The following is a 72089-nucleotide window of genomic DNA, read 5'->3' on the forward strand; positions in this document are numbered from 1 at the left end:
CAAAACTAAAGCGGCTGCAGCAAAGACCTACCCTCGACCGGCAGTGATAGCGGTGAGCCGGTATTGTTCAAAAGTTAGTCGGTGGGGAGTTGGTCTATCCGGGGTGCCTCATAGCGGTTGTAGCTGTAGTCTCAAACTTGGTGTGGCTGAGTCCCAAGTGCGTTCTGATTCAATTAAACGAGCCCCTTGTAGAGGAATGGACATTCCATCTGTCCCAGCCCCCCTAAATACACAGGCGAAGGAGGTCAGTGAGAAGAGGGACCTGAGAGGGGAGTTATTCGTTAAGGAGGGAGAGCAGAACGTAGGTAAGAGAGACAAGGGAGACCAGCTGCCTTTACAAATAAAACCAGTCTAGCTAGCTCAGCCCCCGGTAGTAAGGAATAGATATCTCCTCCGCTCTCAGCCTGAGAAAGAGTGCTTACTATCCTCGCTTAGCCAAAAAACCAATCAATTGGTCCCTCTCACTCCACGCCAAAAAAAGAGAGAGAGAAGAGAGAAAAATAAAATAGGAGTCGAAAAAAAACCTAAAAGAGGCTCCACTATATCTAAGCCTGCTCCCTCTCTAAAAACCTACTTCCAAATAATGGAGAAAGCAATGTCAGTTCCAGATAGGGGTGGCAAGGTGATAGACTTACAATTAGAGACTCAGAACTCCCCTTTCCCTCCCCACGTAGAGGGGTCAGTCACTTTACAGAACAGCTATGCTCCCCTCACACTGGAACCCGATACAGACCTGGATACGGAAGATCCTCCACCCACCCTGGAAGTGGATGAGAACATGGAGCGTGAGTGTGAGTCTTGCCCTCAGTTAGTATCAGTTCTGCCTCCAAGGCTCAGCACCCTGCCTCAAATTACTCACATTAATAACCCTCTGGCAGTTAATCCCTTGGGATTATTGCAACAGGAGCAGGAGAGTGATAACTTGGGCAAAAATATGGAGAGCCTATGTAGATCTCTACATGAAGACCTGTTGGCTAAACTGCTCTCCAAATTTGAGATTTCGGAGGGTAACCAGAGGGAGATCGCAGAGAAATGTACCTCCTTGGAAAGTAAATTAGATGATATATGCTCCAGAACAGAGACCTTGGAGGGGGAAGTTGCTACTCTATCTGGGATCTCTCAGACTCACTCCAAGGCGATAGCTGAACTCAAAGCCCAGAACAGAGCTTTACAACTGGATATGGAGCGCTTGGAGATTCATGCGAGGAGAAACAACTTGAAATTCCTAAAAATCCCGGAGGGTGCGGAAAATGGGGACGTAAAATCATTAATCTGTAGATTGTTGAGAGAAGGTGTTTTGAAGGATAGACCAGATATCAACCTGGAGGATGAGATTCAACGGGCACATAGGGATCCTTTCCGTCGACATCCTGATAGAAGTGCCCCTAGGAAGATTCTGGTCAACTTTCACACCTTTGCAGTAAAGGAGTTGATCTTGACCAGGGCTCTTATTGACTCTACCCTCCAGATTGACTCTTCAAAGTATTTGATCCGCTCTGATGTTGGCAGAGTTACAGCGCAGAGGCAATGGTAGTTAGGGTCTCGCATGTCGGATTTAAGGAGTCAGGGAGCCCAGGTTATGATGAAGTTCCCCGCTGCATTAAGAGTAGTTTGGAGAAACAAAACACACAACTTTACCTCCGTACAGGAGGTTGATAGCTTCCTTATTAGTATGAAAGAAGCCCAAAGATAGTTTCTTCTTTCTTCCTCTATATTGTATCACAATGAGTTGTGTTATGAAATAACACTTATTACTATAAAAGAAAAAAAAAAGACACAGAGCACACACGGGTACATAAAATAAAATACAAAGAAAAAGGAAGTAGAAATGATTTTTTTTCTCTCTTTCTTCTGTGAGGTGAAGTACAAAATATATAAGGGTGAAGGCATAATAAGGCGCACAAAAGCACGATAAGAGGCAGACTTCAAGATTGGGGTCCAGCTCTCAATGGCGACGAGATCGCCAAAACTCAAGAAGGGGGGTTCCTCAAGGGGGGTGGTGAAGGGTGGGATGTGGGGTGGTGGAAAAAAAAAATCGAAAAATTATTCCTCATATCCCTAAGCCACTCGTTGCAACCCTTGCCACCTTGCTTGCGACCCCAGTCTTATTGTCAGCCTTGGCAAGTGCTCTGCTGGCATAAAATCAGCTGCAGTGCGAGCAGCGCTTGATTGCACTGCTGTGCTGAAGCTCTGCCTGCAGAGACATCAAGTTGGGTCTGGGTGAGGGAAATAATTTGTCTCACTCACTGCTAAGAGGCCCCGGGCTGGACCAGCTGCCAGAGAGTTTGATTTGATACATTGTATGTATCTACTGCAGATCTAGGCCAGGAAGCTGAGCGAATGAGCACGAAGCACGCGCAGCACGGCTGGGCATGATTCGACAGTGACTAACTACACATGCTGCAGCAAGCAGCATGAATGTGTAAGTGCAAATGCACTCCTGCTGCACACTACCCTAGCTGATGACATGGTGCATGGTGCAGTATGTGTACCACTGTGTTTGGGACTGGCAACTGTCGTGTTGTGGTCGTGCGCCGGGAGGTACACCAAACACAGGACTCAGGTAGGTCTCACATTTCTTTATTTGCATCGCTTATTATTACGAGTTAGCACCCAGTGCAGCTGACGGTCAGCACATCCGTCCCCGTCCATCTCCTGGTCATCCTCTGTCCCCTTTCCTGTGTCGTCACCGGATCTGGTGTCCGGTGACCTGGTCACTCTGCCTGAGGACCCACAGGGTCCTAACGCCCTACTGTCCATCGCCCACACTGTCAGGTCACGACATCTCCCCCCTTGTTGCAAACAAATGTTCGTGACACGTTTACCATAGTCCTCATTCACAGTTACATTGATGGAGGTGAACGAACGAGAGAAAGAGAGAGAGAGAGAGAGAGAGAGAGTACTTGTTATTCTACATTTCTTCAATTAGTCTCTGTAGTTTACTGCATGTCCTTCGTGAATCTACTGTCTCCATCGCTTCCTTGTCCTCTGTCTTCTACCTTCCATGTGGCTGCAGGTGTCGCTGCCATTTCTTCCTTTTCCGCCTTCCCTGTCCTTGAAATGCTATCTGTTGCTTGTTATTCGTTGTTGGTCGTAGGCAGCCGTTATCATCGATCCTTTCACTTTCGTCACCGCCAGTCTTTGGAGAGCTTGTTGTCTTATTGTCAATATTCTTTCTGTCTCAACACTTTAGGTCCTGGCCCTGCGGTGCCTCTTGCCTTTATTTCCTTGGTGGCGCTTGTCCGCTCTGCTCATTGCATGTCTTTGTCCTTTCTCTTTGCTGCTCTTTCTCCTGCGGTATGTCTTTCGTGTTGCTCCTTTTTACCCATTTTCTTTCTAGGCTCTCCTTGTCCTTTTCTCTTGTGTCCCTTTTGTGTTCTTTTTCCTTCATTTTCTTCTGTTATTCTCCTTTTCTTTTAGCCTTTTCTAGGCTCTCCTTGTCCTTTTCTCTTGTGTCTCTTTTTCGTTGTCTTTGTGTCTCCTTTCGTTCTCTTTTTCTTTTATGTTCTACTTTTCTCTTTCCTGTTTCTTTGGTCCCTTCTTTCCTCGTTGTTTTACTCCTCTTTCATGTCCTTTTCCCTTCTTCTTCTGTTATTCTCCTTTTCTTTTAGCCTTTTCTAGGCTCTCCTTGTCCTTTTCTCTTGTGTCTCTTTTGTGTCCTTTTATCTTCCTTTTCTTCTGTTATTCTCCTTTTCTTTTAGCCTTTTCTAGGCTCTCCTTGTCCTCTTCTCTTGTATCTCTTTTTCGTTGTCTTTGTGTCTCCTTTTGTTCTCTTTTTCTTTTATGTTCTCCTTTTCTCTTTCCTCTTTCTTTGGTCCCTTCTTTCCTCATTATTTTACTCCTCTTTCTTCTTCCTTCTTTTCTTTATTGCCTTGTAACTTCTCCTTTGCTCTTTCTTTTTGTCCTCATGTGATCTTTGTCCTTTTATTTCTCTTTGTTGTTCTGCTTTCTTTCCTTTTCTTTTCCTTTCTTTTCTTTGTTGTGTCTCTTTTCTGTCTTTTATTTAGCCTTCTCTTGCTTCTTCCACTCTCTTGTTCTTCTTTCTTTGTATGTGTATATATTGTTTCCTTCTTTCTCTTTCTCTATTTGTCCTTTTGTTATTCTCTGGTAATCTCTTTTCTATTGCACCATCATCTTCCTTTGCCTTATTGCTCTTTTTCCACTTGTGCACTCTTTTGTCCGTTATTTATCCTTTATTCTTCAATCACGACCTTTATTTCCTTTGTCTCCCTTTTCAGACCTTTTCCGTGCTTATCTTCCTTTTCTTCTTTATCTTCTTTTTCTTCCTACCTTTTCTTCTTGCTCGCGTTCTCCTTAATTCACCTCCTCCTATGTTCTTCTTCTTCTTTGCCCTTTGCCTGGCTTTGAAATTGCTGCTCTCCTTTTTTCTATGACCTTTTCTTGAATGTCCCCTTCAAGATGTCACTTTTGTCGTCTTTGTCCTTTCTTGTCCTTGATATGCCCCTTTATTCTCCTTATTTCTGCCTTCGTTTTATTTATTTCAACTTCTTTTCTAATTTCTTCCTTTTTCGATGTTATTTGGCCTTAAAATTGCCACTCCATTATTGTCTATCTTTCTTCCCTTATCTAAGATGGCCGCCGCTTTTTTCACGCAATTTCGCCATCCCAATCGCCTTGCCTGTTCTTAAGATGGCCGCCGCCGCTGTTCTCACTGCCCATTGGCTCAGCTCGCCTCCTTCTAACATGGCCGCCGAGACTCTCCAACGCTCTCGCGGGATCTCGCGCCTTCTTTCAAAGGCCCGCGCTTGTTCTTAGCGCTTACCGCAATCTGCTGCAGCTTTTTTACAGTCGCTGTCTGGTGGGCTCCCGCGTCGCTCTTCCCGTCTACCATGTCACTTGCGGCGCTTCCAGGGTGGACACACGTCGATCCACGCGTCGATCCGTTTCTCCTCGTCGCCAGTTGTCGTGTTGTGGTCGTGCGCCGGGAGGTACACCAAACACAGGACTCAGGTTGGTCTCACATTTCTTTATTTGCATCGCTTATTATTACGAGTTAGCACCCAGTGCAGCTGACGGTCAGCACATCCGTCCCCGTCCATCTCCTGGTCATCCTCTGTCCCCTTTCCTGTGTCGTCACCGGATCTGGTGTCCGGTGACCTGGTCACTCTGCCTGAGGACCCACAGGGTCCTAACGCCCTACTGTCCATCGCCCACACTGTCAGGTCACGACATCAACCAGGTCCAAGGGCTGTCCATCTGGTAGCAGTTGAAAGCATTACCAATGGTGACAGCCCTGGCAAAAGTTATTGGCCAGTCCCTGTGCAGCAGTAAAAGCTGCACTGATGTGGCAGGGCCTTGGAGTTGGAGTTGAGTCAGACTTGTGCCTGCTGGGTGAGTGCTGGGTGTCAAGACTCTAGAGTGACTGACTAAAAGCAACACAAATTCAGGATCGGGCTGTGAGTGACTTGCTTCACTTAACTGTCACTCTCTGACTGAGTTGGAGGGTCGGACCTCGGGTGGGCCGCAGAGCAGGTGATGTCATGTGAGAGTGAGACGAACTGAGTCATCACATTGACTCAACTCGAGTCTCGATTCTCCGAGTCCCGCTGTGGTGGTGCTGGTTGTTGTGACTCCTGTGAGCTGCTGGCCCTAGGAAAACCTCTAACAGAGCCAACAAGCAAAGTAAGAGAAGATTATCTGTTTTTTGGAGTTGACACAATATTTTCAAATACTCTGTGAAACTTCAGAAATGATTGTTGAAGAGCACACATTTCAGGTTCATCCCTTCTAGCGGTCTAGCCATTGTTCAGGTAATGTGAATAACACATTAATTGACATCTTTTATGTCGAACACTGCAACCATCTAGCCACAGCATGCGCACACCGGTTCGTAAGTGCTGGTTGACTGGCCAACAAGACATTGTCTGGTTTGGACAACACCAAGGCCAGAACAGACATACTGAGCATTGGGTACGGGCCGGAAGGGAGGGGGGTAACTTTTGTTTTTGGGGCCGGATATGTAGCAGTGCAGCAGTTTTAAAAGCATTGCAATGTTCCTTGTATATTACACAGTTTTCAGGCAACAATAAAAGTGTTAAGTTAACTCAGGTGAGTTACTAATGTACCTGCTGGAGTGAGAGGAGCATTTTGTCTAGTGGCAGTTTTCACTTATCTAAGGTAGCACAGAAGGTTAAAATGCCTGCTGCAAAGAAAGTGTGACACGCGGTGCAGCCTCAGATTGGGAGTTGGACTCGTGCCTGCTGCGTGGCATGGGCGCTGGGTGTCATTAGTCTCTAGAGTGAATGACTGAGGACTTCAACACAAATTCGGTACCAGACTTCCAGTCCCTGCCCGGCCGTTAGTGACTTGCTTCACTTAATTGTCACTCTCTGACTGAGTCAGATGGTTGGAATTCGTGCGAACCTCTTGGCAGGTAGTGGGAGCGTGAGACTGACTTGAGTCATCATATCGATTCCACTAGAATCTCGTCTCTCTGACTCCCTTTGTGGTAGTGCAGGTCGTTGTGACTCCTGTGAGCTGTGGGTCCTGGGAAAACCTCTAGCAGAAGCAACAAATAAAATAAGATACGATTATCTGTTTTTGGAGTTGACTCAAGATTTTCAAATGCCATGCTGCAAAACTTCAGAAATGTTTCTTAAAGAGCACACATTTCAGGGTCAACTTTTCCAGCTGCCTAGTCATCATTTAGTTAATGTGAATAACATATTAATTGCCATTGTTGTATGTGGAACACAGCATCTGTGTAGCTTCAGTGCTGGTGAACTGGCCAACAAGATGTTATTTTGAACACCACCAAGTCAGGAACGGCCATAGCAGGCCTTTGGTGACGGGCGGGGGTTTCCTTGGAAGGCTGGAAGAGTGGGGAGAAGGTTTTGTTGGTAAAGGCCAGTTTTGTAGTAGTGCAGTAGTTTTGAAAACACTGGAAAGTTCCTTGTAAATTCAGCAGTTTTCATGGCAACAATAAAAATGTCAAGTTAACTCTGGTGATTTATTAATGTACCTGCTGAAGAGAGAGGGGAGTTTTGTCTGGTGGCAATGTTCACTTATCTAAAGTAGTGCAGAGAGGGAATATGCCTGCTTCAAAGAACATACGCCATGCATATCAAAGAACAATATTTTATGTGGATAGCTCAGTGGGTAATTCTTTTGTCACAGAGATTCTGTTGTTACTGTCCATTTGATAAGTTACATTTGTAATGCAAGCTGCATGGTACAGGTTAGGAAGTTATGTTTTTTCTCAGTCTTTACATCCTGATTTTGGTAAGAAAGATTTGCGTGGGTAGAAATACATTCTTATTATTAAAGTCAACCCTAACCACTGTGTTATGCTCTGAATCCTGGGTTTTTGGCTCCTCCCGACCAAGCACTCGTAAAAAGTGCCTACCAGTATGAATAATATGTGAATCCTATACCTTGTAGTCTCCTTTGGTCATGTAACATTTTCTATACACTGATTACATATGTATGATTCATCGCCTCTGAATGGGTGTGTGATGGACTTTGAAAATGTAATAAGTCTTGCTTTAGGAGCAGGGATTAATGGACTAATTTTTAAATGCGGGCTGTTACATCTGCATTTGTAAAGCAAGCATTCATGCTTTGGGCATTCTGGTAGTTAGATAAGTTGTGTGTTGCTGGTAAGGTATGCTAATGCAGAGCAAGCATATTATTGATCAACACACGTACTGTACCAGTTGATGTGCATGTTTTCCGTAGAATAAATTAATGATAGTAAACCTGGACAGGTTCAACAGTTCCACAGATTTAGGAATTTGTATACTATGTCAGGGAAAATCACTTTGCTTGGAGAACTTGACCTGCACTAAATACTGCAGTTATCTATCTGCCAAGACTAAGATTTAACTACATGGTACTCTTAGTTTCTAAAACTGATGATAAAATGAACTTGTTTTGAACTTATAGGTTCATCTACCTTCCCATTTTATAAGTTATTTGATATTGATAATGGATGATTTTAACTTGACTAGCGTATTTTCCATTAATGTCCACTATTTGATAGTTTCTTAATTAATGCTACATGATCTTATTTTTATATCCATAGATACTGTCTGAAACAATGTATGCAGCTGCAATTTCAATAGAATTTGAAGTATGTCTGTATAGAGGGTACTTCTTTTGTATCTGTAGAGATTTTCCAGCCTCTGTGTGTGATGTAAGTAACCAAAAATTAGATGTATCACGTCCTGTAATTGCACCAAGCCAAGTGTCTTGCAATGTCACTTCCTGGGACGACATCAGGGTGGGTCAAAGGGCAGGTGATGCTACTTCCTGTGATGTCACCAGATCAAAGTTTATGAGATGTCTCTTCTTGTGACATCATGCGGAGGTCACATGGCATGTGATCTCACTTCCGCTAACTCTGGCATTTTGATGAATCAACATCCATGGAGCTACTTGTAGCTCAAAATCGACCAGTTGGAGAACCCTATCCCAGAACTATGTCTGCCCCTCCACCAATGAGCGTTCATGTGAAGAAAGTAAATATCAATACATGCTACTTTATTTAGCCCACATTGGAAGTAGCAAACGTAAATTACTGGTGTTGGCACACGTTATGAGCTGCTGATTCATAGTAAAACAGTGATTCCAGATTCCATCACAGAAACACTAGGATCAGTGTCTGCTTTCAAAGGTCTGGTGGAATTCACATCAAAGACACGTTTCAATATATGCAGTGTCAATATTGTGCTGGTTATACTCCATCTAGTCCGATAAAACTGTATATAGGGACTGAGAACGAGTACAGGTGCTTTTAATCGCTCATTTAAATAACGATCCCATGTACTAAATTATGTATTGGATGCGATATATAGCACCCATTACAAGTTTGTGGGAAATAACATGCAGATTTTGGTGTTTAATGCACCACAAAATATGCCAAAAATTTCAGCAATGTCGAAATTGAACAAATTTGAGGTATTTAACACAACCGATAATTATCAGATATGTTAAATAGCTCCCAACACATAATGACGACATGTGTATAAACAGGGGTTGGCGCATTAGTCAGAATACAGTGACTGGCTTTTAATCAAGCCCTAAATCTGGAGGTAATACAAGCTGGTAATTTTTTCCACTTTCTAGAACTATCCCCAGAGATGTAGCGCGTACATTTAAATGACTCTGCAGGTAATTGCAAACAGCTCCACTATTACCACTTTACTGTTTTACCTCCTGATTTAGCACAAATATTTAAGTGAGGCCAGTAACCTACTTCATTCAGATTTATTCCCAAAATTCATCTCTGTCTTGTGCCTGTTCAGTCTCCATTGTCTTATATAATTTCCGGTATTCGATTTACAATATTTTAGCCTTTATTGAGTAGTTAGATCTGCTTACATTAGAGAGTTATAGGTTAAGATGAAGGCCATAACAGCAGAGGATATGTGGGCTATAGTTTTGGGATGAAGGTAGTCATATGTCAGATCAATGCCTCTGAAAGGGCTGCAGGACTGGGGCACAGTCATTTATGTCTCATTCTTTGTACTATCATCCAAATTTGATGTGGAACGGTGTGTAATTTCATGTATGCTGATTTCAAGTTTGGTAGTTGCCATAGCATTGATACACTGTACCCAACCTACTTTACAGCTGCGTGTTTACTTAGATTAGTGTTGTTGGAATATGAATTTACCTTGAAAAAACAAAAGACAAGAGGCGTTTGGCAAAACTGGTACAGTTGGTTTAATTAAACGCTTCGGCTGGGAAATATCCACAGAAACGGGTCTGAGGACTGTCTCAACATACATTTGTTTTGAGTGACATTATATACAAAATAATCACACACTGAGAAGTAGGAGAGTATAAATCGCTTTTTAAGTGAGGTAAAAACTGTCAAAGTACAAATCTTTGAAAAACTGCCCTCAACCACAAAAATTTGTGGCACGCTTAATCATTAGGCTACTAGACAAACCTCTGCGCAGAGCAACGCACGAGGTGGAGCAATAGGGTGGGGGAGACAATACAAACATATAGAAAGGTAGGAATCATACAAGGAATAAGTGCAGACAAACTAATTTAAAACTAACTCAGGGATATCCCAATGTCTATTTTATTAACCCCTTCGACGCTCATGACGAGCTCAGCTCGTCATGAGGTACGCCTGTCGTACGCTCATGACGAGCTGAGCTCGTCATGAACCGCGGGTTTTTAAAAAACTCAGCGCACGGCAGGGAAAATGCGCCGCACGCATGAGGTTAATGGATTCCCTGGTCAAGGCTAAAAGGTATCTCAATGTGGATGTTGGTGAAGCGAGTAAGTTATGAGCCATTCACTCCTCCACTCTGCAAAAAAGTCGACATGTTTCAGCCACATTTTATGTCTTCCCCGGCTATCTTCAGGATTATTCCAGCCCGAACTGCCAAGCCAGGTCATCCCTGGACTGGAAAAAAGCATCTGGGACCGGCTTTGGGGCATCGCCACTTTTTAGCCAGGCTAGCTTGAATTCAATGATGCAGTGAGCACGGGACCAACGTTCCCATGAGGTACAGGTTCAAGACTGATTTGCATATGGTTGGGCCCAAACTGAGCAAAAGAACAATGGCTTAAACCCAGACATTTGTGACTGGGGGTGAATGTTTTTGTTGTTCAGCATTCCGTCCATCATTTGTTCCTTTTGCATTTGTCACCCTGAGTGGGAAGGGTATAACAGACGTGGGTTCCGTGCTCACTTGCACCACTGGATTCAAGCTAAGCTGGCTGATGAGGGGTGATGCCCCGAAACGGGTCCCAGGATGCTTGTTTACAGTCCAGGGAGGACCTGGCTTGGCAGTTCAGGCTGGACTGTTTCCATAAGAAACAAGGTCAAGATTGTTTTGCATATGGCTGGGCCCAACTGGGGTGGCGTGGTGTGCAAAAGAACAATGGATTAAACTCAGATGTTTGTGATTGGGGTGAATGTTTGCATTGTTCAGCATTACATCCATCATTTGTTCCTTTTACATTTGTCACCCTAAGTGGAAGGGTATACCCAGACGTGGGTCCCATGCTCTCTGCACCACTGTGTGGTACTGAAAATTCTGGACTCGTGTAATAAACTTTGTCGTAGCATGACGATTTTGGTATCAAACTATGTACAAGCATTTTCGTCATATTCCAGTAACGATTTCCCCTCGAAATCGTCATTTTCGTTCTGAACCCTCAGGTTCCATTTTGTGAACGGCAGCCATTTTGTGGATTGCCCTTACAGTAGGCCCTCACTGTGGCAGAACAAGTATTTAAGGACATAACCTTAGCATGGGTTTGTGCTGACTCCTGCATGACCTGGCGAAAGCTGACCACCTTGCCCGAAGCTGACCTCGTTGAGCCAGTTCCTTGTTAGGCAGCTGGTCAGATAGAGATCAAAGAGCAGGACATTGCAATGTTTATTGTACACGCACACACCCCTTTATCTTGCTCCTATCTGTTTCTTTTCCTTCTTTATGGTCTATTTATGATGTGGGCTGCCGGCCTTTTCATTATGGGTCTTGTCCAGCTTGTCTAAAGAAGAATGTTTATTATGGGTTGGTTTGATGATTAATGTTGGGCTGGACAAACTGAAAAGTGGGTTTGTCATCATACAGTGCTTTGTGTGCACGTCCTGGGAGTGACCAACAATAATGTACTTCAAAGAGAAAATGTGTGCCTAGGGCATAATAAATGGTATAAAAGGTCTGTGCTGAGACCATGCAGCAGACTGCCTCATTCGATTGCTAAGGCAGTTGGGTGACGTAGCCTCACTTAATTGTGTTTAATAAAGATGTCTTTTTCATATTTTCAGAGTCTGTGCCAAGTTCTTATTATATTAGTAAGTATTCTCTGAGAACGAAATTTACCAAGTTCTTCAGTTGGCGCCCTAACGCGGGAATCATCAGAGAAGTGACTTTCTGTGGGAGTGATCGTGCCAGGAGACTGAAATAAACTGAGGAGGACAGAACAAGATTCTACTAAGAAGGTACTCTGTGCACGGGGATTCTGGAGATTCTTTAATTCTGCGGCCCAGTATATTTCTGACCTTCCTGATTTTTGATCCTCCACATAATGTCACTCCTGACTGATAACCTTTTTTGGCGTGAGTATTCTTAAGAAGACCATTAGGTCATGTAGAACTTGACAGTTAGAATCTGGATAATATTTTGATTAGTAAAAGTAAGAGTTAAGTATAAGTGGGTCGCTCCCAGTCCTTTGTTCTTTGCTTCCTTAGTCTGGTTCTTAGTTTGATTTGTCCTTAGTTTTATTTGAATATTGCAATTTTCAAAAACCGAGGGTCTTGTATATTTACGAGTGTATCGATAGAGATAGCCCCTTGAAGTTTGAAACTAGATTAGTGAGCTATAAGATGCCTGATCTTAGCAAATTTGGAGATTTGTGTTGGCCAACTTTGTATACGTTTGGATTAGCCGGCTTCCCCTAAAAGGGGATATCTAAATAGGTTTAGATTTAAAAACATATTTCTTCCTTGGTGATTTTGTATCCCCAGGGAATTAAAATATGACATAATACAAAACAAGGATCCTTTGTTCTGTATGATTTTTGGTGTTCTGCCAGCCAAAGCTAGTGAATTAAGTGTATTGTGGCTTCGTGCACATACAGCAGTCTGTTGGGCTATGTTTTTTGCAGTCTTTTGGAACCCTATTGCGACGTGCTTCTTGTAAATATGACTTACAGCTAGTATTTACAAATGGCTTTGTTTTCGTCCTGAGTGTCGATCTGTGGGTTCAATGTGTGTTTATAATGTCTATGTGGTTTTTCTCATTAGTGTAACTTCAGTAATAGTTACAGCGCTGTATTATGTGTCCTGAGTGTTTAAATCTTTTCTCTTTATGTCTGCAATGAGCTCAATATGTTTGTAGGTTTCTTGATGTTTTCAGTCTGTTAAGTAAAATGTCAGATTAATTAATATTAAGTAGAAATTAAATAACACTCCAGCAATTTACCATGTCACATGCTAAAATCGCTATATGTTGCTATTTAATTTACAGACTATGCAAAAACGCATATGTGCAAACTGTTAAATGCTTAAAATAGATAAGTTAAAATTCACATTCTCTAGGAATATGAAGGCCTCAAAAATAATTGTGTCTTTTGTAGCGAAACGAATTTGTAGCGTTTTTTTTACTTACATGCATTGTAGTACGTGTAAAAGGCAAACACCTCAGCTATAGTGAATTTTTTCTTGCTAGATTTAAATGCATCTTTTGCACGCGCATTTTTAAAACTTGAAATGTCTGTTTTCAGTAAAACTGAAAGCGTGCTCAGGTTTCAGCACTCTCTCAGGTTTCAGCCTTAAGGCAGCAGATGTTGTTTTTTCGAAGGCCATAAATAGCATTGGAATGTTTATTTAGCCCAGGACTTAGCCGTTAGTTAATCACAGTTGGATCTTTTTCATTTCAGAATAGTGTTTTAGAGGGTTACAAAAATAAGGTTCATCACTTTGTATCACTGGAAGACATTCCAAATGCGGTTTTTCTCTCTTAAAGCATTCTTTTCAAAGTATATTTTTTGGTTCTGTTGAAAATACTGATTGCCCTTTAAAAATGGCGCGAAAAATGTCATGTTTTAAGTTAGGTTTTTTTGTGCGTAAGCGCATAAATAAATGCATCTAAAAATGATAGGCAAGGGATGCAGCTTACCTTTTGTAGTGGAGTTATCATAAAAACAGATAATTGGTTTCATTGAACGAAAAATAAGACTCATACTGTCAGGATTACGTTCCACAGGATCCGATCGTTGCTAATGGGGGTCCACCTCCTAACGTTACCAACTCCCTTGATCTTAGAACACAGGGAATTGGGACCATTAAGCGAGGAAAAATCAGGAACGGGGAGGGGTATGCTGGGACAAAGGCTCTGAAACGATATAAGAACAAACATATACAGGTAAGTATAACTGTGGCAAGAATTAACTACTCTCTTCAGAGAAGTGCATCAACACTTGGGTGAGGAATATCTGTGTTTTAGTGGGATCACCAGAATATCTCCCAGGGTTAGCCAGGGGGATAGGAGGTGGTATAGTGACCTGAACCGGAGGGGCAGCAGTCGTTATGTGAAAGGGATTCCTGGCTAGCTTGTCTACCTTCTCGCGCAGGGCAGCGGCTTCAGATTTAGAAGCAATCAGTTCTTGTTGCACTAGAACCAGCGCCTGGAGCACATCATCCATGGAGGCCATGTTTCCCAAAACCACCGGATCGGGTGGAACACAATTCGTGGGCGCGTAATTCTGTCAGGATTACGTTCCACAGGATCCGATCGTTGCTAATGGGGGTCCACCTCCTAACGTTACCAACTCCCTTGATCTTAGAACACAGGGAATTGGGACCATTAAGCGAGGGAAAATCAGGAACGGGGAGGGGTCTGCTGGGACAAAGGCTCTGAAACGATATAAGAACAAACATATACAGGTAAGTATAACTGTGGCAAGAATTAACTACTCTCTTCAATTCTCGCTAGGGAAAGAAACACCATTCAAAACACCCATACACACCTGAACCACAGAGTCAATGAATACCCAGCAAAGAGAATCTAAGGAAACAAGGAAGGCTTTCCCACTCCTTTCACCAGTATGAAACCTCTGATGACATCAGGACGAAGAAGCACTGTTTAAATAAAGGAAAACAACATCTCTTTAACAGATGGAATATTGTACGCCATATCCAGCTGGTAGTAAGGAATTGTGCCAGAGAAATGATACCCAGTTCCAAGCAGGTTAATCGCAAGAAATAGAAGTCACTCCGAGACTTTTGAACACAAAAAAACCAAAAGAATACAAGGAATCACGGCAGCAAGTGGTTGGCCCACACACTTTGCTCCGCTACAAACGAAGGAATGATTAATCATTTCACGGTAACGCGTGGCAAGCCGACACACAGCGCTCCGCATTAGGGCTGGAAATTCACGAAAGAACACGGTATCATGTGGCAGCCACCACTATGATCCGCGAGTAATGTCTGTAAAGAAAACAGCAATGATCACGCTTGGCCAGCCGGCACACAGCGTAGAAGGAGAAAGAATAGGCGCAGCCGCGCTAGCCCTCGGAGCCCCGAGAACCTGAAGAGAAGCATACACCAGTAACGTGTGGTCGGACGACGCACAACGTTCCGTGTACAATTAGTCTCTGGAGAATCACTCACCACCTCCGACCAGCTGGAAACAGACCGTCACCAACACAGCGAGGCAGGAGCAACAAGGCAAGCCTCCGGACCCGTTCCTACGGACCTCGGCTAGAACCGGAACACAACAGAATTACGCGCATGAGCCGATGCGCGTTCATACGCTAAGTAGATTCCTGAATCGAGGCTCATGGGAGATGTAGTTCGGCACGGGCATGTTCGTGAGCTAGGTAGGCACAAGGGGAGCCCGATCCCTGACAGTAGGTCCTCCTCCCTAGCGCCTCTTAGGGCCAGGCTTTGTCGGGAAACGAGCGTGAAAGCGGCGCACCGCCGCCGGAGCGTGAACATTCTGCCGTGGCTCCCACGTATCGTCCTCGGCCGAATACCCTTTCCAGGCTACCAGGTACCACAGACCTCCTCTACTCCACTTAGAATCACGTATGCATCTCACCTCGTATTCATCCCCGTCACCACCCAACACCGGGGGGGCCGCCTTCCTCGCAGAAGTCAATGCAGGCTTCAGAAGACTGCTATGGAATACGGGATGGATGCGCATACTGGCAGGTAGTTTCAGCTTGAACGCCACAGGGTTCACCTTCTTACGATGACATACGGACCTATGAAGCGTGGATGGAACACGCTACGCAGTTTGAAGCATATATTCCTGGTAGAGAGCCAAACACGATCACCCACCTGGTAATCATGTCCTTCCCTTCGATGAACATCGGCCCAACGTTTGTAAGCCACCTTGGCCTTGGTCAAACGCATGATGAGCTGTTTCTGTACTGAGTGTAGTTTCCTCACTCTGCTATGAACAGAGGGCTGAGCAGACACGCTCTCAGGAATCTTGATCGGAAGAATGTTAGCGTCCACCCCATATGTGGCATAAAAAGGGGACATGCCAGCAGAGCAATGCCAAGCGTTGTTGTATGCTAATTCTGCTATCCATAGTAATGAAACCCACGAGTCCTGAGCTATATTGGCATAACAACGGAGATATTTCTTCAGTGTCTGGTTAAGCCTTTCCGTTTGGCCATCCGTCTGAGGATGGAAGCTGGTGGACAAAGACGACTTAATCTGTAAAGCCGTACACCAATACTTCCAAAATCTGGCTACGAATTGTGGCCCTCTGTCAGAAACAATGACCTCAGGTACCCCATGCAAACGGATCACTTCCGTGAGTAGTAGTTGGGCCGTCTGACCAGCTGTTGGTAGGTTGCTGCAAGGTATAAAGTGACCCAGTTTAGTCAAGCTGTCCACCACTACCAGTATCGCTGACTTGCCCTGATCAGATGGCAACCCAGTCACAAAGTCCAAACTGATAGATTGCCAGGGCCTTCTTGGCGTAGGCATGGGCATCAATTTTCCCCTCATCTTCCCGCTGTCTGTCTTTGAGCGTGCACAGACTTCACAACGGGCTACCCACAAAGTTATGTCTTTTTTCAAGGTTAGCCACCAGAAATGTCTCTGAACCAAGTGTATTGTCTTAAGCACTCCCTGATGACCTGCCATGGGAGCCACATGACACAAACGAAACGCCTCTTGCTGCAAGGCGAGGGATGGCAAGAACAGCTGAGCATTAACGAATGGCAATCCCTTCTTTATAGATCTCGTGCTGTCTTTCGCCGCCCAGGTATCCCAAAGCGAAGGGGTTTTTGCTTCCCGTACCTTGCTCAAGAATGTGTCCGCACTGAGCACACAAACCACCTTTGTGGGTTCTATGTTAGAGTCCATCACAGAAACAGCAGCGGTATCGCCTTCGTCTTGTCTAGACAGTGCGTCTGCCTTTCTGTTTTCACAGCCAGGTCTGAAGGTAATGATAAAATTGTACTCAGCGAAAAACAACATCCATCTCATCTGGCGCTGAGACAGATGCCGGGCTGTTTGCATGTACTGCAGATTCCGGTGATCGGAATAGACAGTCACCTGGTGCTCCGCACCCCACAGATAATGTCTCCATTCCTGGAAGGCCCTTTTTACAGCCAAGAGCTCTTTTTCAGAGATCGTGTAGTTTCTTTCGGCGGTGTTCAGCTTTCTGGAAAGGTATGCCACTGGATGTAATTGTCCCGTCTCTGAGTCTCTTTGTGACAGGATGGCCCCAATGGCCTCATCTGAGGCATCTGCTTCAACGATGAAAGGCGACTCGGTCTTTGGATGAGCTAACACAGGGGCTGAGGTGAAAGCCTGTTTCAGACACTGAAACGCCTGATCTGCCTCTAGTGACCAACAAAACGCCACTCCTTTCCGAAGCATCCTTGTCATGGGTACTGCCTTCTGAGAGAACCCTAATATAAAACGCCTGTAGTAGTTGGCGAAGCCCAGGAAGCTTTGCACCTCTTTGACAGACTTAGGTGTAGGCCAGTCCCGGACTGCCAAGACCTTGCGATCAGACATGCTTAGACCCTTGGGGTGTAGCATAACTCCCAGGAATTCAACGGAGTCCACCCCAAACTCACATTTGCTTAATTTGCAATACAATTTATGCTCCCTCAGTTTCTGTAGTACCATGCTGACTTGGGCTGTGTGTGTGTCTACCGCCTCAGAATAAATCAATATGTCATCAATGTAGACAACCACACAGACATCAATCAATTCTCTCAACACGTCATTAAAAAAAACCTGAAAAGCAGCAGGGGCATTGCAAAGCCCAAAAGGCATGACCAAATATTCATACAAGCCATAATGGGTCTTAAATGCGGTCTTCCATTCATCCCCTGCTCTGACGCGGACCAGATGGTAAGCCCCTCGAAGATCAAGCCTGGTGTATATCTTGGCGTTACGGACTTGATCTAGTAATACCGTGATTAGAGGCAAGGGATACCTGTTACGCACAGTAACCTTATTGAGCCGGCGGTAATCCACACACGCCCGAAGATCACCGTTTGCCTTTGATATGAAAAACAAAGCAGAGGCAGAAGGCGAACGGGAAGGCCGGATGAACCCAATCTTCACATAGTGATCTAAATAGTCTTTCAGGTGCTTTGTTTCAGGGACTGACAAAGCATAAACCCTACACGTCGGAATCACTGCCCCCTCCACCAGATCTATCCGACAGTCGTATTCCCTGTGCGGAGGCAACTGCTCAGCCATGATTTCACTGAATACGTCCTGGAACTCCTGATAACACGGAGGCAATACCACTACCTTTTCTGCCGCAGTGGCTAAGCAATGAGAATATGTCAAAGACACAACATGAGGAATGAGTTCAGACACTATGTGATTCCTGCAACTGGGATCTACGAACCTCAGGGTTTTCTCTCTCCAATCCACCGAAGGGTTGTGGTGGCTAAGCCAAGGCATACCAAGGATGACCTCGTATTGAGGGGCCTCTATGATGTTTAAGCGGATGTTCTCCCGATGCAACCCTCCCGGCACAGGCAAAGTTAGCACTAAGTCCTCAGTTCTCTCCGTTATAAGGCCTGATTTTAGAGGTTTGCCATCTACCGCCCATACTTCCTCAGGACTGTCTCTCTGGATTCTACCTAATGACAAGGAGGAGACTAGACCACTGTCTACGAAATTCCCCGTAGCCCCTGAGTCCACCATTACCAGTACTTGATGCACCTGCGCATGACTTTCTAATGACATGGTGAGCACTATATGAGATTCATGCTCCTGTATCTCAGGAGCTGTGAGAGACGGGAGTTTCCAGGTATTTTCCGCCTTTTCCACTGAAGGTATTTCTTCCGTAGAAATGGAGGATACTGTTGATTTCTTAGCACGTGACCAAGTCCCAGCTGCTCTAGGCTTCGAGGGGCATTCCCTGACGTAGTGGCCTTTCTTTCCACAATACATACACAACCCTAACACTCTCCTTCTTTCCCTCTCTGCTCTAGACAAGGGGGCCCTAACAGCTCCTATCTCCATAGGTTCACTACTGGTGTCTACAGGTTGGCTTGTCCTGCGTGGTTTATAATCAGGGCGATAGTTCCCTCTCTCAGCCTTGCGTCTTTCACCCCCTCTATCGGTGAGTCTAGCATCCAATCGGAGGGACAGGCTAATCATGTCCGAGCAAGTGAGAGGCTGAGGATCAATTTGTGCTATGACATCCTTTAGGCTCTCTCGCAACCTTTGATAGTAAATAGACATCCTTTTTTCTTCTGGCCATGCTGTCTCTGCGATTAACCTGTTAAAGGTTGTGAGGTAGGTAACCAGGTCTTGTCTCCCTTGTCTCAACTCTAGTAGCTCTCTGTCTGCACTAAAGGTGGTGGCCTTCCTATCGAAGACCTTCTCGAACTCTGCTCGGAATGCCGTCCAGTCAGAGAGAATGGCATCGTCATTCCGCACTAGAGGCACTGCCCAGTTGGCCGCATCACCACTTAAGTATGAAATAGCGAAAGCAACCCGTGAATGGTTAGAAGGAAACGAAGAAGGCTTACAAGAGAAGTGCATCAACACTTGGGTGAGGAATATCTGTGTTTTAGTGGGATCACCAGAATATCTCTCAGGGTTAGCCAGGGGGATAGGAGGTGGTATAGTGACCTGAACCGGAGGGGCAGCAGTCGTTATGTCAAAGGGATTCCTGGCTAGCTTGTCTACCTTCTCGCGCAGGGCAGCGGCTTCAGATTTAGAAGCAATCAGTTCTTGTTGCACTAGAACCAGCGCCTGGAGCACATCATCCATAGTGGCCATGTTTCCCAAAACCACCGGATCGGGTGGAACACAATTCGTGGGCGCGTAATTCTGTCAGAATTACGTTCCACAGGATCCGATCGTTGCTAATGGGGGTCCACCTCCTAACGTTACCAACTCCCTTGATCTTAGAACACAGGGAATTGGGACCATTAAGCGAGGGAAAATCAGGAACGGGGAGGGGTCTGCTGGGACAAAGGCTCTGAAATGATATAAGAACAAACATATACAGGTAAGTATAACTGTGGCAAGAATTAACTACTCTCTTCAATTCTCGCTAGGGAAAGAAACACCATTCAAAACACCGATACACACCTGAACCACAGAGTCAATGAATACCCAGCAAAGAGAATCTAAGGAAACAAGGAAGGCTTTCCCACTCCTTTCACCAGTATGAAACCACTGATGACATCAGGACGAAGAAGCACTGTTTAAATAAAGGAAAACAACATCTTTTTAACAGATGGAATATTGTACGCCATATCCAACTGGGAGTAAGGAATTGTGCCAGAGAAATGAGACCCAGTTCCAAGCAGGTTAATCCGCAGCAATAGAAGTCACTCCAAGACTTCTGAACACAAAAGAACCAAACGAATACAATGAATCACGGCAGCAAGTGGTTGGCCCACACACTTTGCTCCGCTACAAACGAAGGAATGATTAATCATTTCACGGTAACGCGTGGCCAGCCGACACACAGCGCTCCGCATTAGGGCTGGAAATTCAGGAAAGAACACGGTATCATGTGGCAGCCACGACTATGATCCGCGAGTAATGTCTGTAACGAAAACAGCAATGATCACGCTTGGCCAGCCGGCACACAGCGTAGAAGGAGAAAGAATAGGCGCAGCCGCGCTAGCCCTCGGACCCCCGAGAACCTGAAGAGAAGCATACACCGGTAACGTGTGGTCGGACGACGCACAACGTTCCGTGTACAATTAGTCTCTGGAGAATCACTCACCACCTCCGACCAGCTGGAAACAGACCGTCACCAACACAGCGAGGCAGGAGCAACAAGGCAAGCCTCCGGACCCGTTCCTACGGACCTCGGCTAGAACCGGAACACAACAGAATTACGCGCATGAGCCGATGCGCGTTCATACGCTAAGTAGCTTCCTGAATCGAGGCTCATGGGAGATGTAGTTCGGCACGGGCATGTTCGTGAGGTAGGTAGGCGCAAGGGGAGCCCGATCCCTGACACATACTATGACCTCCCAGTATTAAAATTTGATTTAAGTTATGTGTTATGGTGTAATTAGGTAATTTGCATGTTGCTTTTCACTTGGCGCAGGCGTAAAAAGCTCATTTTTCCAAGGATGAGATATGACTAATGTCTAATATCTGTAACGTGTAAAGAACATCCTGAGGATGATTAATATGTAAAACAATTATAGGATATTTATTTTTAAGTGCCCCAAAAATAAAAGTCGAAATTGAGTTACATGTTTTTTTTTAACACAGATTCTTGTAATTTACCATAGCTTGAAAATGTCCTGGCTTCAGTAAATGCATACATTTGTGCATAATACAAACTTGTGGGTTGTTATTGAGGTTGTTTTTCATAGCTCGGTGAGCCAATGTGCCCAATGTAGAGGTTTGTGTTTAATATCAGGGTTGAAGGTTCTAAATTTAGCGGGGCCCATTTCAGACGTTCATCAATGTTAGGTTGCTAAAATGAGTATCATTGTATAGGGTGGTAGCAAACATTTGTTCTAAAAACTGGTATGTGTGAACCCTTCACAGTAAATGTAGTAGGCCTTCTGTCATGGTCATGTTGACAATGTGACCTTTTAAATTCGAGCCTTGTCTCTGTGAAATGCAGAATAACCTTGCTAAACAGGCCTCTGAAAGGTGGAATTTCTGGTTTAAAGTTAAAGACTTAATTCCAAAGGGAAATTCTTGAAAGGTTTCTTTAAAAGTCCCAACATCATGACATTTGTATTTCTGCTCTAAAAAATAATGTCTGCCCAGTCGTTTTTATTTTGACAGAAAACGAAGTGTTGCATTACATCTTAGGCAAAAAAATAGGATGCAGCCTTTTACTAAAATTTTGAAGCCTACATGAATAAGAAAGAACGATTTGCCAAGTAAGAAGTTTTTTTTTATCATGGAGATTGTGGCACAAGGCTAATTTTAGGTGTCAGGGAAAGGATTTTACCTTTGGGAAAAGTCAAAAGGGCTCATGTTGCAAGGTGACTGACAAGATGGTAACAGTTGAGTAATGGAAATTTATTTTTGTGTTTCTTAATGTGTATCATGTTTTGTCTTCTGATTAAAAGTTATAATTGAAATTTGTTTGTTGTCAGAAATGTCTCTCGTGTGTTGTGTATGGTTTTTTTTGTTGCTTCTGCCTACAGACCATTCATGGATTGTTCTGGGTGATTTAAAGCAGACAAGACACATGAGTTTGGTTGGTTAGACGAAGATGTGTTTTTGCGTAACTACTTTGGAAAGAAATGTTCATGTTGTTGTTATATTTGTGTATTTTGTTCTATCATGAATTGTTCTTGCCGGTTCTGTGTGTCCGAAAGTTGTATTTGGCAGCAGATACCCACTATTGGTGATCTACTGTCAAACAGGAGGGTATCCTTACACGGTATTATGCGTCACCGCTCATTTATATATGCTATCGTTTTACAGCGAGTATATCTGCTGGCTTGATGTCCGTTTTGTGCGTTTTTGCATGTTTTATGTTGTATGTTGCCGCTTAAGAAATTATTACAAATTCACCCGTGTTGTTGTGAGGGACATGTATGACGATACGTGTCGCTGTCAACAGTTGGGTAAAATTTTCGCTGATACTAAAATTCACAGATATGATTTCTTTACATATTGTGAACCAGACAGACAACACTTCACCAGTGTATGTCACATTTGGCTATAAGTATTGAAGAAAAATAAACAGCAAATTGTGTCATTTGTAGTCACGATACTGCCCTTTTCTGTAAGGAACAGGCAGCCCTAAAATTATATATCCTGATTGGACGTAAGGATAAATCATAGATTTGTGACTCTTGTACATGGTGACCTAATTTCTATATCACATTAGGCACTTTTATTCTGCTTCCTAAGTGGCCTTGCTATGGCTCTGGACCATAAAAGAAACCAGGTTTCATTTTTTGTCACATGCCTGACTATCACCCAAGCACATCAGGCCTGGTTATTGGGGATTTTAGCTGTGTCCTATTCTCTTTTCCGTATTCCTTTCACCAGTCAACTTTTATTTATTATTAGTGTGTTCAGGTTCGCACTTTCAGATTGCAATAATGTACCATGGACCCCCATTTTATGTATAATTCCCTGTTGCATAACTAGACTGGTTACTAAGAATTTTCTTTAGGCCTATTCTGATGTTTTTCCAGTCTAACTGTTAGGACTATTAGGACTGATTAACTGACTCAAATACTATAGTAAGATAAGCTTTCCAACTCAATAGGAGACACATTACGACAAATTCCAATGCCTATTCTAATTTGTTTTTTAGTTCCTTTTTCTGCTGCTTTAATTTTAATGGACCAGATGTATTTTAAATAATGGAAATACCAGGACTCTCTAGTTCTTGTCTTTTGTTCCCACATCTTGATCATTAGCTTTTGCATTGCATAGTCCCACCTGATGCACAAATATTATGATAACATGTATGTGATCCCGCTTTTGAGATGTTCTAGATGAGGAATTTAGGAACACTATGTGCATCATTGAGATAAAATGTGTTTGCCCCATTAGACATGCCACTATGTGTGAGGACATCCATTCAGATAGAATTCCCATGTCGCTATGATGATGAAAGATATGCTCTCACACGGAAACCCAATTGAAGAGACTAGAGGCACTGTTTTGCCTATTGCCTTTGTTTTTGTATTGCCTTTGAATGACAGTGTATTTCAACGCAGATTTGTCCCATGGCTGTGGCCACCCCTTTGAAGATCGCAGGCCACCTGTTTGCAGTCCCCTTGTTGTACAGTGAACTGTTTAAAGCATCGCACTTGCTTCATCAGAAGGCGTTCAACATCAGAAAAGAAGAAGGAGCTGGTTTTGCCACAGTCCCTTGAGATTTCAGTGCAAAAGAGCGCCTGTGATGTGCTGGTTAACCTCTGACAGTGTGCAGTCCCTTGAGCCACTTGGCCTGAGTTTTGGCCACGCACCCCTTTTTCCCTTGCTTCAACGGAAGTGCAGTGCACCGGAGGATCCAAGAGTGGCAAACGGCACTCCATTCTGGTGCCCATGAAAGAGCAGCTTGAGCGTCCTCTGACACTAAATAATGAGTGTTGGAGTCTGAAAGTGCTGCTGATCTTGAGAGGTTGTTTCTCAGTAGTGCTTGGATCTGCATGAGATGTTTTGTGCCCATGATCAATGAGGAGCACATCATTTGTAGTGTCTGCCACAAAGAAGAGACACTGGTGCATTGTTTTGAGACATTGAGACTTTCGAGTGAGCTGTGGGTGTTTGCCAGGAGGGCACTCCAACTAAGCAGTACTTTTTCTCATGAAAAGGCCTGAATCGAGAGGCCCAACGCGGAAGAAGACAATGGAAGCGGATTTGATGGACAATAGAAGCCTTCCAAAGAGGCTTATAACAGACTCTGGGCATAGTTGGTTTCACAAGAGGTTTCCGTGTGATTGTATAGACTAAGTGTTGGGAGAATGATTTTATTGTTCAACTGGCATTATTTTTAAGTAGTATTCTGTTTAGTAAAAGCAGAATAAAGTCCATTTTCTGTGAAAGAGTATCCCCTTTTCACCTCAGAGCATTAATGAGGGTCACCACTGCTTCACTTGAACATATAATGAATTACAGAAATACATAGGAAGACCTACAATGTTACTAGATAATTTTAGGATTTACCTTTTGCTTAGGGTTGTGAAAAATTATGATTTCATTTGTAATAGCGGTCACTACTTTGTCTATATGTTCTTAATGACGTGTTTTCTAGTGTTTTATAAACAGGGCATTGTCTTTTATGGGTGGGATTGTTTTTGCTGCCCAATTCACATCTGTACTTCTACTTCTTTGCATACTTTCCAGATTTTACCTGAACATGGACTAGTTAGGAGGTCAGAGTTTACTGATAATTCTTTTTGTACAGTTTCTGCATCGACACCAGTTAGTAGTGAACATCACTAATTGTTGGGTGTGTGGTCTTATACCACATACTACAGATAGAGGCATTCCTATTTGGTCCTGCCATATATATGGCCTTTGTGCTACTGCGTGTGTAAGGAGACCTGTCCCGAGAGAGTCGCTAAGTAATAGGATTATGCTTCAGCAACATCTTGATGATTTGATAAATATATACCTGGACTCAGACTAGCGTGAGTATAGGATATTGCCTATGTAAGGGCAAAAGGAGCGTCTGTGGTACTGAAAATTCTGGACTCGTGTAATAAACTTTGTCGTAGCATGACGATTTTGGTATCAAACTATGTACAAGCATTTTCGTCATATTCCAGTAACGATTTCACCTCGAAATAGTCATTTTCGTTCTGAACCCTCAGGTTCCATTTTGTGAATGGCAGCCATTTTGTGGATTGCCCTTACAGTAGGCCCTCACTGTGGCAGAACAAGTATTTAAGGATATAACCTCAGCATGGGTTTGTGCTGACTCCTGCATGACCTGGCGAAAGCTGACTCCCTTGCCCGAGGCTGACCTCGTTGAGCCAGTTCCTTGTTAGGCAGCTGGTCAGATAGAGATCAAAGAGCAGGACATTGCAATGCTTATTGTACACGCACACACCCCTTTATCTTGCTCCTATCTGTTTCTGTTCCTTCTTTATGGTCTATTTATGATGTGGGCTGCGGGCCTTTTCATTATGGGTCTTGTCCAGCTTGTCTAAAGAAGAATGTTTATTATGGGTTTGTTTGATGATTAATGTTGGGCTAGACAAACTGAAAAGTGGGTTTGTCATCATACAGTGCTTTGTGTGCACGTCCTGGGAGTGACCAACAATAATGTACTTCAAAGAGAAAATGTGTGCCTAGGGCATAATAAATGGTATAAAAGGTCTGTGCTGAGACCATGCAGCAGACTGCCTCATTCAATTGCTAAGGCAGTTGGGTAACGTAGCCTCACTTAATTGTGTTTAATAAAGATGTCTTTTTCATATTTTCAGAGTCTGTGCCAAGTTCTTATTATATTACAAAGTATTCCCTAAGAACGAAATTTACCAATTTCTTCAACTGGATTCAAGCTAGCCTGGCTGATGAGGGGTGATGCCCTGAAACGGGTTCCAGGATGCTTGTTCCAAGTCCAGGGAGGACATGGCTTGGCAGTTCAGGCTGGACTGTTCCCATGAGGAACAGGGTCAAGACTGTTTGCATATGGCTTGGCCCAAACTGGGGTGGTGTGGTGAGCAAAAAAATGATGGATTTAACCTAGATCTTTGTGACTGGGAGTGAATGTTTGCAGTGTTCACCATTCCGTCCATCATTTGTTCCTTTTGCATTAGATGCCCTAAGTGGGAAGGGTACACCCAGATGTGTGTCTGGTGCTCACTGCACCACTGGATTCAAATTAGCCTGGCTGATGAGCGGTGATACCCCGAAACCAGTCCCAGCATGCTTGTTTCTGGTACATGGAGGACCTGGCTTGGCATTTTGGGCTGGACTGTTCCCAAGAGGAACAGGGTAAAGACTGATTTGCATATGGCTGGGCCCAAACTGGGGTGGTGTGGTGAGCAGAAGAACAATGGATTAAACACAGATCTTTGTAACTGGGGGTGAATGTTTGTATTGTTCAGCATTCCGTCCATCAATTGTTCCTTTTGCTTCTACAATAATGGGCATATTTTGGCATGGAGTGGCTCCGCTGGCTTCCCCCTAACGTAGCCCTTCGATCTTCTCAGGCATTCCTGCATGTAGGGAATGTTCCATTTGGGATCTCCCCCTGCATGCCGGATGCAGTCTTCCACGATGGCCATGTCCTCTGGTTCAGAGGATCTTTCCTACGACCAGGTTCTATTATTTTGACATTTCCTTTCGGTCCAACCAGCTAGCAGGTGGCAGAACGGTTGCACAAGGACCTCACCTTCTTCTCTAGTAACTATCTCTCTGGAGGTCAGTTTGTCTGATCGGCATGTTCAGGGGAAGTGGCGGATGTCTTGATCACTGCTCTCCTTGAGTGCACGTAAAGGGGTCATGTTATCCCGCCTATGACATTAATTGGGTTTGAACTAGGCTAACTTGTTCCTTTATTTCCTGGTCGGCCCCTCTCCAACACTGATGATCTGGCAAGACTTTGTTTCCCAATGGGGACTTCCCCTCTAATTCTAATTCTGAGTCATCTCCGTGTGGAGCTCTGGGCCTGGTGCCATTCTCCCACGGTGGAGGGTGTGCTGCTCTTTTCTCTGTTGGTGCTCCCACAGCAAGATGTCTCTCAGAGACTTATGATAGGGTGATAGGGTGGTGGGGTGAATTAGGCGTCACAAACTAGTAAGAATAGTTTCTATGCTTAGGTTCTAGAAACGCGAGCTGGTTATTTGGGGCACCAGATACAGGGTAATGATCAAACTGACGACAGTAAAAACGGTATATAGCATGAACTGAATACAGCAGCGTTTTAACAATTAAATAGTGTGGTAGAATATTAGTGCACTTAGTATGTTCATTGTATTATTAGTATTATTATTGAATTGATGGTGATGAATTTTTTTGTACCACAGATACCCCTGAAGAAGGGTTTTTCCTGAAATGCATTGGGTGATGTTCAATAAACCGTGACGTGGAAACATTCAGTACTCTTGTGTCTACATAAATAACATTTAATTGAGATGAAAACGAGTAAAATGAATTGAAGAAAACGGAAGAAAGAGGTTGATTAATAATGGATACAATTGTAGAACAAGTGAAGAGTTTATCATGAATTTAATTCATTGGACTCATTCTGAGATTGGCTGTGCAGTTTTATGGAGATCTAAATGTGGTGCCCTTGTGTTCTTACTAGTAATATATGAGATAATAGCTGTTAACTTCCAAAACCCATCGAGCTATTCCAGTCAGACAACTTCATGGTCATCATGAAAAGAAAAAGATGCGCCAGGAGCACCTGAATCATATTAAATGCCTACTAAGAGGAGGTTTAGATTATTGTGATAGAACTTTGTTCTTAAATATATTTTGATCAACATTTTCAAGCATGAAATGAAAGAACATTTAGCAGCGTCATTACAGAAGGTCTTTTAATCTGTCCACAGTGATTTCTTTAGCCGGCACTTGATATTAAGCGTTTAGTCTTGGAGCAGGGGGAGTGAAGGGGAGAGTCTTAGTCCAGGGGATCTATTCAGAGGAGTCTTGTACATCATAGGGGGGACAAGAAAAGGGATGGAGGACCCAGGTCCCACAAGCTTGGGAACATGACAGGGATCCGCTGTCTCAATCGCAGCACACTCGCCATCTACTAACGTCTAATTTTTCACATCAGGGCTGTACCTCAGGTGGTGATCCAGTCAGCCTACATAATATTTATGTGGGGGTGAGGGTTTGTGCACACTCAGGTGATCCCTCAGGTGAGGTCTCAATCTTCTCCCCCCTAGTCGTCTCCCACCCAGTCCACCATCTCGTTCCACCTCTCAAGGTTCCTTTCTGCATGTTCATTCATGCAGACGCTTCAGAGGCATACCTTCTCCGCCACTACCCATTCTAGTACATTCATTCATCATCTGCCATGAGTCGGGGGAGCTGCCCGGCCCAGTGAATGGCAATGTGGTGACTGGCGAGTATAAGGCCAGGTGAGAGTGCACCTATAACTCATTTTGCCCCCTTCCTTAGGGTGTGATAGAAGGCCCAGGACGCAATGCTGAATTGTCTGGGCCAGGCGGATCCTCATTATACAGGCCACTGGGCGTATGACTTGCGTCCAGTGTGGATGTAGTACCCTACAACTCCACGTAATGTGGATAAATCCAGCAGGTGACTTGCCACACTGTATACAATCAGCTGTACATGCTGGGTAGATCCTACTAATCTTCTGTGGGGTAAGTAACACCCTGTGGTGGTAGTAGAATTGTGTCAGTTCCAATCTGACATTGCTGGTGGACTGCGGCACCTTTTTCCTGGCCCATTTCCACTCACCATCTGTGAGTGGGGTATCGAGGTCTTCGTCATAGCGAAGGCTGGACTTAGTTATATCAATTCACCTGGCACCCCTTCAGGGCCTCATAGATTCAGGAAATAAGGCCGCTATGTAAACCTTGGTCCAGTATAACCTTTAGTACCTGGGTTTCCTTTGGTTCATCAGGGAAGCTAGTCTATATATCTCAGGCCGTGCATGATATACCGGCGTACTACAAAAACTGTTGTGGGCCAACCGCGATCAGCAGACCACTTCGGCGAGTGTTATAAATGAGCTATACAAAAAAAGATTGCATTATCTCTGACAATTTCCCTCTATTCATGGCGTCACATACATAGAGTCCCTCAAATGCACAAAGGGCGTGAGCCACCAAAGTGGGAGCAATCCTGCATACGGTGCACTCTTCAATTCATATGTTACTGCCTTTTCCCAGGCCTGAGTAACCCGGGATGCTATGAATGGGTTACCTGTCAAAGTTAAGCGCACTCTCATTAGGAGCTTTGGGGTGTCGGTCGAAGGTACCAGTCCCACCAGCAACTTCTTTTCCAGTTAGGTTCTTCCTCACACCATAATGGTGCATACTGTAGCAACCTTGCTAGGTGGTATAACTGGAGATCTGGGAGACGAAGGCCTCTGTCCTCTAGATCCAATTTCAAGGTCTCCAGTTTGACCCTGCTGCATTTGTCAACCCAGATCAGTGAGACCAGTAGTACATCGAGTCGCTGAAACAGTGCAGTTGGTACAGTCCAAAAGGAATTCTGCATGACATATAGGTATCTTGGTATTAGTAATATTTTTCTAAGAGCTACCCGTCCCATAACTGACAATGGTAGGATCTTCCAGAATGCCACAAAATGAGTGAGATCTCGTACAGTGCGGCCCATATTCAGGCCGTATTGCATGTGCTCATCATGTGTCACTTGAATCCCAAGGTATCGAAAGTGGTTCGTTCTCAGAGGAGACCCACTACTGGGAGGTCTGTTGCCGGTCATAGGGCCAGTGATGCCATGGGAAATAACACCATCTTGTGGTGGTTAATAAGAGGCCTGATACATTGTCAAAATCTGTCAGGGTTGAAGTAGCTGTGGAACAGACTGGACAGGATAAGACACATAAAGGCTGTCACCGTACATGGACACTAACTTTGTGGGTCGTGTCTCCCACCAGCATTCCCTGGTTACCAAGTGTATCCCTTTGATAGAGCAGCAGGAGCTCCATAACAAGGGTAAAAAGGAGCTGGGACAGGGGGCACCCCTGTCCTGTACCCCCCCCAATGTTGAAGGCTTCTGACACCACTTGGCCAGTCAGGGCCGGACTGGGAACCAAAACCGGCCCTGGCAAAGTGCTTGCCCCCCCCTCCCCCGCGGGGGGGTTGGGGGTGCCGCCGAGCTCTTTGCCAGGGCCGGTTTTCTGCCGATTTTGTTACAGGGACGATTTTGCAGCTATGCTGCAAAAACGGCCCTGTAACAAAAATGGCCCCCAGAGACCCAAAACCGGCCCTCACCCGTGTGGCGCACCGGGGGATTGCCTGGTGCCCGCTATGGCCAGTGCTGGCCTGTGGCCAGTGCGTACACGTTCCCTGGGTACCGTGTATAGCAGGCATATCCAGGCAAGGTATTGTGGGCCAAATCCCATTCTCCAAAGTACTTCCCATAAGTATATCCAAGAAAGAGTGTTGAATGCTTTTTCTATGTCTAAAGTTACCAGCATCGCCTCTTCACTTGCAGATCTAGTAGAGTGTAAGACATGTGAGAGTCTCCGGAGATTCAAATGTTTGCCCCTGCCTGGCATAAACCCACATAGATCTCTGTGGACCAATTGATGGAAATTGTTGACAAAGTCCGATACAATATGTGGTACTGTTATTCAAATAGAGTATAAAAGATCAATATTATTTTGGCATCCTGACAATATGTGAAGAGATAATGGAAGACATTTCCAGTTGTTGCTATAGGTGATGCAAGGAGGTATAAATCGCCCTCAAGGCAGTTTAACAGACATCAACTACAGAAGACATGTATTTCGTCATAAAGACTTTTTCAAGGCTAAGCAATCTGATAAAGTGTTGGGAGGTATGCAAGGTCCACTGAAAGTCAATTTGAAAAATAGGTTATTGACATGTGGCTGTCTGTTGTAAAAGTCAGCATTTTATGATTAAAATATGAATCCCCTGTACTTTTTGGATTTATGCTCATCTTCGTACTAGAACACTGGAAATGCACCAGCACCCCTAATGGTCCTCCTACTGTTAAGTCATTACACCATTTTTTGGGAGAAAAAGCAGATGTGGGTGATGGTGATGTGCTCAACAAATTCAAAAGACATATGCTGAGCTACTTCAGATTTTCAACCACAAAAATATGAATATGACAAATCGGTACATTCCATAAGCATGTGCAAAGAAAAGAAGGTTTGTGATATGCAACTGCATAGAGTTTATTTTAAAAATTGGCAAGTCTTTGCAAATCTAACTAAGTTTGCAAAGTTTTGAAAACATAGTGAGGAAAAAAAATAACAAATTGAATAACAATAGGTTTTCTGTGGGAAAAAGGAAAGTCCATTATTAGCAATTGTATTTTATGCAAAAATTATTGAAGTTTTTTAACCTGTCAAAACTTAGAGGGTCAGATGTATGACCCGATTTTTCATGCGCAAACAGGTTTGTGACATGTTTGCGCATGAAAAATACAATAGGGCCATGTACAATTGAAATTTAGCAAGTCGCAATTTATTTGCAACTCGCTAAATAGGAATTGTGATTTGCTATTAGGAAGGGGCGTTTCAAGGGCGTACCCTTCCTAATAGCAACTCTCTACCCCATGTATGAATGTTTTGCGACCGCAATTGCGGTCGCAAAACACTTGCAATTTACTGCCCTCTTCAAGAGTATGGTAATGCACTCGCAAATGGGAAGAGGTCCCCAGGGGACCCATTCCACTTTGCAAATGCAGGGGAAAATATTTTTTAGGGGCAGGCAGTGGTCTCAGGGACCACTAACTGCCCTTCCCTCGCCCCTCCCCTTCCACTATCCATTTATGACAGCTGCATTTGCGCGCAGCGTTCACGCGCAGCGGCCGCGCCCCATGCGCGCCGAAGGTGCGCCAAAGGTAAGCCCGTCTATGCCCGTCCGCGCCTGGACCGCGCCCAGCGCCAGACCCCCTGGCCCCCACAAACCGCACTCATCCTGCATAACATATGACACCGCCACCCTCCTAGCCCTTAACCCCGGACGCACACTACAATGCCACGAGGCTGCCCCAGGACATACCCACGGTCGCTTCGCCTGCCACTCCTGCAAGTTCGCCTGCATCAAGACCCACACCAAATCCACTAACTCCAAACACAACTCCAACCCGAACCACCAGAAGTGCATCCTGCTGAACACCCGCTCAATCCACAGACACGCCACTGAACTATGGGACCTACTGGACACTGCCTCACCGGACATCCCCTTCCTTACAGAACCCTGGATGAACGCCTCTTCAGCGCCCGACATCACCATAGCCATCCCGGACACTTTCAAGCTTATCAAAAAGACCGCACCAACCAAACAGGAGGAGGCATTGCCATCGTCCATAAGAACACCATCAGAATCACGACCAGCCTCGACGATAACCTTGCAACCGCCGAACACCTCCACTTTCAGATCCACACCGACCCCAGGACCACACTTAGAGGCACCCTCATCTACAGACCACCAGGAACCCATAAACAATTCAGCGAAGACATCACTGACTTCCTCAGCCCACATGCCCTCGCCTCCGAGAACTACATTCTACTGGGAGACCTCAACTTCCACCTGGAAAAGAAAAAGGACAGCAACACCACCACCCTTCTGGACAACCTCGCCAATCTTGGTCTCAAACAACTTATTGACACCCCCACCCATATAGCCGGACATAAGCTCGACCCAATCTTCACCTCCAGCAAGCACATCTCCTTCGATCACACCACAGCCCTGCATTGGACGGACCACAGCTGCGTTCACTTCAGCTACAAAACTACCTCGACCCACAACCCCCCACAACCTATTCCACAAAGAAACTGGAACAAAATCACCACCAACCAACTCCTCACATCGCTCAAACAAAACCCTCCCGCCCTCTCATCGGACCCAAACCAAGCGGCCACCAAACGTTATCCTCTTTCTTCTACAACAAAATCGCCGACATACATAACAGCTTTGAGAACATTTCCAAAGAACAGTCCACTCCACATACCTCCGAACCTAAATCGCCCTCTAACATCCTTAACGCCTGGAACCCAATCACCACTGAAGACACCATCCGCCTAATGAACTCCATCCATTCAGGCTCGCCAACCGACCCCTGTCCCCACCACATCTTCAACAAAGCAGACTCCATCATCGCACCCCATCTCCGTGATGTCATCAACTACTCCTTCAACTCCGCTACCTTCCCAGAAAGCTGGAAACACGCCGAACTTAACGCCCTCTTGAAGAAACCCACAGCGGACCCCTCTGAACTTAAAAACTACCGCCCCATCTCCCTCCTCCCATTCCCTGCCAAAGTCATTGAGAAATCCATCAACAGACAGCTCGCCGCATTCCTTGAATCCAACAACTCCCTCGACTCCTCACAGTCCGGCTTTCGAGCCAAACACAGCACCGAAACCGCCCTTATTGCAGCAACAGACGACATCAGAACACTACTGGACAACGGAGAAACAGTTGCCCTCATCCTACTCGACCTCTCCGCCGCCTTCGACACAGTCTGTCATAGCACCCTCATACAACGCCTCAGCAACATCGGCATACAAGGAAAAGCCTTGGACTGGATCATCTCGTTCCTCGACGGGAGAACCCAGAGAGTCCGACTCCCCCCTTTCAAATCAGAGGCCACCGAAGTCATCTGCGGAGTACCACAAGGATCATCACTCAGTCCCACCCTCTTCAACGTTTACATGAGTCCCCTCGCGTCCATCGCGCGACAACACAATCTTAACATCATCTCTTACGCTGACGACACCCAGCTGATCCTTTCCCTTACCAAAGACCCTAACACCGCCAAAACCAATCTGCATGAAGGCATGAAAGAAGTAGCCGAATGGATGAAAAACAGCCGCCTAAAACTTAATTCAGACAAAACGGAAGTCCTCATCCTAGGATCATCCCCCTCTGCTTGGGACGACTCATGGTGGCCATCGGCCCTGGGCACGGCACCCATACCCACAGACCACGCACGTAACTTAGGCTTCATCCTAGACTCCTCCCTCTTGATGACCAGACAAGTCAACGCCGTCTCCTCCTCTTGCTTCAACGTACTTTGTATGCTCAAAAAAATCTTTTGCTGGATCCCCACCGTAACAAGAAAGACTGTCACCCACGCACTGGTCACCAGCCGACTGGACTATGGAAACACCCTCTACGCCGGAACCACAGCCAAATTACAGAAGAAACTCCAACGCATCCAAAACACATCAGCCAGACTCATATTGGACATCCCGCGCCAAGCTCACATTACCGGTCACCTGAAAGACCTCCACTGGCTTCCCATCAACAAGAGAATAACGTTCCGTCTCCTCACCCACGCACACAAGGCCCTCTACAAACTAGGACCCGAATGCCTCAACACACGACTGTCCTTCTACACACCGACCCGCCAACTAAGATCCTCCAATCAAGCCCTCGCCGCAGTTCCGCGCATCCATAGATCCACCATGGGAGGAAGATCCTTCTCCTACTTGGCGGCCAAAACTTGGAATTCTCTCCCCACTCACCTCCGCCTTACCCAGAATCACATTTCCTTCAGGAAGGAACTCAAAACCTGGCTATTCGATAAATAATGCACCCCCTCCCCCAAGCGCCTTGAGACCCTCTGGGTGAGTAGTGCGCTATACAAATTCCTGAACTTGAACTTAAAAAATGAAACGAAACCGTTTCATTTTCTTTTTTTAAATGCATCCCGTTTTCCTTTAAGGAAAGAGAGCTGCATTTAAAAAAAATGCTTTAATTAAAAGCAGTCCACCATCCCTGAGAGGGTCAGGCATTCCCAATAGGGATCGCAAATTGCGAGTGCCCCGTGAATATTCATGAGTCATGCAATTTGCAACCCCATTGGGAATCGGAAACAGTTTCTCAGACACTGTTGTACATGGCATTTTGCGACTCGCAATCAAGCACAATTTGTGAGTCGCAAATTGTCATGGTCGTACATCTGGCCCAGGGTATGAAATGTAATTTTAGTAAATTCCAACATTTAGCCCTACATTTCCATCCCTACTTCTCCTTTCTAGTTTCTCTTCTGTACCGTGATTCACATCAAACAATGACAAATAATACGTGTATATTTGCTAGAAGCTGAATGCATGAGCATGACAATTCCACAATTACTGCAAATCCACTGATTGATACACAACACGTCAGTACTCAGATTAGGCACTGAACGCTACCAAATACAAGAATACAGATGAAGGCCAATTAGGTTATATGAAGAGCATAGCACAAGTCAGTTTCCATACTAAAAGGTTAGTACAGCTGGGGAAAGCTCATTTAAATGCCCAGCTGATAGGCTGCTAGTGATGAGTCTGAGCTGATCACACATAAGACCGCTGTGCCTGGTAATGCCAGTCACAGCCTGTAATACCTGGTAGAATTGGGGAAAAGTCCTCCCATTGCTCCAAAGGTCTGAATTTGGAAGCAGACGTTTGCCCTTCGCAGAAGCTTCATTAGCCAGACACAGGAGGAGCAGCTATAAATGTACAACAGGTTTAGTGGCACTGGGTGCGAAGGTGCCCGAGTAGGCTCTTTATAACCCAATTGTGAGGTTTATTGTGAATGAAACTGGGGACAGAGTGTCCTCTTTGCATTTTTACCTTAGTGACCGTGGCACCCTAGCTCAATAATAGGCCAAATAGAAGTTCAGATGGCTGAGTTAAACAGCACAAGAAGACAGAGAACAGAAGTTTGAGCCAGAGAGCACAGGGTGGTCCTATACACCAGAATATGTATAAAGCAACAGTAAATAAAAGCAAGTACATACACAATGATTTGGTGCCAGTCTCAGAATCTGACATGCAGGGCCAGATTTACAAATCTTTTGCACTGGGTTTGTGTTACAAAAGTGATGTAAACCTGTGCAGAATGTTTTTTGTTAGATTTACGTTCCAATGCAAAACTTCTTTTGCGTTGGAAAGTTGCCAAAAAGTTATGCAAAGCTTTAAGGTTACTCTGAGTCAGAGGGGAGTTACATGGGCGTTCCTGTGGAACTACCATACTTTTTGATGCAAAACCCTATCTATGAACAATTGCAGAAAGCGTTTTCTGCAAAACAAATAACACAAGTTTGAAGCAGTTATAAAAAACAGAAATAGTAGGAAAATGTTGCAGTTTGTTTAGGGACAGTATTGTATACTGGAAACGTACCCTTCCAGTACAAAACCATTGTTAGACTCACGCTGACACCCTTGCACGAAGGGGTGTATGTGTTGTGCTCGGCAGCCTGATTGTGCGCCGGAGCTAGAGATAGAGTGCCATATCTCTGCAAATATTCCTCTTCTCTCCATGTCACGCAGCAAGGCATTTGGGTGCTGCGCTGCATTCTGTGACATAGGATATGCTGCTTGTGGCACAGGCTATCGCTTTAGGTGTTGATAACACCGTATTCATAGGGCTACCGTGCCGACTGAGCCCCCACCTTGGTGGTTGAGGTCATATGCCATTGGAGTCCTAGGGGCCGATTAGGATGTCGAGCGGATTGCCCCCGCCAGGCTGGCGGGGGCAATCCGCCCGACATCCACACTCGTTTCCCCCCCACCATATTAGTATGGCGGGGGGTACCTTGGCGGATGGAAAGACCGTCCACCGCTCTTCCGCCCCGGTCGCCTTGTGGCCGGGGCGGAAAAGAAATAATATGGTGGCGGTGTCTATCAGACACCGCCAGCCATATTATGATGGTTTTATACACATTTTTTTTTTCCAGCACTATCTCTGTGAAGGTTGACTTAGAAGCAAATTGATAAACTCTATGAATTTGACAGTAAGCGCGTTGTGTATGTGTCAGATATACATTTGTGTGTTTTGAATTTTTTTCAGGAAAGAATCCCTTAGAAATTCTGGAAACACCGACGCAGAAAATAGTTCGCGGACGGTAGAGTATCCAGTATCTTATGGTAACATTAATTAATTTAGATTTCTTGTACGTCATTGCAGTAGTGTATTTCCAAGGTCCTGATGAAATCCTGGTAGGGGAGACACCCCTGCATGGCAGAAACATGTTGACCACCACATCATCTAGTTTGGGCAGCCATTATTTCAGTCTGTCCTACACTTCTTTTTAATCTTGACACCATGATTCATCCCCAATAAAAGTCTTCCTTCGTATTATGGTAGCCAATTTTAAATAGCACATTTGATTTCTGTTTACACTCTCTTTTCACTGCAATTCATTTTTCCCATGCCATCTTACCCACACATAACACTTGGGGTCGGATCCATCACTGGAGGTCTTGGAGAATTGGAGAAATACACACATTATCATCAGGTGTGTCTCCTTATCTAGACCATGACCTGTTACAATCCCAGATGGCGAGGCTCCGCCATTGGGTGGGCTGATGGGATTCATTTTCTTTCTTCCACACAGTTTCTCTGACACATAGTCACTTGCTTCTGTCTCCTTGTTCAGTCTTTGTTACTTAGTGTAGACCACTACTAGTCCTTTGTTTTTTGCTGGTTGTATTAAGGTGCCTTTCTGCGGTGGCGATGCCGCCACAGGAAGGCATGCGGTCTTCACTCTGGGGGACCCTGTGGGCCCCCAGAGTGAAGTACAGGGGGGGTGCACACGGGGGTACCTGTGGTACCCCCCTTCATTTGCATTTACAAAGAGGCAGGCACCGCGCGGTGCCTGCCGCTTTGTAAATCCAAATGCTGAAATGCATTTTTAGCATTGTGGCGGGCGGTGCAGAGAGCACCGCCCGCCACAATGCTAAAAATGCAGGATGTGCCCGCCACTGTGGCTAGCACATCCTAATACCCCCCACGGGACCCCCGCCATTATGACAGGCGGTCCCGAATACCGACAGGATGGCGGGCGGACAAAGTCCGCCCGTCATCCTAATGACCCCCCTAGTGGCTATCCTACTATGGCTCTTCGGACTGGGTCAAGTACACCTTTGTGTACCATCAAGAAGAACTAGTTTCAGTGTACGTGATAAAGAGGGGCTGTATGTTTCAGGAAAAAAAAAGATTTTTTCTTTTTTATGAAGCCCTCACTCACCAACATAGTTGGTGGTATGCTTCATCATCGGGCCCACCTGGTGACACCGAGTGTGTCCCTGGTGTGCTACAATGTCTGTTTACAGCGGAGAGGGTATTTTACTGAGTGTGCAGTGAGGTGGTGTGAAAGTGATATTTAAAAACTGTAGAGTTGTCCCATTACCCACAGGTTTTTTTTAATGTTTGGGCAACTGGCAGTAGTAAAAGCAAGGTGTTGTATGTGGGTGGAGTAAAGGTTACGAACTCCTACATCCAACAGCCAGCCCACATGTTTCAGCCAGGGCTCGTGTATGTACTGGCTTTCCTCAGGACCTTAAAGTGAAAGTTTGGGATCTAAACTTAAGTGTAGTATTAGACCAAAAAATGTGATGCACGCTCTAAGGTGCACTAAGTGTAAGTGGGGGATTCCCTCTCAAAGCATTTCTGTAAGGCAAAGATATGGAAGCAAGAACAAACAAAAACATACAGACGAACATACAAATATTTGAGAAATTTAGCAATTGTGCTGAAAATCACATACATAGTGATACTGCCGCGGTGACCTGCAAGGATCCGGAAAGAACGGCGGTGTAATGCCAAGGTGAAGGCAATATGTGGCATTTACCGAGTTATGCACTATTGTGTTAACGGTTGTGTATATCGGTGGGTAACTGTGCTATAATTCTTACATTATACGTTTAGTCGGGAATGGATCTTGATGCCCCTGTGTCCAGTGTATATAGGCGGCCAAGTAGAGATGGGGGATCTACCATGCTTTTCATGATCCCAACTCGACACCCCTTGTTTAGGTAGTTACTGGTCAATAGTTAAGGCTGTGCCAAGGGATAGAGTCGTTTAAACCATGTAGCTGGGTGGATAGGCGCTAAATCCACCGTTGTTCCTTGTTGAGTAGAAACTTTTCATTGGTAGTTTTGTTATAGTCAAAGTGTTTCATCACTGTCCAGGACATGTAATTAGTAGTGTGTCCCAGTTGTAAGTAGTGATATGTTAAGTGACTGATGTTTTCCCTACACCGGATTGTGCGGCGATGCTCTACTATTCTAGTGCTGATTTTGCGTGTCGTCATGCCCACATAGCGTAGGCCGCATGGACATTCAATCAGATAGACCACGTTTGCAGAGTTGTAGTTGGTGGGTCGTAACTGCTTCCAGGTAGCTCCAGGTTCCAGATCGAGTGTCTTGGATGGTTGTGTGAGATGGCACATGCTGCAATTGTTGCATGGGTAGTGTCCTGTGACATTGGGCAAACCCCAACTGTTCAGTACAGTGTTTTCGGTTGGTTTTCGAGTTGGTCTGGGCAGTGTGGACACTAGTCAATCCTTGAGGTTGCTGGCACGCTTTTAGGCAAAGAGTGGAGGTTCCCAGTTTCTGCTGCCTGAGTTAAAGATCCGCCAGTGCTTGTGGATGATGTTTGTCACTTTGTTGAAGGCGTCATTGTAGGTAGTGACACACGTCATGGGTTGGGTGAGTTTTTCATGTGTTGTTTCTTCTAAGAGGGCCTCTCGATTTTAGTTGTGGGCTCTTTTTTTCATTTTTTGCACAATCTTGCGTGGGTAGCCTCTGTCATATAGTTTGGAGACTAGTGCCGTTGATTGTTTATGGTAATCCGTTATTTGGCTGCAATTTCTGCGTATTCGCAAAAATTGGCCAAATCGAAGGTTCTCCCTGAGGGCTCGAGGGTGGAAGCTATCGAACCGGAGAAGGTTCAGCTCTGCACCCGTGTGAAAACCTAGTCGGCTGCTGTGGGTCTCCGTCGGTAGTGCGGCCATGTCTGTTGCATCTTTAAATATGCCCCATGAGCCATATTGTTTGGTCTAATACTACACTTAAGTTTAGATCCCACACTTTCACTTTAAGGTCCTGAGGAAAGCCAGAACACACACAAGGCCTGGCTGAAACATGTAGATCGTCTGTTGGATGTAGGAGTTTGTAATCTTTACTCCACCCACACCCACTGCCTTGCTTTTACTACTGCCAGTGGCCCAAACATTAAAATAAACCCATGTGGGTAATGGGACCACTGTACAGTTTTTAAATATCACGTTCACACCTCCTCACTGCACACTTAGTAAAATACTCGCTCCGCTGTAAAAAGGGGTTGTAGCACACCAGTGACAAACTGGGTGGGCCCCATGATGAAGCATGCCACCAACTAGGTTGGTGGGTGAGGGTTTCATAAAAAAGAAAAAATATTTTTCTTTTTACCTTAAACATACAGCCCCTCTTTATCATGTACACTGAAACTAGTTATTCTTGATGGTACATATATAATGTGGGGATAAGGACCAGTCATCTAATCCTCCCTCTCCGCTTGATAATTGAATAGTTCAAATACACCCTTACCACACTTGCTCAAAGAAGCAAGGTCAAGGAGTCAAGAATTCTCATTGAGGTAGTCTGGGGGTAAATAGCCTCTCACTCAACAGTCAACCAACAGTGACAAACATATTGTTCAACCCAATACTAATCTTTTGGGTTAAAGCAAAGTACTTAATCATATGGCATAATGTAATAAGGGGATTCTGAAACAGGGTTGTAATCCTGTTTGCGATCTTCTGTGAGTTGCTATACCCTTTGGCATCAACCCCATGCTAATGGAGTTGCCCAGCATCTATGATCCCTGGTGGACAATATGGCACAGGGCACTGATTTGGCACAGCTGCAGTTATCCTCCGACACTCCAACCAGTACAACAGTTCTTTTTGCTTTCTCTTGTTTACAGTTTAATCTTACTCTGTAAAAGTCTCAAGTTCATATTGCAGACCTTGGTCTGCTTCTGTAGTCTCTAGTTCCACTAACAGTTTTAGGCCTGGGCATTCCTGTCATTGCAGTGAGGCTGGTGTGGGACCAACGTGCAGCAGTTCTGCTCCTGCAGTTCACAAACTGTAGATGCTGCCGCTGTTTTGGATCTTGATGTCTAGAAGATGTTAGCATGTCGGATCACATTGAGGTACTCTTCTATGCCAGTAGCAGTCTTCTTAGACCTGGAGCAGGTGGGAGACCAAGTTGACAGGTGCGGCCCCTTGGCCAACTTTGAACACATAGATGTCTTTGGCAGTTGCGCTCTCTAGGACGATCAGGGATCCATCCTTAGTGATGACAAAGTATCCTAACTCTGACAACAGTGAGACAGTACCAGCCTTTCATTTTCACAGCAGACTGATGGGCTCTCAGGAAGACTGTGATACACCTTCAAACACAGGTCCCTCTTGGCTTTGATTCCTCATAGTCGCTTGCATTGTTTGGTCATTCTCCATGCCGAGAATGCACTGGGCTTCTCCTCCTGGATAGTATCTCCTTCTGCAGGGACAAGCAATCTCCTCTCCATCTCATCAGTTAGGCAGATGTCTAGGTTCTAGTGAGACCCTCAGCTCCTCTAGCATAAGGTGCAGGGTTCAGGTGATGCCCTCTCACTTTTGAGAGACTGAATCTCTTACAAACATCAGCCCTGGTCATGCGCAAACCTTTAAGTACTCTGAGGAGCAGTCTCTTCCTTGGTGATGAGGAACTTGAAACTGAAACAAAGTGTGGGAGGGATGGATCCCACTTTTATATACATTTTCTATACAGTGGAAGCAGATTCACTCTCTTAGGTTTCATAACCATGTTAGGTTGATTCTCTTTTTCTGACACAGCATTTGTGAATAGTAATGACTCTCACATCACAGTAGTTAGCAATGGTGTTGGCCCCAACCTGGAGTATACAAAACAGGGGCACAATGAAGTGTGAGATCTCTGCACCTGTCATCCTCCTTGCTGAAGCTGTAATCAGGAAAAGACAAAAAGTCAGGCCCTGTCTTGAAACTTCCTCACCTTGAACAACAGAAACTCCAGACTCACTCCTCAGCTTTACCATCTACCAAAAGGAAGTAAATGAACAGCTCCTTGCAAACAAGGATCATACATAGATTTCGACTTATGAGTGCTAAATTGATAGACTATTGCAGGTCTGGTTAGGAAGTAAGGTGTTGGGAATCCATTGTGGCTTTAGCTCATATTACATGCTGGATTTGCTTGCTTCTGTTTATGTGTGCTGTTGTTTTTTACATGGATTAGAGACTTCACAGAAAAACTAATATGCCAATTAGTCCCAGGATATTGAACAGTCAGTGTTTTAACTAGGGGCACTAAAGCTGTCATTCCATTGGCTGTGACGCCTATCGATCTTTGCTATTTTACTGGCTGAGACTGGGAAGGGACTGTCAATGCACTGTAGTTGGCCACAACTGCCAACCTTTCATGTGATCCTATATGTGCTGCTGCACCTGTTAAAAATGGTGAGAGATGCTACGTGTCCCTTTTATTGTGAATGGAAGACTTATCGCATCGCTATGTGTGTGTCCCATCACATTGGCTATTCTTAAGTGAAATTCTTTTCTCATTGCATACATTTTTCATTGTGGCATAAGGGTATTTTCAGCTTCCCAGGCAACATCACCCTTGTACTTAAGACTAACTCAGGAGAGGATAACATGTTCACAAAGTTATCAACTTGATGAGTTAAAATGATACACTATAGCTTTAAGAGCGCAGGTCTTTTCAAGCAATGGCTGCATTACTTAGAATAGGTTCAATGGCATGGCATGAATGCATCTTTATTGATTATTTCATAATATGAAAATGATTAAATGTTTATAATTACATACATTGTTCTTCATCTCGGACAGTGTATTAACATGCATTTGCAGACGTGTGGTTTCGATAAGAATAATTTGAACATACATTGAAATTCATACATCCTATGTATCAAGGATTTTATCTCAGCTCTGGCAGTAAAATCTGCTCATAACATTTAAAGTGAGGTATATGATAGATGTTTGAATTCACCTCCTGCAAAGTGACTCTGCATGATGTCATTACACCTTGCCTTGCTGTTTAGTCCCTCACTATTTTTTAGGACGTTCAGGGTCGGACTCGGACACAAAATTGTCCTGACACCAAAATAAAAGTATCCCCCATTAATGAAGAAGATAGCTAAAAAGTGGTACTATCAGGGAAATCAACAGTAAACACCGGCCCACCTGGCCCTAAAAGGCCCACAACCGCTAAAAAAAAAAGCATCAGCAATGCAATAGGTCTTGCATTTACGCAAGTTTGAGCTATTGCCATTGAAAATGAAAATGCGTTTTATTTATGTTTTGGTTTTAAAAGATAAATAAAAGGCATTGTCATTTACAATGCCAATAGCTTAAACTCTTCCATATGCGAAACCTACTGCATTCTTAAGGCCTTAAGGCTATGGCCAGGGACTGCCGGAGGACCCCCTCCCTTCCCTTAACAAACATTAATAACAGGACATGAGAGGGATTTATTTGGAAGGCGGGGGATCTTTCGACCCCCTGGCCGTATTTATTAAAACATACAAAATAAATCAAAATTGAAATAAACAATATTTACACAATTACACAGAAAACGTTTACAATTGATATATACCAGATATCAGATGGCTAACCTTAACATATTTCTAGTACAAGGTATTTCCTATCCGAGACTAGCATATCAATCACATATAATATTTATTTTCTGCGTACCTATTTGGGCCTACGGCAAGGTTAATAACTGGTGTCAGATCCTTACTAAATCCCGCCCTCCTGAAGGAGTGCGCATGCGCAGCGGGCCCGTTTACCGGGAGGGTACTTCTCCCCCGGTTACCCCCGTACACCCAACTAACCACGCCCTTCCGTTGAACTGCGCATGCGCAGGGGGCCCGCGTACCGTTAGGGTACTTCCGCCCCCTGGTTCCCCCCATACGCCCTATTAACTCCATTAAAGGGGGCCCTTGCATCTCTGCACCGTTTACTGCCGTCATTGTGCACGTGCGGGGTGGCCAACCAGCCTAGAGAAAGCATGACTCTCCCCTCCCCCGCACCCATGTACCCAACAGGCTGTACCTGCCCCTGGAGCTCTAGGAGAGACCACTTGTCCCTCCCTTTGGACGACCCCATTCGAGAATGGCGCCGCACCCCTAAGGACCCTAAATTAACTGCTCACCAATCGTGACCTTACTGCCACAGGCCAGCATAGTTGATGGACTATCTGCCCCCTTACCCTCCTACACTGAAAGGTCATGCCCTAACCTAAAATTCATCTAGCCGTTATATATTTTAGTCCGACTATCGGGACCTACCAACTCCCTGCAAGATCATACCTTGTCCCTATATGCCCTTAACTAGGCAAGAAAAATTCTCTGCGATGGTTTCATCCCCAGCTGTGGACAAATGGACGCCATCTTTTCAGAAGCACGACCCTCCAGATGCACCCCTGGGCTATGGTCTGTAATTAGCAAGCCTCACTATTGTTGTTACCAGGTATTTGCTTCCAGTGGCACAATGGCCTCACAGACGTGCTTTCCCTATCGGGAGATCTGGAGTTCCTGCGCAGGGAGTACCCCGGGTACGGACATGTCGACCTCCCTTCTACTAAGGCGTCCCGGTGTACATGTTCTGTCATGCCCCCCCCGCCAAAATGCGTGCTAACTATGCTAGGGATGCCTGATCCAGGGAAATTAGACCTGCCACCATAGGGCCACCAGGTGGGCTTAACGGATGGCATTACGCTGCGCCCGATAAGACACGGCACTTCTGACGCTGACACCCACTGTTGGTGCAACTGAAAAGGCTACCCGATGAACCAAAGGCCCATAAAAAGATCCCTCTGGCGTATCGTGAAGTCTGTGAACCGCCCACACCTGACCACTACGCTCTGGGAAATGTTCCGTGTATGTCTACCTCCTTACTATGGAAGTCCCCAAACGCGCTATGTCTCCTAAAAAGGCAACTGGGAGCTCGGGCCCCGCAAAGGTAGATTCTTGCTTCCCGACAAGGGGTGCTGAGGTGTTGCATACGCCTATTACTCCTGGGTTTGGCCAAGCTGGCAAGGCACACCCCTGTGTACTGCCACATTATTACGGCTGGCACCACCAATTGGTAACCTACGAATATACTATGATGGCCATGGTAGGCCCTGCGAGCACAGGCGTTGTTACTGTAGAAATACTGTTTCCTGATAGGGGACATACTGCCATACTATGTGAAGCAACATCCTGCTACATTGTTGCAGCCAGCCCAAAAAATGGTTAACACACCAATAAACAATCAACCCAGTGTTGGCACCTCTTGAGTCCTTAATCGATCGCCCATCACCCTTGATGTCATTGCTTGCAATTCCTGTTCCTGAAGTACGAGTCCCCTTGGCTGTCCACCTGTTGCAGTTGTTGCGGTGTGGAGCACTTCCCAGATATCGGCCATGGACCTGGCCATACATAAATGAAAGAGACAAACACAAACGATTAGTGTTTCTGGCTTCTTGACGATAGATGCAGTACACGTGCCTGTATTACATTGCTGTCACATGATAAGTCTTAGCTAAAATTAGCACCAGTTGCACTCCCATTAACACTTCCAACTGTAAGTGTTTAGCATAGCATCAGTCTGTGTCACATGGGGAGTGTTTGAATTAGTGTTACAGAGAGGGTGCCCGGTAGTATGACCTTCATTAGAGAATAGTGTGAAGTGCAGTGACACAGCGCATTCATGTTTACCAAAAAATGATGCCGCAGCCAAGCACATTTCTAGCCAGGCCGATGCTAACGGTACTCCCGAAGTCAGACAACACATACGTGTATGAGCGTAACTGTGTGACATGACACCCCACCAAAGCTTACATGTACCAGCACATGGTGCCAATGGCTTTAGACACAGACCTCCAAATTCTTATGTACCGCCGCACTGTGCGCAGGGATACCCTTGAAGGCATGCCCACAGGGCCCGGGGTGTACTGTTTTGACGTCATCTGTGTTGAGAGAGTGGGGGCCGGTGCGCCCCGCCATAACTGCGGAGGGGCTGATGTCGGCCCACCTTTCCTATCGCTGAGTTACCCCCTCCTGTCTCCCATGTCCCCTGAAGAGCTCCAGCCGCGGTAGGTAGGGGAGTACCTGCCGGGCGGTGATGTGGGAAGGGGGAGGGGCACGGTGGGGGTTAGTAATGTATGGATAATGGAGGTTTGCAGGTAAGTAAACATTTAAATAAATCAAACGAATTTCGTTGCGCGCACTGCATCCCCAAATGCAATGCAGTGCGCGCAACGAAATTACACACAAGAGGCATGTGCACTCGCCTGGAAGCCCCGCCCGTTTGGCCCCACCCACACACTCGCGGTGTGCACCGTCTTCCCGCCATTTACCCACTATGATGGACAGCTCACTCAAGGGACCCCTGCTCCATTCGGCGCGATTGTATAGTAACACACACATGGTCGCTGTAGACAACTCTCTGGCACTTTAGGCAGCTGTAGTGTAGTAAAAGCACTATACATTTACCCAACAAGGTAGCACTTACTGATTAGCCAGTAGAAAGTACTCCAGTTGAGTAGAGGTATGGCACAAAACGGCGGCGTCTTCTTGAATAAATATGAAGGGCAGGGTTCATTCTGGCACGATGGTCCTGTCACAAAAATTAAACCTCAACAGGAAGCACTTACAGATATCAATAAAGCAGGTGCCCTAGTTAAAGCTTAAATTCAGTGACTCATTCATCAGCCAAAAAACAATCGTGAGCGTTGTCAAGGCTGGGCAGTTGTGCCTTCTTCCCAAATCTACCATCGAAAATCAGCTGTGATGCTGGATACAGGCCTTTGCATCCTTGACTTTCACGAGCGCAATCCCCGTGCTGTTCCTGTGACCAGGAGCTTCTGTCTCTTCATCTGCTGCTCTGATCGGTCTCTGAACTTTTATACACACAAGAGGCATGTGCACTCGCATGGAAGCCCCGCCCGTTTGGCCCTGCCCACACACTGGCGGTGTGCACCGTCTTCCCGCCATTTACCCACTATGATGGACAGCTCACTCAAGGGACCCCTGCGCCCTTCGGCGCGATTGCATAGTAACACACACATGGTCGCTGGAACAAGTTGAAGCTCAAATTCAGTGACTCATTCATCAGCCCAAAAACAATCGTGAGAGTCGTCGAGGCTGGGCAGGTGTGCCTTCTTCCCCTACCGACCGCGGCTGAACAGCTCCCTGTTTGCTACGAGTTAAATAAACAATCCGGTGGTCACAACTGTGCACAAGAGATCCTCCTGCAGTAAAAGAAACTCATTAAAGAAAATAATGCTTACAGACTAAAGAAGACATACCATGTAACATCCGAAGTAAAAGGGACAGTCCTCATGGGAGGTTATAAATGAAGACAAGGCGGTACTAAGGAGGGACTAACAAGCCTAATAATGAATTAGAAGCCAGTATTTATGAAGGACAGTGACACAAGCCAATGACAAATATGGGCGAGGTTCCAAGTACATACTCGTATACAGCAAGGCTCTCAGAGCCGCGCATGCGCTGACCAGCTCAACCTAAAGAGAAACGTCTGATCTCGAGGATCAGCCCATCGGAAACGGACAGCTTGCCAATAGGCAATAGGCCAGTCTGACAGAGAGGACGTGTACCCTATGGAAAACACATGCGAAGAGGATAGGGTGACCAACCGTCCGTAAATTTCACGGACCGTCCGTCATTTTAGTATGATGTCTGTAAGGAGTCCGTAATTTGGGAATCTCAAATTACGGACGCCTTACAAGCATCATACTAAAATCGAAATAGGAAATTTCAGTAGGGAATGCTGTTTCCCGTGCGAGAGGCCCCGTGAGTTTAAAAGATTTCAATCGGGGCCTCTCGCTCTTAACTTTTAATCTGTAGAGGCTGCCCTCCTGGACCTGGCGCAGACTGTGGAGGGCCCATTGTCATTCTGAGACTGCAGCTGATTAGCACTTAAGAATGACAATGGGCCCAAATGTAGTGACAGCATGTGGTGTGCCTTCTCCTGCCTGGGACTAGGGCAAAGCATTCTGCTTTTGTCTTGGCGCCATGCTGGAGAAAATAAAAATAGAATAACTAACAGCGTTTTCACTGTACATTTAAAAGACAGATTTCAACATACAAATGCAAAAATACTATTTATTAAATGTTACTAGCACAAATCTTGATTGTCGAAAGGGCCCGATGTCGCTTTGCAAAGATGCACGCATACTGAAAAACTGTGAAATGCACGATTGGTGCAACCTAATATAAACTTATTTTGACTTGTATTTATTTTGGTTGTCTATTTACTTATATATATGATTGTGCCACCTCCTCTGATATGTCTGTAAAACCTATGTTTTGTCCCAAATTTTTGTCCTGAATTTTGACCTTCTGTCCTGAATTTTTGTCCTGAATTTTGACCCTTTGTCCTGAATTTTTACGCTGACCGTCCTGAATTTGCACCCATGCCAGTTGGTTACCCTAGAAGAGGACGGAGGACCAATCAGTAAAGAGAACTTCACAAAAGGCCACTCTCACTTGCCGAAGACAACTATACAGATATAGGCTCCTCTATGCAGTGAACAGACATGCACGTCTCAGCTGCGCCGGCTTCGTCTTCCAGAGTTCTACTTCTCACCCGCCCATTGGAGCAGCCCCTCCATCGTGACGCTCTGCTGCTGTCAGGCCCCATCGGCCTCCTTGATAAGAAGCAGTTTTCGCTTTCAGAGAGTAAAGTGCTGGCATCCAATGCGTAAGCCTGTCAGCGAGAGCCCTTGTCAGAGGCACGTAGGCCCCAGTGAGTAAAATGGCGACCCGGATTCCTAAAACAAAAGGTTTTTCCAGTCAGAATAATTGCACAGATGTATTAAATGTTTCCAATGATAACATGAACCGTCATTCAGAGTATTGGCCGCGCTGCTTCTTCTCTGGCTTCCATCATTATTGCGTGATTATTATAGCTGCTAGATGAAACAAGGGTCTGTCGAGATTAACTTTCATTCCGTTGCCAGAATCCGAAATTTTTTGTGTTGATCCTTTGAAGGGGCCTACAACGGAGTAACAGCAGCCAAATCTCATACAAATGAGTAGACTGAAACACTATGTATTCCCCACCGCAAACATGACTATTGTTAAATCCCTGATTCAGCCATTTCCAAATATTTGTCTCATGAACTCAGACCCCAGCAAAGGTAGAAACTTCTAGAAACTTAACTCAGGTTCATTTTAAAAGGCTGCTGCAGGAAGCACGTCTGCCTTGAGCCTGTTCCACTCCACAGTGTAGCCGTTTTCAGTTTTTTTGACAGCATTGGGCGCTCAGTCTTTTTAGATTGAATATCACTGTTTAAAATGGCTGTCCATGAGCTCCTGGTATGACCCATGTGTAATGCCACTGGGGTGTCAATTTCCTTTGAGTGCAATGAGAAGAAATTCACTGATTGATCTTCTATTAGGATATCTTGCCAGTTGTATTGCAAGTGCTATAGGCTATAATTAGCTTGTACTAAGCAGGCGGAACATCCACCTAGGGGCGTAGTAGCATGGTCAGTAAGATTGGGGGGGGGGGGATAAGCTTCAGATTTTCCCCATACTGTAAATAATACATTATAGGACAAGCAGGGTGCATGAGAGAGGCCTAAGAGACTGTTGAAAGGGAGAGAAATGCAGATTGGTAGGAGTAGTAAGTGAGAGAAAACACAATATTTCGTAAAATAACCACCATTTTCGAGGAGTTTCAAAACAGGGAGAGTTAGAGGGCATTGTGCATTTTTGTCTGTGTGAATGAACAATTCCTGTTGAACTACGACAGACAGCTCTTCATACCTGACTGAAAGCACCTATAACCAACTATTTATCAGAACATACATTTATTTGGGGGATGTAACACCCCCTGAAGCTACACTCCTGCAACCACCACATTTGTAATGGAGTAGCCCATCTGCTAAACTCTAAATGAGGCCCTGTGTTTTGATATGTGGTGGCAAGACTTGAACACAATAGCCAGAATGTGTCCAGTGGCCAGACTAGATCATGATACACTAACCCATGACCACTCACCTTTTAGTGCAGGTTACTTCATGCTCTGCACTTACTGCAGCAGCTTGGCGTGCACGCTCGCTCAGCTTTTTTTATGAAATGGAGGAGAATATGTGTGCATTAATATTTAGCTTGGTTTTTTTAAGTGCTATGCTGTGGCTATTTCTAAGCACTGTAAATTTTATTGTGCGCAGTTTACAAGTTTCAAAAGGATGGAATGTTCTGTTTGCCTTCCTTGGATTGGAGCACATGACCTCCAGAATATTGTATTTTGTCATCAGCTTATTTTTGTTATTCAGCTCACTGAGCCACTCTGCTCAACACTCCTATCTTCTCTTTGCACTATTCACTGTCCATACAGAGGAATACAACACAGGATAGACAAGTTTGGAGGGCAAGTGTTAGAGTTATTTATGCAACCGAGGCTGATGCCCATAAAGATTAAAGTGGTTTGGGAGGCTGTTCCAAATGAGAGGTTCAGAAACTTTAAAACATTGTTTTAAGCATTCTTAACTTGGAGAATCCGTTGGCTGCAGGACTAGAGAGCTCAGTTTGGCACCTATAGGTGGGATAAATGCTTAAGTATTTTAGGGCATGCCCATATAGAATTTGATGTACTAATGAGGCTACTTTTAAAGGATCTATTGCCTCCCGAGGAGCCAGTGTAGATTCAGGCTCGTACCAATTCACACTTGTGAATCTTGATTCTTTTGTCTAATCTTATGGCTTCAATTGGCGCGATTTAACTTCGTTCATTGTTATTTCGGAGGTCCACCAAAAAGACGGTTGGAATACACCAGTTTGCTGTTTATTAAAGCCCCAAATGCCACAGCTTGTTCATCTTGGTGAATGGAAGGCCGGAATGTTCTTGAGATGTGCAGGTTAAATGTATAACTTTTCACAGCAGCAAGAATATGGATCTACATGGATGCGTTGGAAGTGGTTGTACACAAATCATAAGTACACTGGCAGATTAATATCTGTTGGATCAATTAAGCCCCTTAGATCTTCAGCATTCAGCTTGTCCTTTTTAGGTCTCAGAAGACCTCTTATGGACCATAAAGAAAACAGTGGGTTTGAGTCATCCCATTACTTAACATTGGTTGGTTTCTTGTCACTCTTATTTGCTTCCTTCTTGTTCATTGGCTTTCTTTTCTATTCTTGCGTTTGTTCCACCGCTGGAGCTTTACCTCTATGCCATCCTTTTGATTGGATTACTTTTATTTTTCCACTGCTCACATTCCGGGAAATACTTTTTCATTTTTCTTAAAGAACTTTATGATAGTGCACGTGTTTTCTTTCTCTCTCCATTGTGTGTTGCTTCCCATTCAACTCTCCTTGTGCACTCTGCTCTCGCCTCTACCCACTTGATCTTACCCACATGTGCTGCTCTTCCTGTTCAAAATTGCTGTGCTACCCTATGCACTCTGTGTATCTCCGCACCACACTGTTCATCACAACCCACCACCATACTTTCTGTAATTTTTTGAAAATATATATTTCTTCCCCTGGCCTAAAGTTTGTTAGTTGCTCCCTAAACCCATGCCCCTTTGCTTCCCCCTCTGGCTCCCTTGCCAACTCTTACACCCCTCCCCACCTCCAAGTCATTAATTTAGTACTTTGGGGGGAGAGGGTCCAGCAGGTCCCATTTACTTCTGGCCCATTCCGTTTTCAAAGAAGTGCTCATAGGCAAGTGAAAATTAATTGTTACAATTTACTGTTCGAAGTGGCGTTCTCCATTTTGGATCGGAGAATAAAAAAAATAAAAATGAAGTGACACCCGCATCATTCAGTATCCATGTGCGTGCATGGTGATGAATGTGAGTGCACATGTCATTAGGCATATGCACGCCTGCTGAATGACGTATTTGCCATCACTATCATGATGTGTCACTTCATCACATCTTTTCTGTCTTTTTTCACTTTTTTTTTTTTGCCAATGCTGCACAGCATTGGCAAAAAGCTTGATACTTGCCATTAGGTCAAAAAGACAAGACCTTTGATTTTTTGCCAGCGCTTGTGCTGTTTTTTCAAATAGTTCTGAGCAAAAATACAGGAAAGTTCATTGGCGCAGATGCAATTTGCTTCGTGCCAACAGCAGATTTTTTTGTTGCAAAAACTTGACCAAAATAAACTCAGAAAAAAGCTCGATTTTGGGCGCATTGAATTCTGTTGTTTGAGACAGCGCGTTATATGATATTCAACGTTTTTGCAGGCTGTTGGCATTCTCATTTACTTGATCGTGGAAGCAGAGTTGTCTTGGGAAACTTGCCACTAGATTTGTTTGCAGCTGGAGGCTTCCTTGGAACAGCACTTCCCAACCCCATGGTCAAGATCCAACATCTCCCTTTCTAACTGGAGGGCAGCCTAGGCCCTGATATGGCTATGAAGCTGGGCCCTATAAAGCTACCCTTCCCAGTACTATCACCGTTATATGAATTAGAATGAGTTACAGCCTTGGATAACGAGGAAAAGGGCTTGAAAGTGTGAGCCGTTGATTGTCCTGCCCTAAATTATGTTTAGTCTGATGGAGAACACTAGTGACTGCAGAGCTTTGAAATGAGCGTAGTGCTTAATTTGTAAAATAAAATAAAAAGCATAAATAAATAGTAGTAATGAGTGCAGACTTCGAGAGCTTTTATTAGAACTCACTGGTGCCTCCTAATTCCATGGTGCAAGGCATTCTAGTCTTGATTCTCCTATTGCCTTTTTCTTCCTCCATCCACACTGCACTCCCTATAGCCAGGGCTGCAGGAACTATCCGAATTTGCAGCCACAGACTTTTCTGCACAATTATGGATTTGCTCCATTTGCCACATAATGCTTCATCTGCTACATAGTCTGTAGATTTTAATTTAAAAAAATAGAGGGGCATATTTATGAGTTCTGACGCATCTCTGCAAATCAGCAGGGATGCGCCAGAACAAATGCGTCCCGCAAAACTACCCTTGCGTCACGGCGGATGCGCCGCATTTACTGGGCCAGACTAATTTGCATACAGCCAGGTTCTGAAACTGGGATGGTGCAATGAGCTAAAAAACGGTGTTGGATCTAGCCCTGATCTCTTGACTGGGTGAGAGTACTCTGCTTAATTCAGAGACTCTGTCCATCACCACCCCTTATTGTAAATAATTTTGTCCACCCTAAGCGTGGAAGGGTATACTCAGATGTGAGTCCCTTGCTCATTGCACCATCAGGATTCAAGCAAGCCGGGCCGAAGACGCCTGAAATGGCAGAAACCGGTCCCCGGAAGCTTGTTTCCTTCCCAGTGTAAGAATTGGCTTTTGTAGTCTGGTCTGCCCTGTTCCCATGATGCACTGGGCCAGGGACAGACTAATTTGCATACAGCCAGGTTCTGAAACTGGGATGGTGCAATGAGCTAAAAAACGGTGTTGGATCTAGCCCTGATCTCTTGACTGGGTGAGAGTACTCTGCTTAATTCAGAGACTCTGTCCATCACCACCCCTTATTGTAAATAATTTTGTCCACCCCAAGCGTGGAAGGGTATACTCAGATGTGAGTCCCTTGCTCATTGCACCATCAGGATTCAAGCAAGCCGGGTTGAAGACGCCTGAAATGGCAGAAACCGGTCCCCGGAAGCTTGTTTCCTTCCCAGTGTAAGAATTGGCTTTTGTAGTCTGGTCTGCCCTGTTCCCATGACGCACTGGGCCAGGGACAGACTAATTTGCATACAGCCAGGTTCTGAAACTGGGATGGTGCAATGAGCTAAAAAACGGTGTTGGATCTAGCCCTGATCTCTTGACTGGGTGAGAGTACTCTGCTTAATTCAGAGACTCTGTCCATCACCACCCCTTATTGTAAATAATTTTGTCCACCCTAAGCGTGGAAGGGTATACTCAGATGTGAGTCCCTTGCTCATTGCACCATCAGGATTCAAGCAAGCCGGGCCGAAGACGCCTGAAATGGCAGAAACCGGTCCCCGGAAGCTTGTTTCCTTCCCAGTGCAAGAATTGGCTTTTGTAGTCTGGTCTGCCCTGTTCCCATGATGCACTGGGCCAGGGACAGACTAATTTGCATACAGCCAGGTTCTGAAACTGGGATGGTGCAATGAGCTAAAAAACGGTGTTGGATCTAGCCCTGATCTCTTGACTGGGTGAGAGTACTCTGCTTAATTCAGAGACTCTGTCCATCACCACCCCTTATTGTAAATAATTTTGTCCACCCTAAGCGTGGAAGGGTATACTCAGATGTGAGTCCCTTGCTCAGTGCACCATCAGGATTCAAGCAAGCCGGGCCGAAGACGCCTGAAATGGCAGAAACCGGTCCCCGGAAGCTTGTTTCCTTCCCAGTGTAAGAATTGGCTTTTGTAGTCTGGTCTGCCCTGTTCCCATGATGCACTGGGCCAGGGACAGACTAATTTGCATACAGCCAGGTTCTGAAACTGGGATGGTGCAATGAGCTAAAAAACGGTGTTGGATCTAGCCCTGATCTCTTGACTGGGTGAGAGTACTCTGCTTAATTCAGAGACTCTGTCCATCTCCACCCCTTATTGTAAATAATTTTGTCCACCCTAAGCGTGGAAGGGTATACTCAGATGTGAGCCCCTTGCTCATTGCACCATCAGGATTCAAGCAAGCCGGGCCGAAGACGCCTGAAATGGCAGAAACCGGTCCCCGGAAGCTTGTTTCCTTCCCAGTGTAAGAATTGGCTTTTGTAGTCTGGTCTGCCCTGTTCCCATGATGCACTGGGCCAGGGACAGACTAATTTGCATACAGCCAGGTTCTGAAACTGGGATGGTGCAATGAGCTAAAAAACGGTGTTGGATCTAGCCCTGATCTCTTGACTGGGTGAGAGTACTCTGCTTAATTCAGAGACTCTGTCCATCACCACCCCTTATTGTAAATAATTTTGTCCACCCTAAGCGTGGAAGGGTATACTCAGATGTGAGTCCCTTGCTCATTGCACCATCAGGATTCAAGCAAGCCGGGCCGAAGACGCCTGAAATGGCAGAAACCGGTCCCCGGAAGCTTGTTTCCTTCCCAGTGTAAGAATTGGCTTTTGTAGTCTGGTCTGCCCTGTTCCCATGATGCACTGGGCCAGGGACAGACTAATTTGCATACAGCCAGGTTCTGAAACTGGGATGGTGCAATGAGCTAAAAAACGGTGTTGGATCTAGCCCTGATCTCTTGACTGGGTGAGAGTACTCTGCTTAATTCAGAGACTCTGTCCATCTCCACCCCTTATTGTAAATAATTTTGTCCACCCTAAGCGTGGAAGGGTATACTCAGATGTGAGCCCCTTGCTCATTGCACCATCAGGATTCAAGCAAGCCGGGCCGAAGACGCCTGAAATGGCAGAAACCGGTCCCCGGAAGCTTGTTTCCTTCCCAGTGTAAGAATTGGCTTTTGTAGTCTGGTCTGCCCTGTTCCCATGATGCACTGGGCCAGGGACAGACTAATTTGCATACAGCCAGGTTCTGAAACTGGGATGGTGCAATGAGCTAAAAAACGGTGTTGGATCTAGCCCTGATCTCTTGACTGGGTGAGAGTACTCTGCTTAATTCAGAGACTCTGTCCATCACCACCCCTTATTGTAAATAATTTTGTCCACCCTAAGCGTGGAAGGGTATACTCAGATGTGAGTCCCTTGCTCATTGCACCATCAGGATTCAAGCAAGCCGGGCCGAAGACGCCTGAAATGGCAGAAACCGGTCCCCGGAAGCTTGTTTCCTTCCCAGTGTAAGAATTGGCTTTTGTAGTCTGGTCTGCCCTGTTCCCATGATGCACTGGGCCAGGGACAGACTAATTTGCATACAGCCAGGTTCTGAAACTGGGATGGTGCAATGAGCTAAAAAACGGTGTTGGATCCAGCCCTGATCTCTTGACTGGGTGAGAGTACTCTGCTTAATTCAGAGACTCTGTCCATCACCACCCCTTATTGTAAATAATTTTGTCCACCCTAAGCGTGGAAGGGTATACTCAGATGTGAGTCCCTTGCTCATTGCACCATCAGGATTCAAGCAAGCCGGGCCGAAGACGCCTGAAATGGCAGAAACCGGTCCCCGGAAGCTTGTTTCCTTCCCAGTGTAAGAATTGGCTTTTGTAGTCTGGTCTGCCCTGTTCCCATGATGCACTGGGCCAGGGACAGACTAATTTGCATACAGCCAGGTTCTGAAACTGGGATGGTGCAATGAGCTAAAAAACGGTGTTGGATCTAGCCCTGATCTCTTGACTGGGTGAGAGTACTCTGCTTAATTCAGAGACTCTGTCCATCACCACCCCTTATTGTAAATAGCATCTCTGCAAATCAGCAGGGATGCGCCAGAACAAATGCGTCCCGCAAAACTACCCTTGCGTCACGGCGGATGCGCCGCATTTACAATGCGGCGCGCCGTGGTGCAAATGTAGGCAGATGCGTGACGCATCTCGTGATGTAAGGGCGGCGCATCGCTGGAGTCGCGTCGCAAGCGATACGCGACTCCAGCAATGCTCGGGTGTGCCCTATACTTAACGTGCTGCGTCAGTCCTTACACCTGCTTCAAGCAGGCGTAAGGAATTGACGTAGCAGCGTCGCACAAGTGCCTGCGTGAATTCTTGTAGATTTCACACAGGCACTTTTGTGAGGCGCACCTGCCCCGGAACACCCACCTTGCGCCGGAACGCCCACATGTGGCGCAGGACTTTATAACGTGACGCATCTGCCGAGATGCGCCACGTTTACGCCGGCATAAACGTGGCGCAAGTGCCTTGTAAATCTGCCTCAGAAAATCTAGCTCAAATGGATCAGAAGTTATAAAAAGTGGGGAGGCACATGTTGCAAAGATTGACTGGTTCCTTTTTTGTTCCTAATTGCTGTATTTTGGTGTGGAACTGGTACTAGTTCTACTGAGGTGAAAACTTTGCCCAGACAGTGATAACTTCCGTAATAAGCATTGGCTGCTGTTCAGCATGGATAAAAGTTGTAACGGAGAGTGGCATTGATTGGAGTGTCATAAAGTGGAGTAGAATGTAGTAATATGGAGTGCCGTGGTGCAGAGTGCAATGGCAGAGAGTGCAGTATTGCAGAGTAGATTGTCATGGAGTGCAGTGATGTATACTAGAGTGGCGTAGAGTACATTGACATAGAGCGCAGTGACATAAAGTGGGGCAGAATACTGGGGCATAGAGAACAGTGTTATAGAGCACAGTGGTACAGAGTAGAAAAGAGTAGCATAGAGTGCAGTGGCATATAGTGTTGCAGAGTAGAGTATAGTGACATAGAGAGCAGTGGTGCAAAGTAGATTGGTGTGAAGTGCAATGGTGTAGAGTGCATTGGTGACGAGTGCAGTAATGCAGAGTAGAGTGCAGTGGTACAAAGTAGAGTGCAGGAGTGGAGTAGAGTGGAGTGGAGTGGCGCAGAGAGGAGTGGCACTGAGCAAAGTGGTGCCAAGTGCAGTGGCGTAGAGAAGATGTTTCACAGTGGAGTGGAGTGGTGCACAGTACCGTAAGGTGGAATACAGTAGAGTGGTGTAGAGTGCAGAGTTGATTAGAGCAGCATAGAATGAATTGGTATTGAGTGCACTGATTGGAGTGGTACAGAGTAGAGTGCATTGGAGTAGAGTGCAATGGCATTGAGTGCAGAGTTGCAGAGTATAGTGGAATACAGGGGAGTGGCGCAGAGTAGAGTGGCGTAGAGTTCAGTGGCGAAGTGTAGTGGTGCATAGTAGAGTAGTGTGGGGTAGAGTTCATTGGCAATGAGTAGAGTATTGTAGAGTGGCGAGGCATAGAGTGAAGAGGCATAGAGTGGAGTGGTGCAAAGTAGAGTGCAGTGACGCAGTGTAGAATGGCGTGGAGTGAAGTGGCGTAGTGTGGAAAGGTGCAGAGTAGGCTGCAGTGGTGTGGAGTGGTGAAGAGGAGAGTGGAGTGGGGTAAAGTGAAGTATGCATGGTGTGGTAGTGTACTACCATTACAGACAACACATCTTCAATTGAGATGACCGTTACATTTCCAACGACCTACAGTTTTACTGGAATAGTATACAGCATACGTACGATAATGTGTGGAAGTGCAATAACTTTGAGTTGATTGTATTAAAATATTTGCTTCCACCACACTTCAGAATTACCAAAAAATGTGCTTCATTTGAGGATTTCTAATTCTGATAGAATCTAAAGTATTCACACAGTTCACACAGTTCATTTATAGAACCACTACTCCTGAGGCTCAGCCGGGAGGCAGACTTTAGCGCAAAACCATTTTTAACCTTGATTTTAAAAAAACTGTGTGATTTATTTGTGTGTTACAACTGCTCACTCTCACCTCGATCTAGGAGGTCCCGCCGCCATCCCTGACTCGGTGCAGCCGAGCTAAACGCTGCCACAGACAGGCTTCGTTTCCCTTTTCGTGCCGCCATCGGCGAGCCTGAATAGAGGCCACGCCCATTGCACGAGGCCACGCCCCCGCCACTTTATAAACCCAACGGACCACGAGCTCACTTGAACCACTACTCCTGAGGCTCAGCCGGGAGGCAGACTTTAGCGCAAAACCATTTTTAACCTTGATTTTAAAAAAACTGTGTGATTTATTTGTTTGTTACAACTGCTCACTCTCACCTCGATCTAGGAGGTCCCGCCGCCATACCTGACTCGGTGCAGCCGAGCTAAACGCTGCCACAGACAGGCTTCGTTTCCCTTTTCGTGCCGCCATCGGCGAGCCTGAATAGAGGCCACGCCCATTGCACGAGGCCACGCCCCCACGCCCTCCTCCGGTATAAAATTATGTGCAATGCTCGGACGCGCAGCGGACGGGCGCAGCGGGCGCGCCGTCAGCGCGCCGAAGGCGCACCAAAGGCAAGCCCGTCTGGGCCCGTCCGGGCCTAGCCGGACCCAGGCCCAGGATCTCTGCCGGTTTCAGCGCAGGACCGCATGGTGTACACTAGTGAAACACTTCGGGCCCTCAACCAGGAAAAAAATCATGACTGTCATTATGTCCACACTGTAGGTAGGTCCTTTGTCAACTGCGCTTGTTGTAACCCAGCCTCATCCCTCTCGGGAAAGCCGGGACTTCAGAGCGGCCTCCTTAACTGCCGCTCCCTCCCCAAACATGCGCAGGAAATCAACCTGATGATACAAGACCAGGGCCTGGACGTCCTGTACCTCACAGAAACCTGGCTTTCTGCTAGCACGGACGCAGATATTGTCAATGCCCTTCCCCCAGGCTATCTTATCCAAACCTTACATAGACCTAAAGGGAGAGGAGGGGGGGTGGCAATTATCCATAGAGAACAGCTTACGTGCCGGATTAGCAATGCCAACATCACAGAGTGCGAAAGTTGCCACTTCTCACTCCAAATTTCCCCGGGACACTCCATCTCAGGATTACTAATTTACCGCCCTCCGGGAACATCAGGGAAGTTCATTAACGCCCTCACTGACGTAGTGTCACAATTAGCCTCCTCTGCTTCGAACTTTCTTCTTGTGAGTGATCTCAATCTGCACCTTAATGACCCCGCAGATTCCCCAGCCTCGGATTTCCTTCAGGACCTGAGGTCATTTAATATCCGACTGGTCAACAAAGAACCTACCCATGATAAAGGTCACCTTCTGGACCCGGTTCTGACCAACATTGCAGATATTTCCTCAGATCCTCCCATCTTTCTTCCGTGGTCAGATCATTGTCTGGTCCCCTTTTCCTGCCCCCATGCCATAGCACCCCTCCAACCGCCCAAAACCCAAGTGAAGGGCCGACGTTGGCACAAGCTGGATTCAGTTGAATGGGCTGGCGTACTCGCAGACTCTACCCCTATTCTCTCCACGGACCCGGCCACGGCCGACGAACAATTTAACTTCTGGGTCACATCCTCTCTGGATAAACTTCTCCCTAATACCACCACTCTTAAACATACTAAAAGAGTGGCCCCTGCCCCCTTGTACACTCCGGCTCTTAAATCTCTGCGTCAGGAGTGCAAGAGAACGGAACGCTCTTGGAGGAAGGACAAATCGAATGAAAACAAGAAAGTTTACCAAATCGCATCACAAAACTATAAAATTGCCCTCCATAAAACCAAAAGTCTTTTCTTCCAAGAAAGAATAGAACACTCCACGAGTTCCAGTAAGGAATCTTTTATCATTTTAAAAGAACTCCTCAAAGTCCCTGACCCGGGACCCAGAGATCCCCCAGATCCTAAAACTGATGAGGAGAAATGCCATAAGTTAGCGGAGTTTTTCAAGGAGAAAATCCAAATTATCCTCGATTCCATTCCATCCATGACTCCGAGCGAGGGAAAAGATACTAGCACCCCTCTCACCCCCCCATGTCTCACTTCCTGGGAACAGGTGATGGCTAAAGAAGTCGAAGACACGATGCAAGTCATCAAAAGCGGATCACCCAGGGATCCTGCCCCTTTACGTATCCTCAAAAGGGTAGCACCCACGATCACCCCCCTCCTCACCCACCTCATCAATAACTCTCTCCTATTAGGAGTTGTCCCCCCTAGCTGGAAATCGGCAGTCGTCAAGGCATTACTAAAAAAACCTGCCCTTGACCCTGCCGACCTGGCAAATTACAGACCTATTTCCCTTCTCCCGGGAACGAGTAAAATCGCGGAAAAACTGGTGAACAGGAAGCTTTCACAATTTTTGGAGAACAACAACTGCCTAAAAAACTCACAGACGGGATTCCGCCCCGGGCAAGGCACCGACATCGCCCTTCTCATGGCGGTGGAGGAGGCCAGAGCACTCTTAGACGAAGGTGGATCAGTGGCAGTGATCCTCCTCGATCTTAGCGTGGCCTTCGACACCGTCAACCATCAGCTCCTTATCCAACGACTTAGGAGCGTCGGCATCGGAGGAATGGCTTTGTCCTGGATAGCGTCCTTTCTGAGTCAGCACTCCTTTCAAATCTGGGAGAATAACACCTGCTCCTCCGACATCCCCCTCCAATGTGGCGTGCCTCAGGGCTCTTCCCTGAGCCCCACATTATTTAACATCTACATGTCCCCCTTGGAGGAGGTCGTAATTCCGTTCGGAGTGAGCATCGTCAGCTATGCTGACGACACTCAGTTAGTGGTGTCCCTCTCGCACCCTAAACAACAACCTGCAGACCTTTACAACTGTCTTACGCAGATACAAGGGTGGATGAACAGATCGTCTTTGAAGCTCAACGGAGCAAAGATTGACATTCTCCTCCTCGGTCAGAAGGGACCCACTTCACTCCAAAACATCTGGCCCCCCTGCTTAGGCCCTCTCCCGGATTCGAAATCAGAGGTGAAGAGCCTGGGCGTCTGGCTCGACAAAGAACTATCATTCACAACACAGGCACATAAGGTCGCCGGGATGTGTTTTGGGTTGCTTAGGTCAATTCGGAAGATCCTGCCCCTACTCCCTTTCAACTCCCAAAAACTTCTGATTAAAGGCCTGATTCTCTCCAGGCTCGATTTTAGCAACTCCATTTATCTTGGGGCCCCGGAGGCAACCCTGAACAAACTTCAAAGGATCCAAAACACAGTGGCCCGGATCCTCACCAACACCCCCGCCAGAGTCTCTGCCAAACCAGCTCTGAAGCGCCTCCATTGGCTCCCGGTGAGAGAACGGGTAAAGTTCAAAGCCCTCTGCCTGGCACACAGGCTGATTCAAAATACTGGCCCCCCAGGACAAAAAAAATGTATCAAATCCTACAAAGCCCCCAGATCCCTTCGATCCGATCAGGAACATCTAATCGTCATCCCTAGAGTCAAGAAGGCTCGAACTGGAGGCAGGCGCTTCTCGGTCCATACCGCACGCCTCTGGAATGCCCTTCCTTACCATCTGAGAACTGAACCTATCTACTTAAGGTTCAGGAAGCTACTGAAAACTCACTTCTTCCCTTACACTTTCCTTCCCTCCCCCGCTGACCCGCCAGGTGTACTGATCCTAGCGCTGGGATACCTACGGGTGACTACGCGCTCTATAAAATTAAAATAATAATAATAATAATAATAGATATTACAATGTTGTGGAGGGCTTAAAAAATAACATCATACAGCCTTCCTGCCCAGAATCCCTGTAGCCAGCCTGAGTGTCACCTAAATCCTCTCACTTTGAAGTCAGAGAAACACCAAGCTCTGTGGAAGACAGAGCCTAACATTTGACCTCTATCTTTGAATACACAGCAAATGTGACAATATAAGAACAAGATTTAAAAGCCTATTTACAGTAATCCACTACTAGCGGGTTTACACAATGAAAGGCCGAACTCAAGCTGGACAGCCTAAAACAAATAGAACCAGCAAATAGAAAACAAGCAAATGTGAGTTACAAACCACAGAGCCAATGGTAAGCAACAGGCGAAATGCATTCCTAGGGAAGCTTTCTGAATGTCCCCAAGATGTCCTTAGCAAACCAGACAACAGTACTGTCCGGTAGGCTTCGACCTAAAAATGATATATAAAACAAAGTGAAAATATCACAAAATGTGCAGCATTATGCTCCATAATTTACCTTTTAATTGCCACATAATTTTGTCACCGCTGCACCACAATTTGACCCTCCTCTGCCACATTATTCCTGCAGCCTTGCCTGTAGCTCACTATTCCAGGCATTTTTCATCTACCCCCTTTCTCAAATTTGTCATTTTTGTCCCATCTTTCTCTTCCCCCTCCTTTCTTCTTTTTATGCATTACTCTTTCTTGCTAAGGATCAAAGAATGATGGTGAAAGATAAGACCTGCTCCCTAAAAATGAGCGTCGGCACCCTCCATGTTCAACCACCGGCATAACCAAGCAATGGGGCAGTCACTCCACTGATCCCTTCATGCAGAGAGGTACAGTCAGGAAGTTGCCCTCATTTTGACTCAAAGAGTCAGCGTTTGTCTAGCCCAACCCTTTAAAATGTCTGAGGCAGGCTGCAGAGCAAAACACTCGATAACTTTCGGCCTTAGGCAAGTTTCTCTCATTGCCGCACTCAATCTGGAATCGCGTAGATTGGTGTTAATCTTACATGAGAGCATAATGGCTGAAACTGATATCTAAAGAGAAAGTGCATCACAAAAACGAGCGATGATAGAAATATGGAATTTGACTTCACGAGTAAACAAAAATATAATGAACAATTAATCAATTTGGTAGGCCGTCATGCATTGGAGGAAATCTCGGAAATTGGGGACTTTTTGCCCGTCGAGGCTTACTCGTGATTAAAAACACATTTACTTCGACTGTGGCTGGCAGGAGCGGGAGTCAGCTGCACTCATGGAGAGGCATCCCAACAAAATTATCGTCACTCGAGAAACAGAGCCAGGGAAATTAATATATTTAATAGGACTCGTTTATTACTACAGAAGAGAATGTTGGAACCACAGATTTGGCGGAATGGATTTTTAGAAACTGTTGGAAGATGGAAGGGGCTTCAAGAATTGGCAAGAAACAGTACAATGAATGAACTGGCAACGATATATTCATTAGAGCAGCTTTGGCAACGTACACTTTGTGCACAAATATTAGAAAGAAATTGTGTGTTTCTCAAGCCCGTGTGGGACCTTTGAGAATAATAATAAAATGGACAGGTTATAAAGTGCATTTTGACTTGTCTCAAAATAGGTGGTTTTATTACCCAACCAAACGGCACTCCTTTTATTAAATTGGCACTCCTTTTATGAATCTCAGATGGGTGCAAGAGACTCTGGCCTGCTGGAACTTGACTCTAAGGCCAACACATTATATGCAGCTGTTTTTAAGGAGGTGTTCTGTCACTGGCCCATATTATTTGCCCGAATGTGCTTCCGATACTAGGTAGACAGGCCATTTCACTTCAGTGTGAAATCGACACAGATAGCCATTTCACATCAGTGTGAAATCGACACAGATACTGGGTCGGGCGTCCAGCGCCAGAGATATATATGGTTGCTGGCATAATGTGACATTTGAAATACACTCAGAAGGGTTGCTAACTTGCTTCAACCGATTATAACATTTGGGAATTCCTATAGATGCTGCTAATGTACTAACGAGAAATCAAGCAACCAGGGACCGGTTTCTTGGTAACACCCTTCTCCATCCAGGCTAGCTTGAATCCAGTGGCAAAGTGAGCAAGGGACCCACTTCTGGGCATACCCTGCCAACTTAGGGCGAACAGACTGAGGGTGAGTGTCTGAAAAGTTTCAGCGCTCTGTCCATCAACTCGTTGTGTTTGCTTTGTTCGCCCTTAGTTGGCAGGGTATACCCAGATGTGGGTCCCTTGCTCACTTTGCCACTAGATTCAAGCTAGCCTGGCTGAAGAAGGGTGTTACCCAGAAGCCGGTCTCAGGATGCTTGCTTCTTGTTCAGGGAAGACCTGGCTTGGCAGTTCGGGCTGTACTGTTTCCATGAGGCACAGGGTCAAGACTGATTTGCATATAGGTGGGTCTGAACTGAGGTGGCGCAGTGAGCTGAAGAATGATGATGAAGTCAACCCAGATCTGTGACTAGGGTGAGTGTCTGAAAAGTTTCAACGCCCTGTCCATCATCTCGTTGTGTTTGCTTTGTTCGCCCTTAATTGGCAGGGTATGCCCAGATGTGGGTCCCTTGCTCACTTTGCCACTTGATTCAAGCTAGGCTGGCTGAAGAAGGGTGTTACCCAGAAATCGGTCCCAGGATGCTTGTTTCGGGTTCAGGAAAGACCTGGATTGGCAGTTCGGGCTGGACAGTTACCATGAGGCACAGGGTCAAGACTGATTTGCATATAGCTGGGTCTGAACTGAGGTGGCGAAGTGAGCTAAAGAATGATAATGGATTCAACACAGATCTGTGACTGGGGGTGAGTGTCTGAAAAGTGTAATCGCTCCACCAATCATATCGTTGTGTTTGCTTTGTTCGCCCTTAGTTGGCAGTGTATGCCCAGACGTGGGTCCCTTGCTCACTTTGCCACTGTATTCAAGCTAGCCTGGCTGAAGAAGAGTGTTACCCAGAAACCCGTCCCAGGATGCATGTTTCCGGTTCAGGGAAGACCTGGCTTGGCAGTTCGGGCTGGACTATTCGCATGAGGCACAGGGTCCAGACTGAATTACATATAACTGGGTCCGAACTGAGGTGGCGAAGTGAGCTAAAGAATGATAATGGATTCAACCCAGATCTGTGACTGGGGGTGAGTGTCTGAAAAGTTTCAGCGCTCCGTCCATCATCTCGTGTTTGCTTCATTCCTACCGGAGCAAGGCCAGGAGCCTCCCACCCGAAGGCTGCCATAACAGGGATGATACACACTAAATAAGCTGAGTGGAGCTCACACAAAACAAATCAAAAAGGGTAGTTTCCCACGCAACATACACCTCACTACCATAGAAGATAGAAAAGTCCAGGCAAGCAGTTTAGGGAGGGTTTTTTTTATGAGCGATATTTGCCTCTTGGAAGTTAACTGTTATCGTAGTTGTCCCCAAGGTATGGCATCGTTGAGGCCATCGGTGTTAGTGACCAGGCGAAAGACTCATCTTTGTTCCTTTTCAAAGAGGCCTGTTTCAGAGGGTAGCTGTTCAATAACAGTCCAAAGTAGTTCATTAACGCAGTGTTGTCTCTCCAGATAATGTGCTGCCATCTTTGTTGTTGATGTTTTACATCTCACATTACTCTTATGTTCGTTTAACCTCACCTTCACGGCTCTGGTTGTCATGCCCACGTACTCTAGGCCACAGGGACAAGTGATTAAGTACACCACGTTCTTACTATTGCAATTTGTGAAATTGCGTAGTTGCCACTTACTCCCGTTTCTGAAGGTGAGAGACAGACTTTTCTTCGTCAAGTGACAGCTGCTGCAGTTGCCACAGGGATGGTGTCCTTGTATCCCCTGTAGCCTGGGTTGTTGGTTTTGTGTCTTAGGTGGCCTTGTATGTACTAGGATGTCCTTGAGATTCTTACCTCTTCTGTGGGCAAAAATAGGTTTTTCTAGATTTAGGGTTCCACTGGTTAGTATCCTCCGATGTCTTTTTATCATTTTTGACACTCTGTTCGAGTGTGTGCTGTATGTGGTGACACATACTGGTCTTGCTTCTGCGTTGTCTTTTGGGACCTTATCATCCAAAAGGGCCTCACGATTATTGTTCCGTGCCCTCTTCATTGTCGAGTCTATTATTTTGTCGGGGTAGTGTCTATTTTGCAGTTTCTTTTTGAGGTCCTGGGCCTGTGCTTTATATTTCTTTATGTCACTACAGTTGCGGCGTAGGCGGAGAAATTGCCCATATGGCAGGTTCTCTCTGAGGTGGCGTGGGTGAAAACTGTCAAATCGTAATAAACAGTTTCTTGCAGTGGGTTTGAAATAAGTTTCTGTTTTCAAGCACCCTGAGTCATGATAAATGTTAAGGTCTAGGAAGACCATGAATTTGTTAGATATTGAATGAGTGAATGTCAAGTATGTGTTTTGGTTGTTTAGCCATACCAGAAAGTCCATGACTGATTGGCTGTTACCTTTCCAGATAACTAAGACGTCGTCTATGTATCTCTTCCACGTTTGGATATTATTCCTGAAAGGGTTGTCTGGGTTAAGGATCTTCGTGGTCTCGAGGTGGTGTACATACAGGCCCGCTAGGCTCGGCGCGAAAGTGCTGCCCATGCTGGTACCGTGGCATTGTAGGTACAGTGTGCCCTCGTACTCAAAGAAATTCTTTGTCAAGGCCGTTGAGATGCACTCCATCACCACCCCTCGTGGGGTTTGGTATTTCCATGGGGTTGAATGTAGTACCTCCTCTATGATATGGAGAGTCTCGTCGTGTGGCAGACTAGTGTAAAGACTCCCCACATCCAAACTCAGTAATATCTGCGAGTCTTGGTCAAAAGTGAGGTCCCTCAACAATTGGAGGACAGCTTTAGTATCCTTCAAGTAGGTGTTGGTGGCCTGGACTAATGGTCTCAGAAAGGCGTCGGCAAACTTACACAGAGGTTCCAGGATAGATGATATACCTGATACTATAGGTCTGCCAGGTGGTTGAATCAGGCTTTTATGTATTTTTGGTATGCTATAGAAGTAGGGGGTACGTGGGTTTTTTTGCGTTAGGAATTCCCCTTCTTTTTTTGTGAGCCAATCATTCGTTAATGCTTCCTCAACCATGGCTCCTATTCTGATCCTCAATTCTTCAGTGGGGTCATTCGGTAGAATTCGGTAGTTCCTCCTGTCTGACAAGAGTCTTCTGCACTCTTGATCATATGCAGTTGTAGTTTGTAATACCACTGCTCCCCCTTTGTCTGCTGGTTTGATCGTCAGGTCCTTATTCTGTGAGAGTTCTTTTACTGCTTCACTCTCCTGTTTGCTCATGTTTTGGAAAGTTTGGTGATTGCTGGTGTCTATTTTACTTAATTCCACCATCAGCGCTTTTTCAAAAGCCAGAACCTTGACTGGGAGGGCATGGTCAGGAGGTGTAAATGAGGACTTAGGTCTCACGCCTGTGTCTGAAGTGTCCGGGGTGACCTCTTGATTGAAAAAGAAGGCTTTTAGTTTGATACTCCTGATGAAGTGTTGGACTTCAGTGTGTAAGCGGAAAGTATCTAGTCTGTTGATGGGTACGTAGCCCAACCCTTTGTTGAGTACTCTGTTCTGTAGTTCCGTCAGGGGCCATGGTGTAATGTTTATCACTAGGTTACCCTCTTGCTCGTGGAGGCTTAGTTCGCAAGTGCCCCTGTCATGCTCCTGGTGTGCACCCTGGGGTCCGTTTCGTCCTCGGGTTGCCAGGATATGTTGGTGCCCCTCTTGTTCCTGCCTCTGCGGGGTCCTGGGCCCCACCCTAAAAAAGGCTGCTGATTTTGGGCTGCCGCTAGTGGGTCAGGCGCCCATTGTGGGTACATCGGTCACATTGGTGGGGGCCCGTATAGGTAGTGTGGAAGAGGTGTGGCGCCGCGGCCAGGGCGACTGACGCTGGAATCTGGGGACCACGGTTCGATTCCCGGCTCCGGCGGCAGGTCAGCCCAGCACCATGTGACTCTGGGCAATAGCTCGCTTAATCTTCCCGACGGCCCCCCAGCGCCTAGAGACCCTTACGGGTGATTGTGCGCTTTACAAATGTGGACTTTTAGTGTGGGTATTGCAGTGGTCTCGGGAAAGGGTTATATTGTGGGGGGCCCTGGTAACCTCTCCATCCTCTCTGGCGTGGGTATTGGGGTCTCTGCTGCCTGTACCCTCCCCTTTGGTATTTTTTCTGCTGATAGTTGCTGGAGTTAGAGCTGGAAGTGCTGCCATCAGAGCCTACACTATCTGTGTCGCTCATGAGCCAGGTATTTTTTACTATCACCTTCACCACCCCACCACTCACATATAAATACCCAACACAAATTCACACATAGCCCACAGTAAGTGCTCCCATGTAGTCGTCGGTTGTAGCACGCCGCATCCCGTAGAGGGGTGCGAAGAACCCAATGATGAAGCATGACACCAAGGGGCCTGTTGGTGTGTGAGGGGTATTTAAACAACACAGTGTGCTCCCCGCCACTGTAGGGACCACCACTACCTCCTTAGTGGATTCCACTTTGTTTACTTATATCGTTCTGGGAGACTGAATCCACTGTTTCTCTGCCTCCCTCCTATGTTATATGGAGGTGTTAGAGGGGTGCCTTTCACTACTCCACAATTCGAGGGGGCAAAGAGAGCTGGCCATCCATACTCGCACAGTAATATCAGTATGGAGCCCAGTTAACAAAATACCTGGGTTGGGAAGGAAGATTGACACAAATGACCTCACTATGGAACAATGCGGAACTTCAGCAGGTCAACAAACTGAAGAACTTTGGTAAGTGGAAGCTACTGGGCCTGGAGAGACTCGGGGACGTATGGAGAGATCAGGCCTATATTAAATATGAAACACTACAGCAGGAATACAAACTGGGAAAGGGTGAATGGTTGAGATACTTACAGCTTGGCCATGCCCTCAGGGTGCATATTATTGAAGATGAAGTACTGGCATAAGCCTACCCCTTAGAAGATCGGTTACTCAGAGACCTGCTAACATCCAAAGAAAAATCCCAAATATACAAAAAATAATAAACAACTCTCCTGATACTATGGGTCCACTAAAAAAACACATGGGTGGGCGAACTGGGAAACCTAATGAGGATCAATGGGTGGAGGCAATACAAAATCCAACGAAGGTAACAACACGATCCAGGTTTAGATTGATACATCTTAAAATACTACACAGGACGTACTAGTGCAAATCATTACTACATCGATTAGGACACTTGGGGACATGCTAATGCCAACGGGGGTGGCCAAGACGGGACCTTCTAACACATTGTATGGGAATGTCCATCCTTGCAGACATATTGGCAGGAGATAGGAGGGATTATGACCAGCATAGTAGGTCAGACGGTCCCAATCAAACCCAAATGGTACCTATTACACATCACGGGAGAGGAAGTATGGCCTCAATACATGGAAATGTGGCTATCCCTCGCGGTGGTAGTGGCGAAACTAAACGTTGCAAGATGCTGGGGGGTGGCAGCTCCACCAAAAATAGTGGATTGGAAGTCTGACATGGAGTGGTGTAGCTTAGCTGAGAAAACTGAATATGCAAGCCGGGGCTGCCCAAAAAAGTGGGAAAACATCTGGAGTAGATGGTAAACATATAGAGGGCTATAAATAACAGGAAGCCGTCAATGCAACATTGTCTACTCATCACTCACAGACACACATGTGTAGAGTAGCGTGCGCACATTGAAATGCTGCAACAACCCAGAGACTAGATGTTCTACGTGATTAAGGAAGTGTGGGTGGTTTGAATGGGGAAGGCCAAATGTTGATTATACTACAAAACTATCTTGTATTCTAATTTGTTATCAAAATGTAAGGCCAGACTCTCCGAGCCACAATACTCCACAAATGTATGAGGTGTTGAATCAATAAAAAGACTTAAAAAAAATATGGAAACCCGTTTGAGCACCGAGAAGTAATGGAGATTCCCTGGTTGAAAGAGGGGTAAAGATAAAAGAAGGGGGGGTTTGCGCGCAAGAGAGCACAATAAAGCAAGACATAACATGTACAAATTTTTGAAAGATTCATCTGCAACACAGAACAATTTGAGTGTTTAATAACATGAATCAATAGTGCCCCCCCCCCCCCCCCCCCCCCCGATCTGCGACGGGATATAGACTTTTTGAAAGTAATAAATAAATGTTGGTGGAATACACACAACTAGAATGGGTGTCCTTGTTTTGGATTTGCGTAAGTATACGTGATTAAATTGAACCAGGTATTTTGACGACTTAAGAATGTATGAATATGACGTGCAGACTGGTAGGGCAACTTGGTGAAATGTTCTGCTTTCTGAAAGTGTGAGTAAAAAGGGAAGGTGAACAAATGAATGAAAAGTAAATAAATGAAAGGGGCACCAATCATATCATAAATAGTGATTTTGGAAAATGGGTCAACAACGAATGCCTTCATCCTTGGCTCCTATCTAGCACTTTACAGACGTGCTTAACAAACAAGGGGTAGTAAATGTACATGCTTTTTAGGTTACAGACATGCAAAGACAGATGAAACTGATCGTCAGTGTCCGAAAATCTAGGAAGCACGAAACAAAGTTTATGCTTACTGCTCCGCCCGTGTTGCTGTTTTCCTGGAGAATCTTTGAGGTTAGATTCCAGGGAAAATATAATGTCCTGTGTCCTTTATAAGAATGGCTGTCCTTGTTTTGAATTGTCGAGCACACACAGTTAAGTTAACATTATCTAGTGGCGGGCCCCATATCGTGTGTGACACGTTAAGCCAGACGTGCCTTTTTAGCCAATATTACTTCCTATAGTAATGTGTTCTAACCTAGGTTGTCCAGTTCTAAAGATGTAATCAGCCTCTAGCGCCAAGAACCCTGCTGGCATATTCGTGTGCTCTATAAAGACCTTCAATTTACGCATGAAAATAAAATTAGCAATAGGGGCAAATAGAATAGAACCAAGCCTCTCAGTAAAAGCAAGACCTACCCCTCATTTGCACGGTGCAGATGCCGCACCTCCTCCCCAGGCATTTATGGCTATGAGGATCACGGGTGAGCATGGGCAAAGGGAGGGGGGCAGGAGCTAAGGGAATATGAACAACAGGAGGGGGCAGGATCAAAGTGAACATAGACAATGGGAGGGGGCAGGAAGAAAGGCAACAAAAAGTACGGCGAGAGGGGTGAAAGCCAACATGGACGATGGTAAGAGGGTGGGAAAAAAGGGAACACAGACAACAGGAGGGAGGCGGAAACAAGCTGATGTAGAAGAAAAAGTAGTGCATTTACCAAAAAATATGGCCCATATCAAAAGGATCCTTGTAGCAGGGGCGGTTGCCAGAGTAGGAACAAAACAGCCCTAAAGCGGGAAAACAGTACTCTAGTCCCCAACAAAAACTATGGAATTCAGAAAAGTAGACCAAGCAACTAATGAAAAGCGTTAGGCGTGTGGTGGGTGTCTTCAAACTTCCCAGAGGAAGTAATACTTTTATTTGATTTGTAAAAAAATTCATAAAAGGGTGGAACTTACCACCATACGATCAACATTTACATCTTTAAAACAACAAATCGAATTAAAAAAGTAATAACATAAAATTACACAAGCTTTACAGAAAATGATCTAAGGGGGGAAGTATAACTTAGAAAAATGGTGTAAGTTGGATCACGGTACATTTTTTTAACTCAAATTAAAATACTTATATTATACTAGTGAATGGAGAAAATAGTGTCCATTGAGCAAAATGAAAGAGGGTCCATGGCCGGCTATAGCCAGGCCTGTTATCCTGAGTCCTCTTTGGTTTGTACTTTGTTTTCCAGCTCTTGAGCGGCGTACTCCAGAAAATTTATGGTATTACAAGATAATTGTATCCAAGACCCACTAAGGCATTTGATAACAGCCGCCCTGCAAGTTCTAACCTGAGCGTCTCTTAAGAGTGGTAGCAGGAGCGTTTTCCTTAGTTCCTGGAGTGCCGGACATATACATATTAAGTGCAGTAGTGACTCTGCGCCATTGCCACAAAGGCGACAGTCGGATGTTGGCCACGACCGTAGCCATTTGGGGGTGAGGTCTTTACTCAAAAAGCAACCCAGCCTTAGCAGGCTTAATTTCCTTTTGTAATAGTCCCTGAAGCAGTCCTGCAAATATGGATGGGGTTTCAGATGGATGTATGATGGCAAAACGATCCATGCGTGGCTTTTACCAGCCCCTATGTCCATTAATAGTGACGCTTGTTTAATTGCTTTTTTGGTTAACTGTTTGAAAGCAGTGTAAGTCATGGGTAAAAGCCAGGATTCTTCCAGTGCTAACGCTTGAAGCGCTTGCCTAAGGGACTTATATGTAGCATTGGGGAGCCCTGCCTGTTTTTCAACTTCTAGCCAGCACAGATGAGCCAG

Source organism: Lissotriton helveticus, chromosome 5_1 (genome assembly GCF_964261635.1).
Source record: "Lissotriton helveticus chromosome 5_1, aLisHel1.1, whole genome shotgun sequence".
Classification (NCBI taxonomy): domain Eukaryota; kingdom Metazoa; phylum Chordata; class Amphibia; order Caudata; family Salamandridae; genus Lissotriton; species Lissotriton helveticus.